At 38.8% G+C, this 72,089-nt stretch overlaps 1 protein-coding gene across 2 annotated transcripts; it reads left to right on the top strand.

The window, feature by feature from the left end:
* The first annotated feature begins 14,588 nt into the window (after positions 1-14,588).
* On the top strand, positions 14,589-66,727 carry PIP4P2 (phosphatidylinositol-4,5-bisphosphate 4-phosphatase 2). 2 transcript variants are annotated; one of them, XM_042973343.1, is made up of 8 exons: positions 14,697-14,762; positions 22,327-22,402; positions 34,611-34,759; positions 39,597-39,703; positions 41,078-41,201; positions 50,795-50,847; positions 64,971-65,061; positions 65,889-66,727. In XM_042973343.1, exons 2-8 carry the CDS (start codon positions 22,396-22,398, stop codon positions 66,030-66,032), a joined length of 675 nt encoding a protein of 224 aa, XP_042829277.1. In that variant the 5' UTR covers positions 14,697-14,762; positions 22,327-22,395; the 3' UTR covers positions 66,033-66,727. The 2 variants fall into 2 exon arrangements, with proteins under 2 accessions (XP_007084393.1, XP_042829277.1); XM_007084331.3 differs by lacking the exon at positions 22,327-22,402 and having other exon boundaries at positions 14,589-14,762.
* Positions 66,728-72,089: the final 5,362 nt, after the last annotated feature.

The following is a 72,089-nucleotide window of genomic DNA, read 5'->3' as shown; positions in this document are numbered from 1 at the left end:
ATGGAATATCCACAAAAAGATATAAAGTACAGTTATTAAAGATATATTTTTAAAATCTATTAATGGCATGGGAAATATAATAACACATTTTTAAACAGAAAAGAAATTTACAAAACAAAGTTTACACAAGGATTTTAATTTTGCTTATGGGTAAGATACATTTTCATAGACAAATAATGAAGCAAATGCAGGTAAATTTTTGAGTGGATATCACTGGGTAATGAGATTAACGGGGTTTCTATCGTCTTCTCTGTCCTCTGTCCATTTTCCAAGTGTAAAACTATGAAAATACATTCTTCTATAATAATAGAGAAAGTAGAAAATGTTATTAAAATAATACATTTTGGGGGGCACCTGGGTGGCTCAGTCAGTTAAGCATCTGACTTTTTAGCTCAGGTAATGATCTCACCGCTTGTGAGTTCAAGCCCCACGTCGGGCTCTGTGATGACAGCTCAGAGCCTGGAGCCTGCTTCAGATTCTGTCTCCCTCACTCTCTGCCCCTCCCCTGCTCGCTCGCGCTCTCTCTCTCTCTCTCTCAAAAATAAACAAACATTAAAATTAAAAAAAATAGTAATACATTTTTTGAAAAATTTGTGGGTTACAGTTGAGCTCAGTTTTTCAGAACAGGAAGATTCCCCCTTCCTTTTTTACCTCATGGCTCACTTCTATCTTTATATAACTCCATCTGTGTATCTATCTATCTATCTATCTATCTGTCTATGTATTTATCTGCCTATCTATCCATCATCTGTCTTTACTTTCCTCAGTGGAACTTTTTTTTTTTTTTTTTTTTAATGTTTATTTATTTTTGACAGAGAGAGAGAGACAGAGCATGAGCCGGGGAAGGGGCAGAGAGAGAGGGAGACACAGAATCCAAAGCAGGCTCCAGGCTCTGATCTGTCAGCACAGAGCCCGACGTGGGGCTCGAACTCACAGACCGCGAGATCATGACCTCCGCTGAAGTCGGACGCTCAACCGACTGAGCCACCCAGGCGCCCCCATCAGTGGAACTTTCTAAACATGTTTGTTCTGTTTTCTCTTGTTTAGTTAATAGTCCTTATGATTATAAACGACTGCTGCCGGTCTTGTTGAGTAGACTTGGTATGTTCTAGACTTGGCATGTTGGCACATATCATTTTTCCAATAATAAGAGTATCATTATTATCGTTCCTTACCTCTCCAAGTGTAAACTGCTTCATACAGTATTTTGTTTAAATGTAGGGCCACTCTTACATGCTTTTGAGTAATGATGAATTAGAAGGCACATTTAGCTTAGAATTTCAAATTGTGAAAGACAACCACGCAACTACCGGCACTAAGAAATTCTTTTCCCAATAAGTAGTTCATATTTACTGAAATTAAACAGAGAGGTTAAATTCAGTCCTGGAAGATAAATTCTTCCTCTCGTCCAGATTGGTGTTAGTGAAAAACATTTGGAAGAGAAATCTGCTTCTCAAAGAAGCCATTCTATTTTCCCAAGAGAGAGAAGATTTGTAATCAAAATATTGGTATCTATAACAATAATTTTACTGCAATCTGTGCTCATAAATCATCTTTCATTCCTAAATACTCCTTTATTCCATTACTTATTAATACATCTTGTCTTTCGGTTCACTGTTCTTTTACCTTATTAGTACTAGTATTTTTAGCTGAGACTAAGTACATTATTTTCTAAAGTGTGATTGCTTAAGAATTAGATGCTCCCAGGGCACCTGGGTGGCTCGGTCGGTTAAGCATCTGACTTCAGCTCAGGTCATGATCTCACGGTTCGTGAGTTCGAGCCCTGCATTGGGCTCTCCACTCTCAGCATAGAGCCCACTTCAGATCCTCTCTCTCCCTCTCTCTCTTCCCCTTCTCTCTCTCTCTCTCTGTCACAAATAAATAAATATTTAAAAATAAAAAATAGTTAGATGCTCCCTTACCTGTGTTTTCATGGTGTTTTCTTCATATAACCATTAGTGCAGAAATGGTTTGATTTTCTAAGTTTTGTCACACTGGACTGCAAAGTCCAAAATTAGAAGCCACACTTTATTCATTTTTATGTCCCCACACTTAGGATAGTGCTTGTACAAAGGAAGCAATCAATAAATGATTTTTATATTGAAGAAAAGGGCAGATGATAAGAATAGCCATTTGGAGAAAACAAATCAAGCAGTTGAATCTGAAACTCTAATATTATTGTAATGAAAGAATTTCAAATATTGAAAAATTTTATGTTATCTTACTGACTAATCCTGGGAAGCATTTTGTATTGATTCATGTTTTTAATCCTCTGGTTCATTTGAAATAGGAGAAATCTTGGGGCACCTGGATGGCTTAGTCAGTTAAGCATCTGACTTCAGCTCAGGTCATGATCTCACGGTTCATGAGTTCAAGCCCCACATTAGGCTCTGAGCTGACAGCTCAGAACCTGGAGCCTGCTTTGGTTTTTGTGTCTTCCTCTCTCTCTGCCCCTCCCCTGCTTGCACTCTGCCTCTCTCTCAAAAATGAATAAACATTTAAAAAAAGAAATAGGAGAAAACTTAAAGGTAGAAACATTTGTTTAGAGCTTATGTTTTATTTTAATCAATTTTGCCTAAATGGAAATTCATATTATTATCTTCAAGAGATATTTTCAACTTTTAGAAACAAAAAGCAAGTCACATATAAATGTAGATCTTTTTTGTATCAGCCCCACTAAAAGCTACCTTTTTATCTCTGATTGTTACTCTGAGTATTTCTACCAAGGGATTATAGATTTCTTACACCATAAAGAGTATCACCTTTATTTGTATATATTTTACTTTCTTCTAGTAATTTTTTTACTTTGTGTTCATTAACACAAAGTAGTTAAGAATTTAGTTAAGAAGTGAGATTTTTGTCTGCACGGCGTGATCCGTGACCAGACATAATTTAAGAGTCAACTTAGGACCATTAAGAGGATTTGCCATTGTGTTACAGTGTGAAGAAATCCTTCTGTGGAAGGTAGAACGGTGGCCCACCACATCCTAAGCCCTGGGAATATGTTACCTTACATGAAACATGGGACTTTGCAGAGGTGATTAAGTTAAGAATATTGACATGGAAAGAATTTCCATATGAATAATCACAAAGGCCCTTCTATGTGAAAGAAGGCAGGACAGGCAGAGTCAGAGACTTGAAGGGGCTGCACTGCTGGCTCTGCAGATGGAGGAAGGGGACACACAAGGGGAGGTGTGCAGGTAGTCTCTGGGAGCTAGAAAAGGTGAGAAAACAGACTCTTTTCTGGAGCCTCCACTGAGGAATGCAGCATTGCTGACAGCTCAAGTTTAGCCCAGTGAGAACCATTTTGGACTTTTGAGCTCCAGAAATGTAAGATAGTAGTTTTGCATTTTTTTTTAATTTGTAAGGAAAATATTACTCGCCATCCATAAAAATGGAGCTTTTGCACTCGCAACTAATGATCAAAATCCTACACTGCCCTATGTGCATGTGGTAATTTGTTACAGCAGCAAAGCAAACTGATACACTCCCCTTGTATTATTCTACATACATGATATTATTGGTAAATGAAAAGCCCCTCCCGTCATGCAGGCCAGAGACAGCTGCATGTGATCCGTCTCGCTAGTCTGACTAGTGTTCACGAGTGTGGTCAGGGTGATTGGTGACCAGTGAGAATACATAACACATAAGGCCGGTGGCAAATTGACTCAGGCAGACAAAACAAGATGCCTTCGAAAGACTCAGTGACCTGAGGTATATCCTTAACAGTCAGATGACCAAGACAGTAGTCTTGAGAGTAAATGCCCAGTAAGACATGAGAAGGACAAGGCAGGAAATTGTACTCTGTTAACTCATGTACCATATATTCTAGGTTTAGCACAAAATGAGAAAGAATGTAGATAGAACTTCTATGAGCAAAAGAAGACAGTTTGCTATTTCATGGGCTATAAATTACAGAGCATATAAAGAAAGATCATATCCAGAAACAGAATATATTGAAAAATTAGACAGCCATTAAAAATATTTTCACAGACAAAATAGAAAGACAATAAACCAAGAAAAAACATTTGCCTTATTTTTTTATATGTGTTGAACTTTTAAAAGCTGACTGCGAATCAAGGGGATAGGTATTTTATTCAGGCTATTGCAACAGAGAGAATATCCAAAGGCAGTGTTTCCTGGAAAATGGGAAACGAGATATTTTATATAGCAAAGAAACAAATTGGCAGAGTCCCAATTACAAGTTTGGTAACCAATCAGGCAATCTTTCAGAAAAAGTGCGCGCATGCGTGTGTGGGGGTGGGGGGAAGAGAGGGGGAGAGAGAGAGAGGGAGAGAGAGAGAGAGAGGAGTGGGGAGAGAGAGAGATAGGGAGAGAGAGAGATAGGGAGAGAGAGAAAGAGGGAAAGAAAGAGAGATAGGGAGAGAGAGAAAAAAAAGAGTGGGGGCGTAGGAAGAGAGATTTGGCCTGTTATAGTCCATTACATCCTGTTCTTGGAGTTGTTAACTCAAAGAAGGAATTTAGAGGGATGGATTAGTCTCTCAGTACCAGGGAGCACTAGGGTCCGTGTACCTTCAGAGAAGAAAATTTTACATTTCTCCACACAGGCAAAAGACAAGTATATTTGCCTATCTGAAGATAAAGAAATTCTTTGTAAATCTTTCTATGTATTTCTTGATTAGGGAAAACACCCCCTGCTGTAATAAACTCTGAAATCTCAGTGGCTTAACACAGTAAAGCACATTTCTCACAAAACTCTCCAAATCCAGTGTTCTTGGTGGGTAGCTCTCCTGTACATAGTGATTAGTGTCTCAAGATCCTTCTTTCTTGTACCATTTTCAACAATGTGACTCCCACGGTCTCCTTGGGGGTCATTCCCTGCCATCTCTCTTAGAGGAAAAAAGAGGGTTGCAGGATCATGAAAGGAATGTTTTTATGGGCCAGGCTAAAAGTACCTCTGTAATCTTCCATTGGCCAGAATTTGGACATATAACTATTGTTAAGTGTAAGGATGGCTGGGAAATGTGGTTTAGCTGGGTTTTTAGAAGGAAAAGGGAATGGATTTTGTCAATCAATAAAATTTTAAATTAAAGTTATAAATAAAAATTTTAAGTGATAATAAAAAAGGTGAACTTCCCAGTGGAAAAGTGGTCAATACCAAGGACTACTAAAAATATTCAAGAATATTAAGAATCATTAAGGATAAAGTTAACTAAGTCACAAAAAATCTACTTTTCATATTAAGCTGTCAATATTAAAAATAATGGTCCATGTTATTTTCCTAAGCTACTGAGAAATGGAGAGTCTCCGTCACTACAAGTGAGGGTATAAAATGGTTCCAAGTTCCAGAGGGCAATTGACAATATATGCCCCCAAATTTTTACATGTGCATAGTCTCTGATCTGGCCTTCCGTTCAAAAAAAATTTATCCTAAATAAATCTCAGAAAAGTGTTCAAAGATTGACCGAAGTCATCCTTGACTTCTGTTTTTCATACACTACATGAAATCCGTCAGGAAATCGTGTTAGATTTACTTTCACGGTATATCCAAAATCTGACTCCTTTTTTCCACCTTTAGTCCTTCTATTTTCTTACCTACAGTCCAATTTTAACACAAGCAGCCATTGTGATTCTTTTAAAACCTGTGTCGTTCCTCTACCCTAAAAGCCTCCAAGAGCTCCAAACTTTTCTCATCTCAGAGGAAAAGCCAAACCGGCTGCATATGATCTGCCACACCCAGGTCAATGGCAAACTTCTCTGATCTCATCTTTTACTCCCCCACCCCACCCCCACTCCCCAGCTCACTTTGCTTAGGCCACACAGGCTTCCTTGCCATTCCTGCACGTGTCAAGTGTGTTCCCTCCTCGGGACCTTGCCGTTCACTGTCCCTATCTCTGCTCAGATATCAGGGAAGCCTACCAAATTCCTCCATGCAAGAAAGCAATGTGCCCCCTCTACCCTCTCTCTCCTATTTCCCCTTACACCGCTTGATTTCTCCCCATCACATTTATCACCACCTGATATATTACATATCCTTGTTCACCTGAGTGTTACCGGTCTTCAGTTGTAATGAGGTCAGGGGTTTTGTAACTCCTAGAAGAGTGCCTGGCACATGGAAGGCATTCAGTAAGTGTTTGTTGAATGAGTGAATAAAATATTGCAAAATTTCTGAAACATTAAAAAATAGGGGACTGGTTAAATAAACTGGATGGTGCACTTGAGGGTCAGACAGACCCTCTGCCTGACCTTCTGCTAAGACAGAATCGAAAGCCTAGACGTGCAGAAAATAAAACTAGAATGTGTTTTGTATCTCCTAGGAGGAAATTCTGGGAATACCAATTTCTAAAGAGGTAACAGTTACTTTTCTTACCCAACTGGTTTCTGAAACCATAGGAAAAGGAAGTTTCTCATCATAAAACGTGTTTTTGCGTTTATCAACTGCTCCTCTGGTCTCAGATAGGTTTCTCTGTGAAAATGGGTGTTTCCAAGGGCAAAGAGGATTTTTAAAAAGCAATCTTATTCTTTGCAGATTGTATTAGCGTGCTGGAGTATCCATAGGAAAATGCCTGCAGACTGCTTGGTTTAAAGAGCAGAAATTTATTTCCTCACAGTTCTGAAAGATGGGAAGTCCAAGATCAAGGTCCAACAGGGCTGCATTTCTGATGAGGACACTCTTTCTGGCTTGCAGATGGCTGTCTTCTCACTATGTCCTCAGTTGGTCTTTCCTCAGTGCAGATTCATCGAAAGAGAGAGGCTGAGACAGAGCAAGCACGTGTGCGTGAGCACAACCTCGGGTATCAGACCATCAAACCTATTGGATTAGGGCCTCACTGTTATGACCTCATTTAACCTTAATTACCTCTTAAATGCTGTATCTCATCTTTGTAGTCACAGCATTTAGTACTAGATACTTGTATTTATTTGTCAACAATGTTTTAGCCAAGGAAAGCTTGAATTTGGGGCAGCAGTCATATATATTTCTCTAACTCTGTATCTCTGTATCTATCTATCCATCTATCGATCATCTATCCATCTATCCAACTTACTAAACAAATGTAACTCAGTGAGGTACAAATAAGAAATGGTTATAGTCTCCTCCAAATACTGCCCTTAAAACAGCCATTTTAAAGCCCGCCCCCCCCCCCCGCACCCCCACCTGTCACAGATATCTTGTCACATCTGTAGGTTCTATAACTTCTTGGTCAATTTCAGTGATTAAAAATCCATTCAGTCTATAACTCCAATTTCATATCCAAATAAAAGATTTCTTTTTTCTGTCATCTGCTAGCATGGCGGTTTGGAGGACTGGAAATGGGGAGAGGGTATGGCCTTCTCTTTACCTCTTTCCCATTTTCTACCTTGGAGGGAAGAGTGTAGTTTACTTCTGGGCTGTAGGTCCTTCCTTCCTTTTCTGGTTCCTAGCTTCTCCAGGGAGTGGACATGGGGAGGAGCCAGAGGGATTAAAGGGGCCATCATCGTCATTTTCCTCAGGCTGTTTGGCACTCACTGTTGGACCAACACCACCCTGCCATTGACAATGGTCTCTCCATAGCAGGTATTCAGATACTGGATTTCCAGAGGAGGCACAAATAGGAGTTCTTTAGGGGCCTTCCCAGTCCACAGTGTCTCGTTTAAATTTTTCCAACTCTCCACAGCTCTTGCACTCAGTGGCATACTCCTGAACTTTTGTTTTTGTTGCCGGGGGACTTTTTTGCCTAGTAGTTAGTTTTGTGTGTGTGTGTGTTGGTGCCAACATGATGGCACAAGCCCAGCTTTGTGGTACTCACTTGGCCTACCAGAAACTCACATTCTCATCAAAGCAGAAGTGATAGCTGGGCTACACCACAAGCCTTCCTGTTTCTCTTACTGACATTCACCAATTCCTTTTTTCCTGTTCACGTAGACTTTAGGAAGATGGACTGGCCTGTGTCCTAATTTGAGGTACGAGTAGAAAACGGAGTGCAGGCACCCCCAGACTTTGCAAGTAATTCTCTTACAGCCCTTCTCACTTGGCCTTTTGGAAACGGGTAGGGAAAAGCCACAGTAGAACTTTGTTAAGCCAACAATTTATGACTCCAGTGATTCTCATTTTTTCTCCTCCTTCTCTGGCTTATATGATTTGGGGTAATTGTGGTTATTGAGGGCCCAGTGCTGCTGATTTAGTATGTGCAAATACTTACTGCTTCTTTATCTTCAGCTTTGGACCCTGGCTGGCAGTTTTGGGTCAACAGGGAAAGTTCTACACAAGTTCAGGTCACATATCCTCTCTTGAACTTCATTTCACTCTTCTCTTTTGGAGGGTGCTTATAGAGCTTGTGTCTTATTTTACGCATATTAGCATACTATGAGATGCAGGACAGCTATCCCCCATTTTGCTGATGAAACTGAGATAGTGACAGGCAACCCAGGACAAATTAACTGAAAACACTTCTGTGACCACAGTCAAGCCTGCACCCCTCCTCGACTGTTTCTGCAAAACGTAACACCTTTTTCAACTCCGGAACATGGCATTGTTCTTTCGGGCTTACAAGTTTGTCTGCTGGAGAAGCGAACAAAAGCCCTTGGAGCTGAAGGCAAACCTCTTTACCCTAGACATGGTGGAGTAGCCATCCTTCAAGTTTCCCTCACCTAACACCCAGGTTCCTGCCTTCCCAAGCCCCACAGTGATGAAGGGGCACTGATATTTCATTCTGCATGTGAAATATAAATCCCTGTTTCCTTGGACCTGACAGTGTTCCTCAATGTTTCTTTAATAGGAATTTCCAAAGGACCTGGGAACCTTTATGCTTAAATACAACCCCTTCAGGACTGCTGAGATGCTCCGGAGTTCTTGCATTGAGCATGCAGGCTACACACTGAGATGCTACCCTGTGTAACTATAAGTTAAGTATAAATGAATTAGTGAGTTAAAATATAAACAGGGGTGCCGGGCTGGCTTAGTTGGTAGAACATGCAATTCTTGATTTCAGGGTCATGAGTTCAAGTCCCACACTGGGCATGATGCCTACTTAAAAAAAAAAAAAAATATATATATATATATATATACACACACATATAAATATAAACATATAAAATATATATTTTTAATATTTTATATATACATATAAATATATACATATATACACATATATATTTATGTGTGTGTGTATATATATGTATGTGTATATATATGTATATGTATATTTATATATACACACATATAAACATACTCAGGGGCACCTGGCTGGCTGAGTCAGTATAGCCTGCAACTCTTGATCTTGGGTTATGAGTTCAAGCCCCATGTTGGGCCTAGGGGTTACTTAAAAAAAAAAACAACAATAAACAAACAACCAAAAACATATATATGTGTGTGTGTGTGTGTGTGTGTATGGATTAAACATATATATATATATATATATATATGTATGGATTAAACATATATATATGGATTAAACATATATATACACATATATATACACACACATATGTATATATGTGCCTTACATTTGTGCCTTCTCTGGAAATCCGTATATATATATACACACACATATATACATATATATACACACATATATATACACACATATGTATATATGTATATATGTGTGTGTGTATATATATATATATGTATATATATATGTATATATGTGTGTATATATATATACGGATTTCCAGAGAAGGCACAAATGTAAGTTCTTTAGGGGCCTTCCCCATCCCAGTGTCTTGTTTAAATTTATATATATTGTACTCCTAGTATATACAAGACCATTGTACTCCTAGCTTAGTTCAGTGATGCTTATCCCCTGGTTTCCCTTCTAATAGAGTTAAAAAGGGAGAGCAGTAAAAAAAAAAAAAAAAAAAAAAAAAGCTTATATTTATAGCAAATCTATGTGCCAAGCACTGATAATTATTTATATTCCATACATTTTCTCATTCAATTATCATAAATACCCTATGAGTTGGTATTATTTTCTTTGTTTTACAGACTAATTCAACAAAAGAGGTATAGAGAAGTTAAATTAACTGAACTAAGATCACTATTTAGAGGTACTGAATTCAAATTATATACAATCATATTGAAATATAATTGATCTCCAAGCCTGCCCCCCCCCCAGCACAGAGGAGAAAGATGGAGACATCAAGGTGACCAAGTGGAGGTAGCATGTGGTTATGCGCCAAGGAAATTATAATCCTTACAATAACATATTTAATATGAATATGCTTTATGTTGCACAGATATTAATAAAACATACTTCTTAGATGGACTTCAACGTTTCAAATTAAACTTCTTCCCCAAAACATGATGTTTCTTGGGGAACTCTCCTTTGCCTTTCTCACTGCTTTTCTTATATCAAATACTGTTTTAGCTGTGATGGGTCATTATACAGTGACCTCCCTGCATTCATGCCCCTCTGCATGTGACACTGACACACTTCCCATCAAGAGACTGAATTTATCCCTCTGCTCGCTTGAATGCGGGCTGGCCTTATGACTTGCTCTGACCAGTAAAGAGTGGTAGAAACAAGCTTGTACCTGTTCCAAAATTGGGACCCATGAGGCCTTGGCAGCATCTGCCTCTGCCCTGTGGGAGCGCTATTCTGAGAGTGAGTTCAACAAAGGTGCCCAGGATGAAAGCGAGTTTGGAGAGCGAGGATCAGCCAATCCAGCTTTCTCAGCTGAGTGCAGTCAGCAGCGCAACCACCAGCTGAATGCACCTTTCTGAAAAATAACGCATTGTTATTTCAGTCTCTAAGTTTTAGGATGCTGGATTCTTCCAAAGCAATAATAGGTTAACCAGACAAAGTGGGATGGACCAGAAGTACAAAGTAATAGATTAATTCAACAGGAATGAGTAGTTAAAGTACAAAGCAATAGATAAATGTAAGAGAAATTAGTATTGCTCCAACAAAACCCAAAGCACATGGCAGTCTTCAGGCCAGGCAGCGGGTGAATGCTGGAAGGGGCAGAGACGAGACTGTCGGTGAAAGCTAGAAAAGCAGGGAGGAGATTGCTCCTGGAGACCAGAGGGCAGACAGTAGACCAATTAACTCTTGTCTGTGGTACCTTGTAGGTAGTAAACATACCTAATGAACTCGTTGATCTCACTAATGTCATTTCCATGTAGAACACAGAAAGTAACAATTAGCTTCTTTTAGCTCTCTTTGATGGGAGGTGGCATTTTCTATCGCTGCCATAAAAAATTACAACAAACTCAACAGTTCAAACCGCATACATGTATCATTTTACAGTTCTGTTGAAATCCAGAGGCAGTAAAAATTAAAACCAGATGAGTAAAATAGTATTTAGCTAGAGTTTATTGTGCACAAAAGAATAGCTCACGAACTAGGTCTTCAAATCCAACACTGAGATGAAGCTTAGAGGCAGGATGTCATAGGATGGCTTATAAAGTGAAAATGAGGAAGTTGTTTAATCTTTACAATGACTGACGATCATAATAGGGGTTGATCATGAAGAGAGGCCTCTGAGCCTCTAACTTTCTTTGGACAGGAAGCAGGAGGCAGGCTGAGGGAGATACAAGAATATGGTAGAAGTGACATTATTTGAGACGCAGAGCCTAGATCTGGAAAAGGTGCCATAGCTTCCGCAGTCACCCTCTCACCCCTCAAATACTGCCTACCAGGTATGTGAAGAAGCCTGGAATGACAGACTTTGAAGAGCTGAAGAGAGACAACCCGCCCCCACCCCCCCCACCCCCATCCAAGCTGCCTCAGTTGAGCTAGCCCCTAGCCAATCTGCCAGATGAATGCAGCTCCCTGAATACAAGCCCAGGCAAGACCAATAGAATAACCACACAACTACCTATAGAGTCATGAAAAATAACAAATCATGTTGTTTTAAACCACTGGATTTGGGTATGGTGGGTTGCTCAGTAGTAGGTAACTAAAATTGTAGTGTAAGTAGCTTCAGTAAGTAGTAAGATACAGCTTTTACTAGCTCACACATTATCTATTTATATTGTACTTGTATCCCAAAAGAAACATTACCTTATTTCCTGAGTAGAGATGGAAAAATACTATCATCATAAAATGCCTTGGATTGATAAGAATTATTTAATGTTTATTGAGTAACCATAAACTATAGTATTATTTTTATTTTATTTTATTTTTTTTTAATTTTTTAACATTTATTTATTTTTGAGACAGAGAGAGACAGAGCATGAACGGGGGAGGGTCAGAGAGAGAGGGAGACACAGAATCTGAAACAGGCTCCAGGCTCTGAGCAGTCAGCACAGAGCCGGACGCGGGGCTCGAACTCATGGACCGCGAGATCGTGACCTGAGCCGAAGTCGGACGCTCAACCGACTGAGCCACCCAGGCGCCCCTATAGAATTATTTTTAAACTAGAATGAAGTGATACCTAATAAAAGTTTTTTGTTTGTTTGTTTGTTTTTGTTTACTTTTTACGAAACTTCGCATTGCTGCAAATATACCCTTGGTTTACCCTCTACCTTGTAAAGTGTGAGAAGAGTGATTTCCACTAGCTGTGTCACCCTCTAATGAATTCTGAAATAGATAAAGAAGCCATATAAAGAAGGAAAGAAGGAAAGAAAGAAAGAAAGAAAGAAAGAAAGAAACAAACAAACAAACAAACAAACCTTTTTACCTGGACAATAAAGGGACCCTAGTTGAAGAGATAATAATGGAACAGTAAAAACGGTGGTCAGATGGCAACGCTGTCATCTTCATCAAAAAAAATCACAAGATGCTCCATGTTTTTTCCGCTAACAATTTGCTTTAGTAAGATTCTGGCACTGTGGAGGATTTACTCATACACTCGTTTGCTTATTTATTTGGCAAATATTTATCGAGTGCTTCTTAATGAACCAGGCATTGTGTTAGATACTGGAGATACAAGAGTTAATGAGACAGTTATGGTTTCTGACTCACAAAGTCAGTGGGGAATAAGGGGGAGGTGGGTAATAGAAACGTAAATCCACTGTTACAATCCAGTGTGATAGGCCCCAGGACAGGATGCTAGAGTAATAGGATTTTGTTGATTCTTCTTAAAAGTTTCTTTAACTCAATAGCTTCTTTCACTGCACCGTAAAACAAAAACAAAAACAAACCAAAAAGCCTGCCATTCATTTTTGTAAAATGAACCGCTACATCTTTTTTTGCAGGGACCGCTACATCTTGACCTCTCACTTTTCAGGTTTCTGGAGATCTATAAACGCCCTTGGATTATATCGTATGGGGATCCTTATATTGTGTTGGGTCCTGATACTACTGACCCATAAAAGATGCTGCATAATAGAAAGCATTATTCTTTGATTTTCCCTTAGGATTTCCAGCTGATGCCTAAATGGATTTTTTGGAAGAAAGAGTATCTTCAGAGAGCAAAATGAAGACCCTTCTTAATGTAACATGAGAAGCAGTTTCAAATTTCTAAAGCCAGCTTTTCCTCCTGACCCTTTAAATCTACAGCTGGGACTACCAGCCTCATTTTTTATTTGTTTTCAACTGTGTTCCCACACAGACATCTGGAGGATAAAGACCATTGCCCCGTGTATTCACCTTTGTAGACCCAGGAAGCACATAATATATGTTTGTTGAATGGCTCCAAGAATTACTGCAGAAAAATTATCTTTTGATAATTTCCTATTGCGTTTCTGTCTGGCATACTCAAAACGTTGATTTTTAAGCCACTTTAGCCAACCACCAAAATAGGAGAAGAAAAAAACAAGAAAGCATGCCGGTAACTATGCCTAGCTTTTTTTTTTTCCTTACTCTCTTTTACATGTGAAAGATCATTCTAAAACGCTAGCTCAAGAAAAGTAGTTTTTAATTGCTTTACATTATTCATAAGCTTCATTATTGTATAAGGTGTCAGGGACAATATGGTCCAAAAACAAAACTATGAGGGCAACGTGTTTTGTCAAATTAAACTTGTAAAAGCCAGCACACTATGCATCATTTCAGTAAGATACTGTTAGGAGAGTGCCAAACAGATACAAGAAAACAAGGACAAGCAAGGAATGGCACCACTCCTGCAGAAATTTACTTCGTCCTAGACAACAGATACTGAAAAGTGATTTTCCAACAAAAGCAGCAGCAGCCCTCAAGAAGGAATTGATAACCTTAGGAGTAAGCTTTCTTCCCTTAACTGCTGCAAAGTTGGACGGCACAGAATCCCTCCTCCTCCCCCCGCCCCCGCCCCCATCTTGGAGCTGAACTTGAGATCCGTGTTTGCAGTAGTTTTTCCGCAGTCAAGGCCTTTTCTCCTACCCCCTTTCAGGTTGCTCTTTACCCTTCTTCCTCTTCTTAGCTAAGGAAACGTAAAGTACAAAGAGAGAAGAGTTGCAGCCCCTTTCTCTCGCCTCCCCCGCCCGCCCCTCTTTCCGTGGCTCCGCACCTTCCCTTCCCCGCCTTCCGGGGGCAGCCCTACTGTGTTCCCTGGCTCCCGCTCCTCCCCTTCTCCACTCCTCCCCTCCGCCCCTCTCCCGGGCTCCTTCTTTCTCGCTCCCCTCCCCTCCCCCAGACTGGCTTCCCAGCGCGCTTCCCTTCCCCCGCCTCTCGGTCCCGCACCCTCCCCTCCCCCCGCCTCCTGCCTTGTGACACAGCCCGGGTCCTCCCGGAGGCGGCGGCAGCAGCAGCGGCAGCGGCAGCAGCAGCAGCAGCAGCGGCAGTAGCCACCACCTCCGCGGGCGCCGCAGCCCCCGGCTCAGCCTCCCCCCGGCCCCGCCGCCGCCGCAGTCATGGCTGCTGACGGGGTGGACGAACGCTCGCCGCTGCTGTCAGCATCCCATTCGGGGAATGTCACTCCCACGGCCCCGCCGTACTTACAGGAAAGCAGCCCCAGAGGTAAGGCCAGCATAGACCTTTCTACTTCGAAAGGAAAAGCCTAGAATGTGAAAGACCAAGGGAGCTGTAGCTCCGAGGCGGAGGCGAGCCTCTCACTTGGGCTGGGAGAGAGGGATGCTGACTGTGCCTTCCCAAGCCCGAACCTGCTTGGCTGGGAGCTTCCCCGCAGGGCTTTTGGTGGGGTGGGGTGGAGTGTGAGCGTGAGTGTGTGTGTGTGTGTGTGTGTGTGTGTGTGTGCGCGCGCGCGCGCGCGCGTGTGTGTGTATTTCACCCCTTCTCACCCGCTGGGTGTGTGTGGGGAGTGTGTGTGTGTGTGTGTGTGTGTGTGGCGCGCGTCCGTCCGCGTGTGTGTGTGTGTGTGTGTGTGTGTGTGTGTGTGTGTATTTCACCACTTCTTGTCCAGGGGTACAGGATGTGACATGAATTTCCCAAACTGGGCTTTACTGTTTTAGAACAGCTCCTAAGTGCAGCTGGAGGAGGTGCAAATCTTTCACAATCATTCACAAATCCTTTCAGGTTGCTGAGAAACCCCTAGTACTGCTCACCTTGGGATCTGTCCTTGAAAGGGCTTAGCTTGAAAAATGTGCATCTCCTCCTGTTCCCCCACCAGTGCTCTGTTCAGTCAGGGAATTGTCTCCCCAAAAGGAATAGAATGAATCAATATTCTTAATATGTCTGAAATTCCTGCCCTTCCCTGTTACTCCTCTTAGTAACGAGTATATGTTAGCTTTAATGGTGAATGATGAAGAATAAAAAGGAAGATGTACTATTTTTTATGCATGTCTGGGTGAGATTGAAATGAACTTACTTCTAAAAGTAACCCAAGTTAATCCTGCATGTACTTCTATTTATTTACTGCTCAAGATGGAATCAGAAACAATTTGATAGCGGTGGGATCTGAAGAAAGAAGTGTGTGGGTGGGGGGAGGTGTTTAGCAAACTATTCAAAGATCTTTGTTCTAAGCCTTGTAGTCGAGTTCTATAGTAGAAAGAAGGTGGAGTCAGGACTTACAGAAAATGGAAGACAAGACTTTAAAAAACCACTTAGAGTAATGAATGGTCAAATGTGGCACTTGCAAACGTAGCTTAAGTGCATCTCTCTTTTTGGCTGAATTTGAGAGGAGTTTAAAAACCCAAGGAGACAGATGTTAATGCCTTTGAAAATATGGGCAGATCACGTTTCTTGTAACACAACTTTTTCCAAGTTCAAGTCTGGAATTGGAGCGGTTGTGGAGCAGGTTCAACTTGTTTAGTGTTTAAAATTTCCACTTAATGAATTACAACAATCTAGATCTTAATCTGCACTTAACAAGAAGCAGGACAGAGGAAAAAGATGTTCAGCTGTGAATAATTCAGTGTGATCAATGAGTTAAGAAATAAGGTGCAAAATGGAGCAGAGACTCACCTACAGAAAAGCCACAAGTCATGTTTGTAGGACCATGTTAAACTTGCATCAGAGGATACCAGTTGGGGGAATTTCCTTTAATGCACAAATTTGATATTAATATTTTACTCTTAACCTAAATTGGGTGGTCTAGAAGAAGTTTAACCACTTATAAATGAATGTTTCATCAAGTCACCCCTTGAGGCAAAATATTTGCAATTTATTAAAAGACAAACTTTGGAGTTAAGCAACTGTCCTCTGACGGATTTTCATGCCCTGTATCTTGCATCTTTGTTTTTGTATTTTTAGCCACAGTGGCGAAATTATTCCACAAAAATAGTCATACTCACAGACCTGCTTGTAGAATTCTGTATCATTTGCCATGTATTTGTTTAATCTGATAAAACCCCTCACATTACAGAAGAAGTTGCAAAGTCCAGTTCAGCCACTGAGAAAAAGAAGTTTCATTCCAGATAACTTAATAACCGAAGAAATTCAATGTATTAAAGAACGAAATTCAACTGAGTAAATTTGAAAGATCTTATTGGCTTGGGGCGCCTGGGTGGCTCAGTCAGTTAAGCATCCGACTTAGGCTCAGGTCATGATCTCACTGTTGGAGAGTTCCAGTTTGAGCCCTGAGTGGGGCTCTGTGCTGACAGTGGGGAGCCTGGATCCTGCTTCAGATTCTGTGTCTCCCTCTCTTTCTCTGCCCCTCCCCTGCTCATACTTTCTCTCTCTCTCAAAAATAAATAAAGGTTAAAAAAAATTGAAGACCTTACTGGCTTTATTTAATGATTCATGACTCGAGCAGCATCCCATCTAGCAGACAGAAGGGAGCTTCCAAAAGCTGTACAAAATGAAAGACTTCTATAGGCGGAATGGAGTGGGAACAAGGAAATTATACTGCCAGAAAGTGAAATGGTTGTGGGAAGACCACTTTCCTTTATGGGATGGCAGGGGTTTATCAGGCAGATGACCTCACTAGTGCGGATCAGGTAGTTCCTGATTCACTTTAAGATTCCATTTCTGGAAGAGGTCGAAAGTGTAATTAAGTCTCAGTTTGGTGATATGGAGCTAAGCTTAAGTGACTCCATTTTGAGCCCGTTGTCTTGTTTTTAACAATTGATTTAGCTAAAAGCTGTTTCTGCCTTATGGTAGAATATAATTTTTTTTCTATACCTGGTGGATAAGAAAGGTTAGATAATTAGAAACACTAATTTCATGTGGCATAATACCTAGGAAGCAAGAAGCATAGATGAGAAGTGAGAACATTTTATGTGTTGGCATTTTTGTCAGAATATCTTCTCTTAAATAACAAATAAGCATCTTCATATATATTTTGAGTAATACACAAAATCTGATTCTAGAACACCAGTCCTATTTACCCATTCAGTGATTCACTGGGCAGCATGATGTGCTAGAGACTACTCTAGGTCAACAAGACTGACCAAACCCCCCTTGGAGCCCATGTTGAAGTGGGCAGAAATAATAAATAAACACAATGGCTAATTATTTGTATTGTAGGAAACACTCTGTTGCTAGACCACATCTTTTCAGTCTTGAAAGTAGTTGACAAGAATTAGAGTTGAAGGTTGGGATTCAAAATAGAATAGAATGCACTTTTTGATAATGAACTTTGTTTTATAATACCATTCATAATTATGCACTTTAAAAAAAAAAAAATAGTTAAGAGCCATAACTCGTGATTATTTTCTCTAATCGAATCCTTTGCTGTTTGTGTTACCATCTAAGAACAGGAATGTTAGCTCTCCAAGATGAAGTATTCCGTTTTAAGTTGAAAGTTGGTGAAGTGTTTATTTATAGACAGGTTATTGATAATGTAGTGGGAAGCAGTTAGTATTCTGCGTCTTGTTTTAGCACAGTCAGAATCATGTCTGGTCTGTGTAATAATCCACCTGGGTTTCTAAGTGGAATGCTTCTAGTGGTCTTTTACCATCAGTGTCGGATTCCTGCACAGAGGAGAGGAGCACCTCTCTGGTGATTAGAATACTCCATTTGGTACATGTGTCAGCTTTTGTTAAGGCATAGACATTAAAAGCAAAAACAGGTTTAGGCTCATTTGAAAAAAAAGATTGGAAAAAATACCACAAAACTTACATAATTTGACTATATTTAATTGATTTCTTTATACATCTGCTATTTTTATAAGTAGGATATAGCAAGAGAATATGACCTTTATGCTTATAGACGAGACTCTGAAAAATGGTTTATATTTGGGATTGCCTAATTATCCAAGTATTGAATAGGGAATGTGCTTATCTACTTTACTATAATTTTAAAGGAATTGTTATAAGAGACAGTTCATTTACTTAGTTTATTTCTGTCATTCATTCAGCAAATAAATATTTGAGTACTAGGTAAGTTCTGTGATAGGATGGGAAAAACAGATATGGCCCCTCTTCCAGTCTAGTGGGGGATATTGAGCCATCAATTACATAGTCATTTGAACAAATTCAAAGTGCAGTGGGGATAAGGACAGTGCCTGAAATTTATCCAGTGCAATGAAATTATATAATAAAAAGACTTAACCTGGTTAGGAAGACAGGGAAGACTTTCCTGAGACTTTATTGAGACTTTGGTCTCCAAGTTGAACGTGGGGAAAGGGGGATTGGAAACACATTCTAGACTAAGAAAACATTCTGTTACAAAAGCCTTCAGGAGGATGGAGTATGATGAGTACAAGGAACTGGAAGAAGGCTGGTGTGGCTAACGTGGAAGCTAACAGGGAATACACTGCAAAATGGGATTGGAGAAGTGAGTGTGGTTAATGTTCTCCAAAGACCCTTCTCGCCCTCCAAAGAGCTATGCTTTTTGATATTCAAGTCCTTGGATAGTTCCACTCCTCCTTGAATCTGGACTGACCATGTGGTTCAATTTTGATGTATAGGATAAAGTAGAAGAGAACTGAATGACTTCAGAGACTAGGTCACAAGAGGTCTTGCAGCTTTTGCCTTGGTCTCTTATAAAATGTACCCTGAAGAAAGTAACTTGTCTTGTAAGAATTTGAATACACTGAGACTGCCATGCTTTAAGGAACCTCTGACTACACATGTGGGGAGACTACATGGAGAGAGGGATGCTTGACCAACCCTCAGACATGTGAGTGAAGAAGCCATCTTGGATGCCCAGCCCAGTTGAGCCTTCAGATGACTCCAACTCAAGCCAAATTCTTATTGTAGCTGTATGATAGATTCTAGATGATTCCCATCCAGCTCAAGCTGAACAATCCACAGAATCATGAAAGGTAGTATTAAACTGTTGTTTTAAACCATTAAGTTTTGGGGTGATTCGTTTTGCAGCAACAGACGGCCAGAGCAATTAAGTATTGCTCAGTCCATGCAGGGTATTATTGTCATGTTGAGAAATTTTGCCTTCAACGAAGGGATGATCTGGTCACATCTTTATTATTATGATTATTATGATTATTATTATTACATATGTATCATCATCATCATCATCATGATTATTTAAATGGAAATACAATTGACACACAACGTTACATTCATTTTAGGTGTAGAACACAGTGACTGAGATGTATGTTATGCTGTGCTCACCACAAGTATAGCTACCGTCTGTCAGTATACAGCTCTCTTACAGTACCATTGACTATATTCTCTATGATGTGCCTTTTATCCATGGGACTTATTCATTCAATAATTGGAAACCTGTATCTTCCACTCCACGTTCTCCAATTTGCCCAACCTCCAACCCTCCTACCCCCTCCTACCTCCTCCCTCTGACCACCATCAGTGTGTTCTCTGTATTTATGGATCTGTTTTTGCTATTTGTTTGTTTTGTTTTTTAGATTCCATACATATGTGAGGTATTTGTCTTTCTCTGTGTTTTTATTTTTTTTAAGTTTTTTAAAAAAACTGATTGAGAGAGAGATAACTGGGGAGGGGCAGAGAGAGGGGAATAAAGAGAATCCCAAGCCGGCTTCACACTGCCGGCACAGAGCCCTACGTGGGGTTCGATCCCATGAACCGTGAGATCATGACCGGAACTGAAATCAAGAGTCAGATGCTTAACTGACCGAACCACCCAGGCACCCCTGTCTTTTTATTTTTTTATTTTTTTTTATTTTATTTTATTAAAAAAAAAATTTTTTTTTTAACGTGTATTTATTTTTGAGACAGAGAGAGACAGAGCATGAACGGGGGAGGGTCAGAGAGAGGGAGACACAGAATCTGAAACAGGCTCCAGGCTCTGAGCTGTCAGCACAGAGCCCGACGCAGGGCTCGAACTCACGGACTGCGAGATCATGACCTGAGCCGAAGTCGGCCGCTTAACCGACTGAGCCACCCAGGCGCCCCTGTCTTTTTATTTTTAAGTAGGCTCTGGACTGGGTGCAGAGCCCAATGTGGGGCTTAAACTCATACTCACAACCCTGTGATAAAGACTTGAGTTGAGATAAGAGCTGGACGCTTAACTGACTGAGCTATCCGGGTGCCCCTGTCTTTCTCTGTCATATTTTACTTAGCATAATACCTTTTTGGTCTATTCATGTTGTCATAAATGGCAGCATCTTGTTCTTTTTTATGGCAGAGTAATATTCCAGTGTGTGTGTGTGTGTGTGTGTGTGTGTGGTGTGTGTGTGTATACATACACATTGCATCTTCTTTATCCATTCCTATGTTGATGGACTCTTAGGTTGCTTCCACATCTTGGCTATCATAAATAATGCTGCGGTATACATAGGGGTGCATATATCTTTTTCAATTAGTGTTTTTGTTTTCTTGGGGTAAATACTCAGTAGTGAAATACTGGATCATATGCCATTTCTATTTTTAATTTTTTGCGAAGCCTTCATACTGTTTTCTACAGTGGACGCACCAGTTTGCATTCTCACCAACAGTGTAATGAAGAACGTTCCTTTTTTCTCCACAACCTCGCCAACACTGTTGTTTCTTGTGTTATTGATTTTAGCCATTCTGACAGGTGTGAGATGATATCTCATTGTAGTTTTGATTTGCATTTCTCTAATGCCTAGTGATGTTGAGCAGCTTTTCATGGTTCGGTTGGCCATCCGTATGTCTTCTTTGGAGAAATCTCTATTCTATTTTTATTATTTTTAAATCACTCTATTTCTAGAGTAGAAAATGAGTGACAGTGGAGCAAGAGACAATGAGGATCCATGGCTTGAGTGGCCACTGAAATGATTCAGGCAGATCAGTTATGCTGTGATGATAGCTTGGACTCGGGTGGTGGAGGTGGAGACAAGATGATGTTAAGGAAGTAAATTAAAGACAACTTGATGGTAGATTGGCTGAGAGGGTGAGAAGGAGGTGGCAAGAATATCTCCCAGAGTTCTGGTGTCCACAGCCTGGTGTGATTGCCTACGCTGAGAGATCCCCAGAAGAGCATCAGTTTTTGGGAAACACAGGTCATGAGCTTACTTTTAGACATGACACATTTAAGATGGTTTCAAATATCCAAGAAGAGATGCCAGGTAGGCAATTGGACCTACAGGTGTAGAGCTGAGAAATGAGGCCTAGGTTAAAAAACACAAAATTGTGTTATTTGTGTACTGGTGACAGCCAAGTACATGGATGTTGATTCAGAACTTCCCGAGGCCCCACCAGTGTGCCATGCAATGTGCTGAGATAGAACATACGTGTGTTAAGATATTGGTTATCATCAGTCCTTGGAACAGCAGAAGGCTTTAGGCCAGAGGCCTCCATCTCTGAGTACCTATAAAAATATTGTCATGTTCTCTGTGTACCAAAATGCACAAAAGTTTGGGAGACTATCTATGAGACCGCTTAGGGAGAAAAAAAACAAAGTAAAAAGAAGAGAGAGCCTAGGGTAAAGCTTTGAGATACTCCGACATTCAATGACTAGTTAGAGGAAGATGAACCTCCGAGAAGACTGATAAGTAGCTTCCAGGCAGGTAGGAGGAAAACCCAAAGACTCTCATATCACAGAATCAAGGAGAAGAGACCATTTCAAGAAAGGAGTAGTCGAACATGTCCAAAGCTGCAAGAAAGAACAAATAGATAAGGGCTAAAAATGTCTTTTGAACTTAGTGTCATGGAGGTCATTAGTAACCTCAGTGATAATTGTTTATACGTGTTTATATTCAAGTCCTTTTTAAAGAATTGAAAAATTATTCATTTCCACCTGATCTAATATTCTAATGTACATTTATTTTAATTGTAAGATCCCTTCAAGGTGACTTAACTTCAGGGAAGAGGCCAATTCTTTATTCTGAAACACACGTAGATTTCGTATGAAATGTAAGTAGACGTTGTCATTTCCTTTTCGCCTTTGTTTCACTTTTTAAAAACGTGTACATTTGAAATTGCTTGAGGAACTGTTTTCAGTGACTAGAAAATAAATTCACTTCTGGTTGAAGAGATAAGTTATTTACTATGTAACCCCTGCATTCCTCACTTAGAAATTGTATTGTTTTTAGTGGTCCTCTTCTGTCCTCTACCTGCAGAAATCTAAAGTTAGAAATGGTGCCTCAGTTTAAAGTGGGGCAAAGTCTTATTTCACTTAGAACTATGTTCTGTTCCAGCCTAGAGTTTTATTGAGTGTCTGAGTTCAGGCTGCTATCACAGAATACCATACACTGGGTGGCTGAAACACCACATTTCTTTCTCACAGTTCTGGAGGTCGGGAGGTCCAAGATCCAAGTGCCAATAGGTTTAGCATCTGGTGAGAGCTGAGGGTGTCTTCAGGTTGCAGAGTGCTGACTTCTTGTATCCTCCTCACATGATGGAAAGAGTGCACTCCACTCTCCACTCCTTTCGTAACAGCGCTAGCCTCATGCATGAGGGTTTCGCCGTTATGGCCTAATTACCTCGCAAAGGCCCCACCTCCTAATACCATCACACTGGGGGTGAGAGCTTCAACACGAATTTTGAGGGGACGTAAGCATTCAGTCCGGTGCGCTGAATTAGAGTTCTCGAATATATTTGGGCAGTCTGTTACATTTCTGAACCTCCTCGCATCCTTGCGGAGTTTGGGGTTGGCTGTGGATTGGCAGGAGAAGGTGAGGCAGACCCAGAGACCCACACCATACCCGTGACCCACTGTAAGGTTAGCGGCTGGACCACACACCCCGTGAAGGCCTCCCCGGGGGTGTGCACCGGCTGTGGTACGGACCAAGTAGGGTCTTGCTGAAGCTGATTTTGTGACAGGCTAAAACTAACGCCACCTGTAGGAGAACGATTTCAGACTGGTTCTTGGATCACAGGCTGCTTCGCTGAGGCCACATCCTTATGAAGGGAAAATGGAGCCCAAATGTTGGTGAAGGGTATCTGCTTCCAGTTTTCCAGCATTGCGGCAAGCCCATTTCTTTTTTTTTTTTTAATTTTTTTTTTAACGTTTTATTTATTTTTGAGACAGAGAGAGACAGAACATGAACGGGGGAGGGGCAGAGAGAGAGGGAGACACAGAATCTGAAACAGGCGCCAGGCTCTGAGCCATCAGCCCAGAGCCCGACGCGGGGCTCGAACTCACGGACCGCGAGATCGTGACCGAGCCGAAGTCGGCCGCTTAACCGACTGAGCCACCCAGGCGCCCCAGCCCATTTCTTATTACAATCCTTTCCCACCGTTTGGCAGGCATCCGTCTCCATGATTCTTTTATTCTATTTTATAATGCCCACACTTCCTCCTGGCTCTAGCCAGCATCTTTAGTACGTTAATCAAGACATGTTTCATTCAGTCAGTCATCCTTTCAAATATTTGAGTGCCTATTGTACTGTTCCAGATGCCCGGGAGCTTATGTTCCAGTGAGAGATACATACAGTGAGCACTATAATTTCAGAGAGTGAAGAAAATAAAGCAGGGTATGAGGATGGAGGGTTAACTGCATGGGGAGTGTCTCTGATTGCTTCAGGAAAGATACCTCAGACATGACAGTTGCTCAGAGACCTGAAAAATTAGCTGAAATCAACCATTGGAAGACAGGGGAGAAGTGTGCAAGTTGAAACATGCTGTTTGAAAACAAGGAGGGCGGTGGGTTACAGCGTGGTGTCTAAGGGGAAGTGTGGCGGAAGGGATTAGGGGACTGGGCCAGGGAAGACAAGGAGGGTTTGTAGGTCACCGTCAGAGATATGGTTGCATTCCGAGGGTAATGGCAAACCGTGGAGGGGTTGGAGCAAAGGAGAAACGTGAAATGCTTTACTTTTTAAGAAAATCGGGGCATCTGAGTGGCTGTCAGTTGAGCATCCAACTTTGGCTCAGGTCATGATCTTGTATTTCATGAGGTCAAGCCCCACGTCGGGCTTGCTGCTGTCAGCACGGAGCCCGCTTTGGATCCTCTGTCCCTATCTCTCTCTGCCCCTCCCCCACTCACACCGTGTCTCAAAAATAAACATCAAAAAAAGAAAGAAAATCATCGTGGTTGGGATGTGGGGAGTAGATTACTGGGGGGAAAATAAGACACTGAATAAGACATGGCACTAATCAGGAGGCTGTTCATGTGGGCTAGGTAAGCGGTCTGAACCAGGGTGGAGGTGACGGAAGGAAGCAGTGAGACGTGGTTGGATTCAGGGCATATTTAAGCATAGAGCAGCAGGACTTGCCAACGGACTGAGTCAGTGGAAGGAAAGGAATCACAAATCTCCAAAACTGACCCAAGCAACTAGGAAACTCTGCTTTTATCTAAGGTAGACAAACAGGAGAAGAAGTTGTGTATGTGGGGGCAGGGGGAAGGACAGTGGAAATCCATATTCTGTTTTATTTTATTTTATATTTTAAAAATGTTTATTTTGAGAGAGAGAGAGTGAGTGTACACACACAAGTGGGGGAGGGGCAGAGAGAGAGAGAGGAAGAGAGAATCCGAAGCAGGCTCCAAGCTTTCAGCGCAGAGCCCTGTGGCAGAACCCAAGGCGGGGCTCGATTCTATGACCATGAGATCGTGACCTGGGCCAAAATCCAGAATCTGATGCTCCACTGACTGAGTCCCCCGGGTGCCCCTCAATACTCTGTTTTAGAAGCATTGAGTTTGAAATACCTTCACTCCTCACTCAGTTGGGGGTGTCGAGTAGGCAGTGGATGAGCAAGTCTGGGATATGAGGACACATCAGGGCTAGAGAGTAAATTTCATTCAGCAATTATTTATCATCTGTATGATAACACATCACTGTGGTGAGAGGTGATGCTGTGAATTTCCCATTCATTTCCAAGGACTTTGCATATGGTTTTCAGGAATGTCAAATGTTTAGGGTATAACATTCTGTTAAAATCTTGAAAGATTGGCAGATGGATACAGATGTTAGCCAGACGAATACAGATGTTAGAGAGGCGAGTTAGCCAGATGGATGTTCATTAACTATCTTTGAGGGCAATAAGCAACTATCTGGGAAGTGATCCAAATGGGGAAAAGCAGGCAACATTGGATATAGTTTTGTGCTCAGCTGTTTTGTGTTTCAGTTTTGTAAGGATGAGGAGATGTTGTATACACTGGGAGGGATATCCCTCTAATAGCTCTTAAGAGGGAATACATTCTTCCTGTTGTTTTCTGTTCTTTTGAGAGGACTTCTCTACTTTTGGGGGTGGGGGGAATGTATTAGCGTTTGTGTTGCTTTGGCACTTTTCCAGATTCTTTCCTTTTCCTGATTGCTGTCGTAAAGTGAATTTTTTTTCCCCCGTAAGAATAAAAACAATGTGACAAAGGAATGGAAAGCATGGCTTCTCTTCCTGGCCTTCATGTCAGTTTCTCAAGCACTGGATATCTAAATCCCTTTATAATCTAAGAGATGATCTCACTACCAGGTATGGTTTAGCCTGTGGGACTTGATGCTTGAGTTCTTTCTGCTAGTGGCTAGCTGCTGACCTGAGCATAGTTATTTGACATCTCTGTGCCTCAGTTTCCTAAATGAGAAGGCGTGGTTTAGTATATTTCCTTTTGCTTTTCTATTCTATGACACAGTTGTTCTTGGTAAGCAATCTGGATACACCTACGAGAATAGATCTATAACTTTGAAATATAGGTGGTTATCTTATCTCACTCTTTTACTTCCAATGTCCCTCTTTCACTTAAGTTACTACTCTATTACTCTCTGAAAATTGGAAAGATATTATATTAAAGAGTATTACATAGCTCTTTTAAGCATTGGAAGTCCAACTAACGTGCAATATATTATTCTGTAGAATGTGTTTGTATGTGCCACATGACGGTTAGGGCATTCTATCAAAGCATCTATTTCTAAAGGTAATGGCAAAATCCTTCTTCTTCCAAGCTGAAATATTTAACCTTGGTAGATTCATAATAGGGATTTTAAAACAGTGTATAAGAAAGTTTCTAATTGTTCAACATTTGAACATGTGGTTTCTACAGAGGGAGAATTTGGGGGAAGGTATGTTATAAGATGAAATCTTATAGTGTTAGAGAATAAAGTGCTAAGATTCACAGTCCAGAAGAAAAGAAACACAGGGTGAGAATAGTGAGTAGATTTAAGGTGAGAAGACTTTCATAAACACCCAAGTTGTTATTACTCTCAGGCCATAGGATGTTTCCCTAAAAAACACTGATATCTACTGAGCTGTATGAATTCTACCAATTAATACAAAACTATTTCAAAAATTTCTAAGAAAACCATTTTCAGATGCAGCTAGGAGAGAAATGAGGAAACTCTCCATTCCATTATGGGAAGATTGCTGTGATATACAGTGGCCATACCCTCTATTGGCTATAATGAGGAACTTTCTCTCCTGGATTAACTTCTGGCTTTTGTTAGCAATCTCTGTATTTTGAAATGAAATTTAGTTAACCCATGGGGTAAAGATATCTGAACACTAGAATTTAAGGGACTTATTCACTAAATATCTTTATACACTTAGTATATGCTTAAAAAATAAGTACTGGTTTTAGGAGGTTCATTTCACTCCAAATATGTGTCTGATTTTTTGCGTAGATTTACGGAGAATGAATCAGGTCAGGAAACAAATCGCATTTTTTTTTTCAAAAATTTTTTTAACGTTTATTTATTTTGGGGACAGAGAGAGACAGAGCACGAACAGGGGAGGGGCAGAGAGAGAGGGAGACACAGAATCGGAAGCAGGCTCCAGGCTCTGAGCCATCAGCCCAGAGCCTGACGCGGGCCTTGAACTCACGAACCGTGAGATCGTGACCTGAGCTGAAGTCGGATGCTTAACCAACTGAGCCACCCAGGCGCCCCCAAATCGCATTTTTTGAAATCCAAGTCAGCACAGACACTGTAGTTGATCAAGTGGAGGAAGCAAATGTGGCTTATTCACTGTCAATACTTGAAGAGAGCACTAGTACCACAGATGAGATGCATTAATAGAATGAGGCAGGAATATTGCCTTAAGAGAAACAGAGAAATCAGGGCAAAAAGCTTTTGTCGTCCAGGAATTGGTCATTGGCAGGTCACTGGGCACTTCTTGCCAGCACCTCCAGTTAGGAGGCAGTGTTCTGATACAGCCCGAACGCCTGAGACCACGGAGGGAGAGGAAAACGACAGATTAATAGCTCGTAGTGGAATTCAGTACACATCATCAGCTGCTGTAGAAGAAGGCCTGGTTTGTCGTTGCCTGGGGCCTGCTGCGGGCACCACATAAACTCTTACAAGCAATGCTGGAGGCATTAGGATGCAGATTGATCTTGGTTCCAAGCTGATACTACAACCACACTCAATAACGTGTGGCTGTTCTAGAGCTGCTGCGGAGGGAGGGGTTAATGGTAACAGGATAGAGAAAGGTTGCAGTATTGGAGGAAAGCTAAATTGTGCTAGAGTGAGTCCACTGCTACCCTCCTCTCCCCTCTGCCCACCCTGCACCCCTGATCCTCGCTCTGCCTTAGTCAGATTTAGATGCCTTCTTCTGTGCTCGAGAAGCCCCCGCGCACATCCTTCTCAGAGCGCTTACCGCACCAAGTTGTACTTCAGTTTCACTGCCTTTTTCCATGTTAAGAACATGAGCTCTTTGACCTCTGGAACCTGTCTCATTCCCCATGGTGTCCCCGACGGGCACCTAGCACTGTGCCTGGTGCATAATGGATGCTTGTGACCCACTGAATGCTCACTAACTTCTGGGAACCCACTGTAGAGTGCCTGACTGGCTGCTACTTTTCTCCTGGGTATTGCTGAAGGCCTCTTGACTTTGTCTGGCATCACAACTTATAGCGGGGCTTCCTATCACACGTCCGCAGTCACAACACTAGGATTTCCCCGGAGGAGCAGTTCGACTTAGAAAATAAGCAAACTGATGTAGTAGGTGTGGGCATGCACATTTCTTATGATAAATTCACCCCAACTTCCTAGCTCCCTAAGCTTTTGATTCTTCTCCTGCGCCATGCTAGGGATGTTCTGACATCACAGTGCCATGAAAGGTAAGGCCAAGTCTCACCAACAGACAAGTAAACTGATAGAGAGCTACTTGCAGCCTTAAAACAAACATGGAACCCAGAACATCTGACGAGCACACCCGTATGATTAAATTTGGCTCAGCTCAGTGTTATATTCCATCCTCTTTGGTTTAACACCCTTAGGATTTCCCCCCACACATATTCTCCAAGTTTCTGGCAGTATATATTTTCAAAACCTTGCAAGTCTCTTGATGTATATAGGCTGCTTCTTCCTGAGTCACGCTTTCTACTTGTACCTCCTGGAACATGTTGAGATCTGAGCTTCGTTACGTGTCTTGAGACAACAACAGATGAGAATGCATCTTCAGGAGAATGACTGTCCACTTGTGAGACAACTACTTCAGGGGAGGTTGGGGCAGTGTTCCTGTCAAGGAAGGCTCATCTCTTCAGACTCGGAGGAAGAGTTGCTTTCCACTCACCAGGGAGGCTCACAGTAACTCAGGGATTCATATTCTCAGCTCTGTTTGGCGACAACCAGATGGCCCATTCCGTGTTTCCGAGGTCCACTCCTTTGCAGTCAGTGCCCCAGCTTTCACGTGACAGCTTGGTAAGGCTGTGAATTCATGTGGTGTTCTAATTTTGCAGTCTACACAATTAAATTTGTGTTTGATTTCCAGCAGTATAAGCCCTGTGACAATTAGAAACAGGTGATACTTTCAGGGCTACGATAGAAGTGCTCCGACCATGACTTGAGCTGAGAGTTTCAAGACCTGAGCTGCTCGTTTTCTTTCTATAAAGGCTCCCAATGTATTCAGGGGAATCCATCCCACATCACAATCCATATAGGAGTTGTTACGGCCATGATGGTCAACTGAAGGAGCCACAAACATCACAGTCATCTTCAGGGGATAATCTGATTCATCAGGATGCCACTGCAAGCCACCCATTAGTATCATACCGCGTCCCACTGGTAGAGGAGCTCAACACTGCTTTCGAGCCCGAGGCAGGACCAAACCATTTCTTCAATCCCATTTTTGAGGGTCAGTTTCCTGGGATTATTCTTGGCATGAATAGTTAGGAGCTGAAGAGAGACACCACAGAAGAGAATATAATTAGGTATGGATTTTTAATTGTTAATTAGGTATGAAGTTGTGAAAATACTATTCCGAGGTGTCAAGTGGGTATCGAACGCGGGAAATACCTACCACAGAGTCTAGGGCTGAGAGAACAGAGGGGAGGGATTGGAATTAGTAAGATGTAATAATTTAGAGGCGGGGTCCTGCAGAAATGAAACAGGACTTCTGAGAGACACGGGCCAGCTGGAGCTGATGCCTCTGAGCTCTGGAGAAAGACTTCATGCCCCCGAGGAAAGGGCTGCAAGTCCCTTCTTCCTCCAACCATCCAGGCTTCCTTTATCGCCTCCTGTTTACAGAATACAGCCTGCAGCCAGCTGGCAAAACCACGCTGTGGTTTGCAGAGTTCCAGCGCCAGCATGACAAAGCAGAGAAGGGGAGATTTGGAGCAAAGAGTCAGTAACCTAATAAGTAGCACATTTACCTTCCATTCTGACTTCAGCCGAATGGATCCATGGCTCTGCAAGAACCCAAGAGTCTCCCGGAATAGTTTTATTCCTTTGGTTTCACAGAGGGGAGGAACACAAGCTGGTCTTCCCTTTCTGGGTGCTGAACTGGACTGGAGAGATTTTACCCGAGAAGCAGAGATAACCAATACCAGCCAGGCTCACGCCCTCCCTGATGCATGTTCTCCCCAAAGATCCTAAGGAGGGGAAAAAAACCAGCCAGGCTTGATCCTTTATATTTTTCTTGGTCATCCGGTGGGTTTACAGAGTAATAATGGTTCCTTTGGAGTGTTTCACATATGCCTTGTGATCCATATTCTTTGATATCGTCTCTCTTAAGAGTCTCAGTTTTTCTATGAAGTTTTTATTATCATGAATGGATTCTTTTTCATACTCTGTCCTATTTTTTTTATTTTCCCTGTCTTCCCTCTCCTTCTCTACTTCCTCTTTAGCTCAGATCTGATTCTTGTCTAGGTGTTTCTACGGAATCCTCAGTAGTTCTTACGTTTTCTGCCTGTATGAAATGATTGAGCGAAAGAGACAACTGTTATCTTGGAGAAACCTCTGGGAGAGAAGTCCGCTCCTGACTTTTCTGAAGGCTGTATAAAAATCTATTCAAAAGTTAGAATCTCTAGGCTGCAGTTTTCTCTCCCATGAGATGAAGAAATTAGACAGTGTAATTCCTAATATTGCTTGATTTTCTAACATGGTACAACTCTGGAACTTTGAGAGAGTTTTCAGGATTGGGGACTACTGGTCTAACAAATACTGCTCACATGGAAGGGAAAAAAAAAGATTTTTCACTTAGGCAAACCCCATAGAGAAACTGACCGTTGTTTAAGTAGCAAGACTCTTCTGGGTGCCTGGGTGGCTTAGTTGGTTGAGTGTCTGACTTCGGCTTAGGTCATGATCTCCCAGTTCGTGGGTTCGAGCCCCACATTGGACTCTGTGCTGACAGCTCAAAGCCTGGAGGCTGCTTCGAATTCTGTCTCCCTCTCTCTCTCTCTGCTCTTCCCCTGCCTGTGTTCTTTCTCTCTCTCTCTCAAAAATAAATAAAAGCAAAAAAGTGACAAGACTCTTCCACAATGAAGACTTTTTGTGACTCTTAATATCTAATGATCCTGAGTTCTGAGATTACAGTGGATTTTTATCCAGGGCAGAAATTTGAAATAGGTATGATAGTTGTCATCTGTTGACTTTTAAAGTGAAAAGAGGACAAACAATCTACATTGCCAATTACTGTGGGTTTACTAACTGTGGAATTTATCTCTGGAGTTAAAAGTCCCTTGGGGCGCCTGGGTGGCTCAGTCGGTTAAGTGTCCAACTTTGGCTCAGGTCATGATTTCACGGTTTGTGAGTTCGAGCCCCATGCCAGGCTCTGTGCTGACGGCTCAGAGCCTGGAGCCTGCTTCTGATTCTGTGTCTCCCTCTCTCTCTGCCCCTCCCCGACTCATGCTCTGTCTCTCTCTGTCTCGGAAATAAATAAACATTAAAAAAAAAATTAAAAAAAGTCCCTTACAAAAGGAGATGGAGTTGGAGGTGAAGGTTTTCTTGGGGCCAAAGTACAAGACATATCTCTGTCAGCTTAGGGCTGAGGTCATGGACAGAAGATTGAGACAATAAGCCTGGAAGCACTGTTTTGTGGAACAATTAGGCTGCGGCATCTGTCGTTCTATTTGATCTCTTGGACTGATTCCATCTAGCTGGTGGGCCAGGCCAATGTCCCCTGACTACCTCACCTCTGTCAGTATATGATTTGGAGGGTATTCTGTGTAGAAGAGACCTTTTTTTTAGTGAAGCTTATTCATGTGTTAGCACCCCAGGTCCTCTTCAAGGAGAGCAGCAGTAATATACTTAGTGTTGTTTTCCCAAGAGAAATAGATGTATCTCATAAATTTCAGTGATTCACTCGTCCATCCATCCATCCATCCATCCGTCCGCACAGTGAATATTCAGTGAGCTTCTATCCTAGACCAGGCACTGTGCAGGTGCTGGTGAATCAGTCCCGGACAAGCCAGATATGCCTCTGTCCTCATGGAGCTTACAGCCTCTCCCATCTTAAATTTCTGATCCTCGCTTGTTCTTCTTTTCCCCTCCTTCTACTTTTCAAGCCTCCAAATGATTCAAGCATATTTTTGTCATAATTGGAAGCTTTCTTTTTTCAACAGGTTAAAAATTACATAGTACAAATCTTAGTGAAAACATTCACAGGGGTTTGTTGACCGTGATGTACTTTAAATGCTTTTTTAAGGTCCCCTATTGGGATTTTTAGATTCCTTTGAGCGAAGCCTTTGCCCTATTGGAGTAGATGGGCTTTGCTGGCCTTTTATGTACACTGCAGTGTGCAGCCGCCTCCCTCACCCTCAGTACACTTGTTTCCTCTGTGAAATTTTCTTGTCTTTGAATTTCTTTTCTGTCATACTGCATAAGATGGAGACCGGGAATCATGGGAGAACTGCTTCATGTGACTTTATAACTCAAGAAAAAGGCAAGAGAGGAAATTGCTTTTAATAATAATGCTAATAATTATGAAAAACAATATTTATTATTAAGCACCAGGCAGTTTGTCTAGCATTTCTAGTGAGGTATGTATTCATTTTCCCAGAACAATATCTTCTTTATTGAAAGCTGATAAAAGAATCTGCAAATTGCAAGGGCTCCGATGTGTATATTTGACTCATTGTTCCTTTAACCCATTTTTTTTTCTTGATTAATACCTTACAAGTCACTCTGGATCAACCTCAAATTCTTTCAAAGATTTAAAGCTATTTTTATAATGTAAGACATCTATAGCTTCTTTTCAAGTTCAGTATTTGGCGGTGTTCTGGCATAAGCCTCCCAGAAACGTATTGTCATTTCAAAGTGGCCTTTTTCAGAGCCTTGACTGCTGCAGAAATTCAGCTTATTATGAATCCTTTAAATGAATAACACTTATTGCTAGTCATTTGCTAGTTAAAAAAGATCTATATGATAAACCTCAAGGATGCCAGGTGGTGATATGTGGATTTTAAACATATCATAGTGTGCTGTGCTTTAAAAATACCACAGAGTTCAGAATCTAATTCAGTGGATAGAAATCTCTACTTCAAAAATGGCTCTTTTCATGATTAGCTTTTGCGATTGTATTTTATAGTATCACAGAAGCCTCTCAAAATATCAGTTCTCTTTAGTGGGGCTTCAAACATGAATCGTGTGTTGAGGTGTAGGCCTTTCTAGATGTCCTAAGATACTACCTTTCCTTAAAAGGGTCTCCTATGCCTATAATTGAGGCAGCTACAGAGTGGGGTTAGGCAGTCCCTTTAAAAATCTCATTCCAGAGTAGTATATCTAGATGCTTTTTCTTAAATTTCTACAACAAATATATACTTCTGGTAGATGAGCATAGTTCTGAAATTGGGCCACTACACTTTACCCAATCAGGCAATCTTAGGACTCTTAAACTGTGTGTGTGTGTGTGTGTGTGTGTGTGTGTGTGTGTGTGTGTGTGGTATGTGTGTGTGCACATATTCCGGGAATTTTCAAACACACACAAAAGTAGATAGAACAAAATGACCTTCTATGTTACTATATTTTTACTCATTATCAACATTTTGCTAATCTTGTTTCATCTATTAACCCATTTTTTTCTTAGGGCATTTAAACTAAGTTCCGGATGTATTTTTTACCCATAAATACTTAAGCGCATTTCCTAGATTTTTTTTTTATTTAAAACAATTTTTTTTAATGTTTATATATTTTTGACAGAGAGGCAGAGTGTGAGCAGATGAGAGGCAGAGAGAGAGGGAGACACAGAATTTGAAACAGGCTCCGGGCTCTGGACTGTTAGCACAGAGCCTGACGCAGGGCTTGAACCCATGAACCAACCGTGAGATCATGACCTGAGCCGAAGTTGGACACAACTAACTGAGCCACCCAGGCGCCCCGTTTTTAACGTTAAAAATTTGAGATAAAAAAATGTTAAGTGTATTTTTATTTTTGTTTTGTGTCTGAAATTAGCATTGTTCCATTCCAACTGGCTTTGTTCCATGTTGATAAGTTCAGTTTTCCTAGGTTCACTTTTGTGTCTCCTTAAACTGCCACCAAAACTATTTTGTTCTTGTCACGGCCAGCAGTTGTATAGTGGTCCCTTTATAAACACTGAATGGCAACTGCATAGTTTATGTGTATGCGTAAGTGATTTTAAAACCTTTCTCTCACTGACTATTTCTCTTTCTTGGTAAACAGATCATTAGTTGTAAGATTCTTACTTTAGGCATGAATCATCCCTTTCCTATTACAAGCTCTGTGACTTATGAGGGAACAGAGTGGGTATGTTGAGTATAGGTTAGTAAAAGAAAACTGGATCGTTTGGATAGACCGAGGCAAGCATGATTTGGATTTTATTGGAGTTAAGAATTCTTCCACTTCACAACGTAGGCCCATGTGTGTTTGCGCTCAGAAGCCAGGATAAGGTGGCTAGCTTTATAAACATAAATACAAGAGTAAGGACATTTTTGATAGTTTCTGCTTTACTTCTATTGCTTATATGCTCAAACCCTTCATAATACCGTTGGCCCTGATTCAGTGACTGATGCTCTTTCCAGCGGAACTCCCCCCTCCATATACAGCCATCGCCAGTCCTGATGCCACTGGTATTCCAGTAATTAACTGCCGCGTGTGCCAGTCTCTCATCAACTTGGATGGCAAGCTTCACCAGCATGTGGTTAAGTGCACGGTTTGCAATGAAGCTACGGTAAGTGGGGGTTTCCATTAATAAAGCATAAAGTATTGTCTGACATCTTCTCTTTAAAGGAAGTACTCCACTAATGTTACTTAAAGGTAGACGTGCCCTGGATAGAGATACAACCATATTTTCTCATCCTTTCTTTCTTCTCTCTACTCCTCTTCCATCATACAAGGATGTGCCCAGGTATTTAAGGTTAACTCCATTATGAACATTTCATGGTGAATTTAAGCATAATGCCATCTGGCTCTTTACTTTCTAACATGAGACTGACCCTCTACAGATGTTTACAATTATCCTCAGTGTCTATCCACGTCACAACTAAATCCATTTTGATTTTCGCAAAAATGAGGAGATATATATATATATATATATATACACACACACACACACACACACACACACACACACACCAAGGTTCACTTCACATGTGGACTTTGTACTTACTATGTGGAAGATTATTTAAATTTGCTCTATGTCTATAGGATGTTTGTATGGTTTTTCTGGGTTTAAGATTATGCATGTAGTATCGATATCTGTGCCAAAGTGTTTATAAATAGCTTGATATTTTATTCTACTTGCTTGATAGTAATTTAGTGAAACGTTCAAAAAACTTGAAGGGTGTATTGTTTTTTTCTTTTTTTTTTTTTTAAATGAACCTTGAGAAAAGCAACTAAATTTTAAGTACAATTTTGAAACTTTCAAGTAATGAACTGACAAAGTGTATACTGGTTAAATAGATTCCTACTTTCATGGTTAGGCTTTATTTTTAAAATTTCAATCTTTGTTGGGATGAGCACTGGGTGTTGTATGGAATCCAATTTGACAATAAGTTATACTAAAAAATAAAATTTCAATCTCTCTCAAAGTTTGCAATTAAATGTTAATTTAGTTGTTGGTACCTGCATATTTTTCCTTTTTAGAAAAGTCTGAAAAAAAGTCAGCCAGAGATTACCGTGTCTCTGTAAAGCATAAAACACGCACACTGGGCATTATTATGTGTTTTATAAGAAAAGTCATAAAATAAAACCTTAAGGCTTGAAGCAATATGTTTCATTGTAAATATATATTTTTATAAGGGACATCATTTGGAGATAAACTTTATTGTGTAAATAGAGGTGATACCTACAAAACCAGCTATTTCCTTTTTAAGTTGAACACCCACTAGCAAACTTAGCATCAACCTCGTTTGTGCTGCTTTTAGAGTTAGCAACCAAATTAAGAGTTGTTAGACATAGATGGCAATTAAAAAAAATACCAGTACCTTAAAGGTTTCTTTGGATTCGATGTTCCTGTTGATTTTTTTTCCTATTCCACCACTGACTCAAACTTTTGTTCTTTAATGACTAGAAAAAAAGTTTTAGAGCTTTATATTTACCCTTGGAAGTAAACAGAGCAGACTGTGGGTTTCGTCAACAGCCTCAGTCTGGCTTCTTAGAAGTGAGGAGTTCATGATACCAGAACAGTAGGATTTGGGTACAAATAAACTACTTCTGGACATAAGGAAATTCGTGCTGACATTTTTGTATCATTATTGCTCCTGTTAAGTAATGTAAATAATTGTCAGTATCCTAGAGAAAATGAGTAGTATCTAACTAGATTGCCTTGTGTGGAGTCAGTCATACTACAGGGGAGGAAAAGGAGGGGAAAATGTGTGTGAGGAGTGCTTTAAGAGATGACTTCCCAATGTTGGCAATGTAACTTGATCTTAAATTTATGAATGAAGAGGTATTAGGCAGCCAGCAGCTTCTCTGGAGAAATTCTAGGTTAAAAAGAACAGACAAACGGACCAGAGTCCAATAGAGCCACTCCTTCTATTCACTGTCACTATCCCCTGCTCAGTTTCACTGGGGTTCATTCTCCTCATGTCACCTAAAACAGGGTATCAGTGTGTCTGTTCTCCTGGGCAGCCACCTCTGATAGGAACCTGATATTCCTGAGGAGATTGAAAAAATGAAACAACAAAACAAAACAAAACAAAACAAAACCAGGCTAACACAAGTCCTTCTTTCGGTAGCTAGAATTGGGAAAGGAAGTAAAAAGTGGGAGGAGAGAAAATATGGACAAATTTTAACAAGACTTAGAGAATACAGAATTTAAAGCTAAGGGAGAAGCAATTTCTAGGGCAAGGTAATGGAAAAGTTGAGAAGTCCTGGAGGAAGAGTGGAACTAATTGGCTGAGTGATTGAGTAAGGAGTCTGAGATCTGGAGGCTGACAGACTAGAGGGACTGGGGTTTGAATCCTAGCTCTGCCACTTGAGAGCTATCTATCCTTGGGATTTATCTTTTCCACACTGTGGTTTCCTCATGTAGAGTGGTAAAATAATAATACCTACCTAATAGGGTTGCTCTTGGGATTACAGCGGCAAAGTGCCCAGCACTGCATCTGGCACATACAAGTTCATTTTGCTAAGTAAGAATTCTAAAACTTATGCATCAGGACAGTGTCACCCCCGTTTCCCAGCAGATCAGACATGACAAGCCATGCATGAGCTGGGACTAAGGACTAGTGCTTAAAATTGTCTAATTCAGTTGCCTTGTTTTGTAAACAAGGGAACTGGGGTCTACAGGTAAGGTGGGAATAAAATATAAAAAAAGCTGGTAGGGGCCTTTGGGTGACTCAGTCAGTTAAGTGGCCAACTTCAGCTCAGGTCATGATCTTACGGTCCTTGAGTTCGAGCCCTGCATTGGGTTCTGTGCTGTCGTGACAGCTCAGAGCCTGGAACCTGCTTCAGATCTCCCTCTCTCTGTATCTCCCCCTCTCTCTGCTTTTCCTTTCTTCATGCTCTCTCTCTCTCAAAAAAATAAACATTAAAAAAATTTTAAGAAAAACTTGTCATTTGCCAAGTACACGTTTATTTAATGGTAGAATTTGGATGTATAGATAAATTAACCCAAGTTCTGGTTTTCTTGATATTTAAATTTTTTTAATGTTTATTTACTATTGAGAAACAGAGAGAGACAGAACATGAGCATGGGGAGGAGCAGAGACAAGGGGAGACACAGAATCGGAAGCAGGCTCCAGGTTCTGAGCTGTCAGCGCAGAGCCTGACGTGGGGCTCGAACTCACAAACCATGAGATTATGACCTGAGCTGAATTTGGGTGCTTAACTGACTGAACCACCCAGGCACCCCTGGTTTTCTTGATATTTTAGATTGAATAGTAACACATTCTGGATGTTTGTAACTTGGGGATATTCAGATTTTCAGATTTTATCTGTAATATAGCTTAATAAATTATTGATGACTTATTGTTAATTTTTATATATTTCTAACAAGGTTGTTTCCTTAAATTTTTAAATCTTTTTTTGAAATATGTCACAGATTTGAAATTATGTTACAAAAATAATAGTACATATTATGTACAGAGAATTCCCACACATTCTGTACCCACATTCCCCAAATGTGTTAATATTTTGTCACATTCACTTTCTCTCTTTAAATAAATAATCTTTTTCTTTCTTTCTTTCTTTCTTTCTTTCTTTCTTTCTTTCTTTCTTTCTTTCTTTCTTTCTTTCTTTCTAAGAACCTTTTAAGGTAATTGCAGACATGGGGCTTTCTATCCCTAAACATTAAAAAAATTTTTTTTAATGTTTATTTATTTTTGAGAGAGAGAGAGAGACACAGAGCGTGAACAGGAGAGGAGCAGAGAGATAGGGAGACACAAAATCAGAAGCAGGCTCCAGGCTCCGAGCTGTCAGCACAGAGCCTGATGCGGGGCTTGAACTTACAAACTGCAAGATCATGACCTGAGCTGAAGTTGGATGCTTAGCTGACTGAGCCACCCAGAGGCCCCTCTACTCCTAAATATTTTAGTGTGAATTTCCTTACAAAAAAAAAAAAAAAAAAAAGGACAGTCACTTATACAATCATAGTACAGTTATCAAATGCAGGAAATTAACATTAACACAAGGCTGTTATCTGATCTTTTGACCTAACTCATATTTGCTCAATGGTTCCATTAGAAAACACAAACAAACAAACAAACAACATGGTCCAGGAGTGAATCCAGAATTGCATGTCATATTTGATGTCATGTCTCTTTAATTTCCCTTAATCTGAAATGTAGTCTTTCTTTGTCTTGTACTGCCTTGATATTTTCAAAAAGTACAGGCAAGATGTTTTGTAGAATGTTCCTCAGTTTGGGTTTGTCTGGTATTCCCTCATGACTGGATTCAGGTTGTACATTTTTGGCAGGCATGCCCAGGAGAGTGATGTTCTAGTCCTTCCATTGCTTCATAGGTTATTTACTTTAACAGGCCTGAGTCCTAGTGTTGAAAGGATTGTTTTCTTTGTTTTTACATTTACTGTAAAGTTAAAAAGACGTTAGCATTAAGAGTTATTGCAGGTTGTTTGTTTTTAAGTTAAAAGATGTAATAAAATGATCACTTCTTATATTCCAGGCAGTCAAGTTCAAATTTATCATACACTCCTCTTTGCCCACTATTCTTAATGAGCTCACTCTTCCCAGACAGGTGCAAGAAACTAGTGAATGTTTGTGCCTGGTGGGACAGATAGATGACTTTGTCTTGTCCTAAAACTTTAAAGGGAAAACAATTTTTGTTGTGCGCTTAAATTTTCTTCTCATATTGAAAGGGCAGTGCAAGTGAACTTTGAAATACGCCCTTCACAATTAAATTTCTGCAGCCCCCAGACTTCATAGAGTGCTTGCCAACATCTGAGCTATTTAAAACCACTTATGATGCACTTTTCCTTAACCTGTACTTTGATAGCACTATGGGGAGCCTACGTTTTTAAGGAATCATTTCCTTTTTATACATAAACAAGCTTTGGCAATCTGTCCTTTGGTTAATTTGCTGTGTTTGCATTTTCTTCCCTTATCTAGCCAATCAAAAACCCCCCAACAGGGAAGAAATATGTTAGATGCCCTTGTAATTGTCTCCTCATTTGTAAGGACACATCTCGGCGAATAGGATGTCCGAGACCTAACTGGTAAGAGATAAACATTCATTCATTCATTCATTCATTCGTTCATTCAACTAGTATTTATTAAAGGCTTATTATGTGCCAGGCTTTGTTCTAGAGTCTTTGTCCTCAAAGTAATTACAGGAGTTAGATTATTATTTTCCCTTTGTTAAAGGAATGATATGATTAGTTTGAAATTAATGGTCACAAGTATTTATAAAATATAATATTCTTGAATGAGCAATGAAAGATTTCTTGATATTATGTCAGTACTTAATGCAGTGTAATAAATTAGTGACTCATGAAACTTATTTAAAAGTAACCACTTATCCTCATTGTTGTGTATATAGTGAAGTTATTAGGAATACTTGTAATAAGGATATTTATGAGATCTCTAGTTGCAACCTGTATTCACACTGGTATTATATGAGTGAATGGAATAAACCCCTTCTGTAATGCATGCAGTCAAATGTTTAAATAGTTGTAATAAAGGTGTTTCTAAGAACACTATTTGTAAGCCATTTCAGACCCCTGTTACATCAGTGAAGGGAGGTGTCACCCAACTGTAATGTATATATGAGTGATTAAGATCAACTCAAATAAAGATGTTCCAAAGGGAAAAAAATAAATAAAAGTAACTGCCTAGTTTACCTTTGATGAAATTCATCTTAATCTGGAAGTGTTTTAGTCATCATTGTGTACCTTACCATGTACTATACTGGTCTTTGCTGAACATACTCTAGGCAGTAAATTCTGGAGCTATTTGCCCATATCAAATGCCATTATAGATGTGCCCAGATCGGAGTCTATCAAGACTTTACCTGTGTTTTTTCTGTGATTTCTGGCTCTTTGACCTTTCTATGAATCATTTGCAACCCCATCTGATGGCAGGCGAGGGAAGAGAAAGAAGCCTTCTCATCTTCCTTTTTGTCCAACTGTGATTAAATAGACATCAAGGAATACCAACCTACTCAGAGAAATTTGGTTGTGACTCAGCACTTTGGTACCTTCATGGCACGCAACGTATTTATTGATGTGGAATATTTTAACTTTTGTAGTTTTCTACAAAACTCAACTTGTGTTCCTAGATAGTGAATGATAAAAACTATTTTCTGATTTGGACTTATAAGAACTTGAAAAAGGCAGTGAAATGGTTCCCAAGGTCATTGATTAGGAACCAACACTATAATGTATGGTTTCCATCAAAAATATTAAAAACTCTCTTTTTTTTTTTTTTTTGCTTTTGAAGTGTTGCTTATTGTTACTTTCTGTGAATTTAGCTTCGAAACCTGACATTTATTTATTTTCAATGCTATATTCCATGTTTTTGGTCATATATTACAGGTTTTGCCCTCAGTCCATTTGTGGGATAATGACGTTGTTTCATTTCTCTCTCCACAGTAGACGCATAATTAACCTTGGACCAGTAATGCTTATTTCTGAAGAACAACCAGCTCAACCTGCATTGCCAGTCCAACCAGAAGGTACAAGGGTCGTGTGTGGGCATTGTGGAAACACATTCCTGGTAAGTAACCGGACATTTGTCATGGTGACATCAATCTGTACATGTAGGTCACGATCACATAGATTTGACCACCGCTCATGGTCTTGTGGTTTTATCCAAGTGCACTTAATCAGAAGTTTTGTGGTTTCTAGATTCAAGAAAAATTCTTATTATAATTTGTCAAAATTTTTTCTGCTTTTTAAAAAATTAAACTTGTAGTAAAGGGAGTTAACTCTGGTGTCCATAATTAGATAAACTACTGGGGAAAAAATAAGAAGTTATAAGTAGTTATAGGAATTCTTGTTCAACTAACTTTTAACTCGAACCCTAAGTTTGATTTTTTAATACATTTTTTTCAATGTTTATTTACTTTTGAGAGAGAGAGAGACTGAGTGGGGGAAGGGCAGAGAGAGAGGGAGACACAGAACCTGAAGCAGGTTCCAGGCTCCGAGCTGTCGGCACAGAACTTGACACAGGACTTGAACCCACAAACTGTAAGATCATGACCTGAGCCGAAGTCGGACGCTTAACTGACTGAGCCACCCAGGCACCCCTAAGTTTGATTTTTAAGAGTTAAGTTCATAATGCCTTGCCCTGTCAGGAAGGTTTTCTTTTGTTATTCAGCCCTCATAGGAGACAAAAAAATTTTCCTTAGAACCTAAGTATTAATGAAAACTTCCAGAGTGTAAGCCTGGGCAGGGCTGAGGTCACAGTGGTCTTCCACTGCAGGATAATCTAAGGGACGAACAGGTTTAAGCAAGTGTAGATGATTTGCATTTTTTTCCTTCTAATTTTTATTTTTAGTAGAGTAATTCATGTGCATAATTTCAATGTTAAATAGGATTGTAAAGCCTATAAGGAAAATAGTGATCATCCCCAAATACCATCTTCCAAATACTTCCAGCATTTCCAGCTGCTGTGCTGGTATTATGTACATGTGTTTAAATTGTTTGTTTACTCTTTTTTCTTTTTGATTTTAGATATTACCTATTACCCTGTACAATGCAGGTTGAGGATTTAGCACTCATAACATCCCTTCCCCCACTCATAGTCCTTTTCTCGATTCCGTGCTCCAGGTAGAATTTTAATATTTTTTTCAATTAATGCTTAATGTTTATATTTTTTATGATTAGGTAAATTATGTTCACAGCTTAGCCATTTTGGCACTGTATGACTTTTCAGATTTTTTTTGGATTTGTTAATAATTGTATATCCTCCTTTTGGGGCACCTGGCTGGCTCATTTGGTAGAGCATCTGACTCTTGATCTCAGAGTCATGAGTTTGAGCCCCACACTGGGTATAGAGATTACTTAAAAAAAAAAAAAGAATAATCGTCTCTCCTCCTTTTGAATTTAATTTTCTATTACAAATCATTACTTATTCCCATATTATTTTATAGAACTATAAAATGCCTATCAATATAGTCAGACACATCAGGGAATCTATTATTGAGGCTTCTTGCTACACAGCTGCCATTGTGGGACTTCCCTTCATCATTATCCTAGGAATTCCTTTTTTCTTTTCCTGTATTGGATCACATGCCTTCCTTACAGCTCTTGGTTTACTCCTTCATTTTGGTGAACTACATCCCCTCTTAGCCTTCGGAGAAAATATGCAAGGAAATAAATTTGAGACCTTCTACTTCTTAAACAGTTTTTAATCTAATCTCACATGTACTTTATAGTTTGTCCAGATGTAGAATTGTAGGTTGCTAATTGTTTCCTCTCAAAGATTTAAAAGGCTTTGCTCCACTATTAATGAAAAGTTCAACTACTGCCCTAATTCCATGTCCTTTCTATTTTTTCTCTTTATTTGCCTCTTTCTTCTTTCATTTTCTCCAGTGCTCTGAAATTGCATTGGAATATGTCTTAGGATGGAAAAAGAAGATGTGATACAGATACATACATACACAGTGGAATATTACTCAGCCTTTAGAAAGGATGAGATCTTACCATTTGTGACAACATGAATGGACCTAGAGGGTATTATGCTAAGTGAAATAAGTCAGACTTAGAAAGACAAATACCATATAATTCCACTTATATGTGGAATCTAATGAACAAACAAAAAGTGGAGATCCATAAATGTAAATATAATAGAGAACATACTGATGGTTGCCAGTGTAAGGGAGTGAGTGTTTGAAGGATAGTGGGAGGTACAGGCTTCCAGTTACGGAATGAGTAAGTCATGGAATAAAAGGACCAGCATAGGGAACGTAGCCAATGATATTGTAATAGTGTTGTATGATGACAGATGGTAGTTACACCTGTGGTGAGCATACCATAATACAAAGACTAGTTGAATCACTGTGTTGTTCACTCGAGAGACGTGACACTGTGTGTCAACTATACTCAAGTTAAAAAACATTTATAAAAAGAATGTGTCTGAGGGAGGATATGTTTGAATTCATTATCTGGGTACTCAGTGGGCCCTCTTATGGTCTAGACTATTTTCTTTTCTTTGTTCCCTCTTTCTAGAACCCTTTAGATTACCTGAATTATTGACTCTTTTTTCTTTTTCTTACATTTTCTTTGAAGGTTTGGCTTTTTTTTTTACTTATTGGGACACTTTCCTGATTATATCTTCTAAACTTAATTCAAAATTTTAATTTCAGATTTTCTAACTTAATTTTTAATCTCAAAGACTTTTCCTGTGTTCTCTGGTTAGTTTTTCCTTTTTCTAAAGAGCATTCTCTTCTCTATGGCATCTTTCTGAAACTATTAGTTCTATTTTTTTGTGAAGTATTTTTCTTCTTTATGCCTTGTCTCTGTTTTCTCCCCACCTTTTTTTGTGGTAGAGATTTTACAGAAAAGTTCATTTATATTTAAAGGTCAGTCACTGATTGGAACTTCTATTCATGCAGCAGGAGTTAAGATCTTTCTCCTTTCCTTCCTTCCTTCCCTCCTTCCCTCCTTCCTTCCTTCCCTCCTTCCCTCCTTCCTCCTTCTTCTGCATCTTCCTCTTCTTTTTCTTCTCCCTCTCCCATTTTTTTGAACAACCGTCAACTCTTAATATCAAGAAATCTTCTTGGAGGGCAAGTTTCTCTGGGGAAAAATCCTGCAGTTTCATGTGAGTGATATGCCTGGGAGGCAGCATTTAGGAGTTAAAGGTAATGAGATGAAGGTCTCATCCACTGTTCAAACCGTAGACTTTAACTTGATTCCTTTCTTTTATTCTTGCCTTCTGCTATGGTGGGTGTTTCTAAGTTCACAAGCTCTCTTGTCCAGTTTCTTTTCAGAATAAATCACTCTTTTCTTGCATGTACTGGGAAGAGAGGGGTTTCCAGTTTTGCGGAGGGTAGGGAAGCATTTACAGGGGATACTGCTAGGAGCCCCACCTCGGAAAACATGTGGTAGCCCCAATACCTGAAACAGCTTGCTTTCCTTTGGCATATCTCTCTGCAGACAGGCAAGTTTCAGCCCCCTTTCACTAAGCCAGCTCCAGGCTCCGTGAGCATTCCGTTGTTCAGAGATTTGGGGCCATCTCTCCTCGTTACCCTTATGGTATTAACTTTTTAAAATTCATTTACCCCTATTTCAGTCAAGTTTAGGAAAAGAAATGGAAATGCATGCATCTATCTGATTTAATTCATTTAATCAGAATTGCTAGGATACTTCTGATCTTGTAAGGAGAAGATAAATCTTCTTCCTTATATTTTATTCATTAAATCGGTGACTAAGTTGCTTAATTAGAAGATATAGCTGGTGGGAGTAGTTAAAAAATTTCTTTTTGAAAATTACTACATAGGATAATACACTCTGTAGGTATTGATAGATATCGAGTGATTTGACTAAGTTAAATACATATTAAATATATTTATTATTTTCTTTCTTACATGTGAACAAATTATATTTTGAAATACCATTTAAAGATCTTCAAAACAGATTTCTTTTCAACTTGTTCAGTCAATTCCCCTCCATAATTAGCTTACATTTGCATTTGCTCAGCTAAATTTTATTTTCTAAATCCTTGCCATGGATAATCTTTAGAGCCACATTGTAAGTGAGCTGATTTCATTTGTTCAAATATAATTACTGAGGGCGCGCCAGGCACTGGACTGCATAATGAAGGAACAGGAAGACACATTCCTTGCCCTCATGCAGTTTTATAATCTAATTGGAGAAGAAAGACAATTAAAACAAGAATTATATGAAATATGTTTAGGGTGTTTAGGCTAGAGTAGGAAATAACGGAGGGTTCTTAGCGCACCCACAGAAGTACCCAGCCTAGAGGGAGCGAGTGACATTATGCTCAGAGTAATGAAAGCTTCAGTAGAGCTTTATAATTAATTCTGTATGTAGGGATGCTATGTATAAAATGGAATATGGATTGCATGGAGGGAAAGGCTGAAGAGGGGCAAGACTAGATGTTTGACTTTTATTATTCAAAAAAAGTGATGATGATGGTTGGGGAATAGCGTAAAGATTTTGAGAGAGAATTGACGTGCTGCTGATAATAGAGTAGATAAGGGAATGAGGAAAAAAGGAAATCAAAGACAACTCTTAGAAAGGTCATATTTAATTTTTTGAAATCACCTGGTATGAATCCGAGAGAGTGATCCAAATTGAGAGGTTAAAATACATGTATATGACACGATTTTTAATACTTTAAAAAGTACTTTATGCATTTAGATATTTTCACACTAGAAGAAAACTACTAAAGTAATGAACAATTCAGAGACAAACTTCTAAAACTAGCTCTTTTTAATATTTAGTGTAGGCAAGTGAATCATATTAGCATATTAACACAGTGAATATGATTAAAAACCTTAATTCTTTAGCAGGAAAGGGTGTTTTGGATTAATATGTGATATTTAAAGATGATTTAAAAATTCCTAGAACACAATTTTTTGGTGATTACACAGTACATACCTAATGGGGTGGCTCTTACTTTTGAGAGTTTCAGATTAATGAGAACTACTCAGTGTTGTAAAAAATAAATAAACTGCTTAGGGCGCCTGAGTGGCTCAGTCGGTTGGGCGTCCGACTTCAGCTTAGGTCATGGTCTCACGGTTCATGGGTTTGAGCCCCGCCTCAGGCTCCATGCTGACAGCTCAGAGCCTGGAGCCTGCTTCGGATTCTGTGTCTCTCTCTCTGTCCTTCCCCTGTTCGCGCGCTCTGTCTCTCTCTCAAAAATAAATAAACATTAAAAAAATGTTTTAAATAAATAAACTGCAAATACTTTAAGTCTGACTCAAGAACTTTGCCTTATCCTTATTATTATGCTGACCACAAATAGTCTTATGTCCTTTGTCATATGTCCTTTGTCCTTCAAGCTTTTAACTATTAGGATTCATTTACTTTTTCTCTACTTTGTTTCAGCTTGGCTTACAAGGCTTAGAAACAATTGAGATAAGTTACAAAGTTCAATAGCATTGAAAAGGAAATATGAAAATTTCGGGACAATGAAAACAAAGGGAAGAAAAAATATGATAAATCATACATAAGGATATAAATATGTACAGTATTTACTCCTGTACAGTTGTTAAAATTGGTCTGAATTTTTGCTTTGAGACCTCTAGAGTCAATGAAGAGAGGAAAACATACTCTATTACAAGATATTCATGATTTTTTTAAAAAAGATCACATAGGAGAAGGTTTATTGGAATACTGTGACCTGAAAGAGAATTATTTCCATGGATAAAGCTAAAAGAACAATATAATGGACTATGTCCTCAACAACCTTCTGTTTATCATAACATCTTTTAATATGTCAGTGTTACAATGCTAAAGTTAAATTTACTATGAATCCACAGTATTCCCACTATTTATTTCACAGCCTGGCTGGAACCATGGACGATGTTTAGAAAAGCTAGATTTATATTTTCCAAAGTGTATTCAATAGAACATTCATTTTGCAGGATAATAATAGGTGTTATGTGAATAAAGAGTTCCATGGTCATTGGGAATTGCTAGGATAAAAAAAAACTAAACAAATATTTTTTTATAGATGTGTTTTTTTTAAGTTTATTTATTTATTTTGAGGCAGGGAGGGATAGAGGGAAGGAGAGAGAGAGAGAGAGAGAGAGAGAGAATTCCAAGCAGCCTCCTCACTGTCAGCACTGAGCTGGAGGTGGGGCTCGAACTCAGGAACCGTGAGATCATGACCTGAGCTGAAATCAAGAGTCCGAAGCCTAACCGACTTAGCTACCAGGTGCCCCTATGGGTATATTCTTTAGCACTTTTACCAGGCATCATTGTCAATATCCAGGAGGGAGTTTTAATGTAGTATTTATAAACATTTTCTAAGCTTCAAATCATTTTGAGGGCATCATCTAGTCAGAGTACTGTTTGGAGGAACGTTGCTTGGAAAATAATTTTCCAGAAGAATAAAGGGAATACATAGCATTTAGCTAGCCCCGCATGAAAATAAAAGAAGTTTCTTAAGACACTGAACAGTGTAGTTTAATTTTGCATTTCCACGGGCCAGATGTTCTCTGTTGCTGATGAAAGGTAGGTCAAGATGCTTTGTCAACCAGTATCTGACTGTGGGCTGACATGCCTCAGTAAAAACTAACACAGTCTACAATACGTGCCTGAGTCATAAATGATGGTTCAACTTCGCTCTGATGTAGTACCTTCAGTCAGGGTAAGATTTTCCTTATTTGGATATAGGACATACAGTTTGGTGCTGTAGCGGAGAGTGACAATAGTTTTAATTTGCATCCTTCAAAGTAATGACACCGGTTGCCTAGTGTATCCAATAAGAAATAAAATCCAATAAGGTATTGTCAAATGATTCATTTTTAGCAATGTAACTTTCTTGTGAGCCTTCTAAGGTTGATTAAAAATATATCTTGAGGAAACTGAGTTTACCTATTACATAGAATCGTTAGAAATAAGCCAAATATTGGAAGACCTTCGCTAAAAATGATTAGAGTTTTAGAGAAGTTGCCTTTAATTTTTCTGATAGAAGAAAGATAATTTGTTTTTTTTTTTCCCTATTGAAGTTCTGGCAATACAATTCTAAGAGTGCAGAGGCTGCATTTGAGATAAAAGAACAGTAGTAAGTCAACTTCCTTTCAAAAGCACAAGTATTTGCATTCCCTTGAATAGGTTATGACAAAATCATTTCTAATAATAGATGATTTTCTGTTCTTAGTTTGCTGCATTTAAGTGAGTACTTGGAGATAACAAAACCCGATGTGTTAGGTTGCTGGCTGTATAATTTACTAATTACATAATGAAGTCTTACTTGTTTATCAGTTATAATTAAATTTACCATGCATAATCTGTGCTAAAATGAAGAACACCATAAAATGATACTACTGGACTAAATCACCTCCTTAGGTTGGTCATCTAAAATTCTAGAATTTCTACGCCCACACGTTAGCCTTCAGGCTTGGATTTTGAGTTCCTCTTCGCTCAAGGGTTTCATAATTGCCTCCTTGGCTGCTTTGGTTCTTTTAACTAGGAAAAACTTAAATTTGTTATTTATAAATAAAATTTGAAATGACGTTACAAGTTCAGTAGCTGTCCTAAAACTAATTATAAAAACATAAAAAAGCACTGATCAGATTTCTAGGTTCTTCACTGCTCAATATTCTGTACAACTCTAGCAATCTTTGTTTATTAGCACATCAATTCTGGCATTTTTACTTAGAATAAGTTTTGTGGGGAGCACTTGCATGGCTCAGTTCGTTAAGTGACTGACTCTTGGTTTCGCCTCAGGTCATGATCTCACTGTCTGTGAGATCAAGCCCCACACTGGGCTCTGCACCGTCAGAAATCCGCTCCCCCCCACCCCCCACTTGCACATGTGCGTGCTTTCTCTCTCTCAACCCCCCTCTCAAAATAAATAATTTTTTTTAAAAAAGTATAAGTTTTGCAGTAAGTTAACTCGTTACAAAATAAGTATGAAAGAAAGATTCACTGTTGCTTGCAAAAAAAAATGTAACCTTGGTGTGGCATTCCCAGATGTTGAAAAATAATGATTTTGAGAAGGGAGTGAACATTCATGTAGTTTCATCTCTAGTTTGTTTATGTTGGGACTGTATGTCCCTACCATGACTGAGAGATAATTTCAAGGTTAACTAACTTTCTTTGAAGTTTGAAATAAAAATGAAGAAAGAGACGCCTAGGAAAACCCAGATATATTTGATCTTTTTAAAAAGTTAATATTTTTTTAAGTTTTAAATTTTATTTATTTTTTTAATGTTTATTTTGAGAGAGAGGGAGAGAGGGAGGGAGGGAGGGAGAGAGAGAGAGAGAGAACGAGTGGGGGCGGGGCAGAGAGGGAGACACAGAATCCAAATCAGGCTCCAGGCTCTGAGCTGTTAGCACAGAGCCCAACATGGGGCTCGAACTCACCAACTGGGGAGATCATGACCTGAGCCGAAGTTGGACGCTCACCCGAATGAGCCACCCAGGTGCCCCAAAACTCAAGAATTTTTTAAAAATTAAAAAAACGTCATGCATCAAAGACTTTCTGAAAGTTATCTTCTATTGTGTGGAAAACATTTGGATATATATAATTTATTGAAACCCTACTATACCTAGAATTGGAAAGTTATGAAAAGAGATAGGAGTGATTTGGAATCCTAAACAAAAATTAATTTTAATAAAAGATTAAGTTGTTTTGATAATAAAACTGAAGTACTTAAAGGAATTCTCCTAAAACTATAAAGGAAACAGACACTTTGTAAGAAGGTGTATAGAAAAGCAAGCAAAATGGAAGTTGAGAAAGGCATTTTTTTTTATTTTTTATTTTTCGAGAGAGTGTCGTCAGGGAGGGGCAGAGAGACAGGGAGACACAGCATCTGAAGCAGGCTCTAGGCTCCAGCCAGTCGTCAGCACAGAGCCTAATGCAGGGCTCGAACCCACAAACCGTGAGACTTCGACTCATGACCTGAGTTGAAGTTGGATATTTAACTAATTGACTGAGCCACCCAGGTACCCCAAGGCATTTTTAAATATACATTTTGTAGTTAAGATTTACTTTAAACTTACATTGCACATTCTTTCAAAGACTTTCACCCGCTGCCAGGAAACCATTTCAAGGATCTCAATAACAAGGAAGATAGCCCATTCTATTACCTGCATTTACAAGGGAAAAAAATTGGTGCTGTAGAAAGACTGTATTTGTTACTTAGAATACGCACGGACAGAACCGAGAGCAGCCGCCTGACTTGAGTTCTCCCTCTACCTCGTTTGTTTAGTTTACTTACTTTGTGGGTTTCCCACATAAATAGATTATAAATAGCTGCATTCTAGTAATGAATTTAAATATTCATATATTTTGAAGGTTAGTCTTCAAGATTTAAAGGCAAAACATCTTTGAAGGTCCCTAAAATATGTTTTTATTCCTTGGGAGTGAACTGAGATATAAGACTGAAAGAAATCATTCTAATTACAGCATTACATTCAGTTTTCATTGTGAAGCCAACCTAGATTGCGTCAAAGCCTTGGGCAAGTCATGGGAACTGTCGCAAAGGAGAGTCCCAAACTTTATTTTAAGGGACGGAAGAAGTGTTGGAGGGGGAAAGCGCCTATACCCCCAGAGAAGGGGGTTGCTTCTGCTGTGATCCCTGGTAACATTTGAACTAAGAGAAGCACCTTATCAGATTGGATAGTTTTCAGTTGTTTTTCTTTTCAATCTTTTCTTTTTATTTACAGTGGATGGAACTGAGGTTCAACACTCTGGCAAAATGCCCACACTGCAAAAAAATGTAAGTTTCTCTACCATTGGAAATGCTACTGGGAAGTTCTCGAGAACAGTTTAGAGTTCAGAATTCTCACTTCGGTAGATTTTGATTTGCAGACATGCCGTGGGACAAATGCATGTTTAATATATTTATGCTTTTCAAAACTAAAAAAAGACATCTTTAAATTGATTAATATATTCTATTTTGAAATGAAAACGATTGGGCTTGATTATCACTCTCCAAAGGGAAATCAATTTCTAAGAAAGAAATTACTAAAATTGCCAGTAACCTGGTGAGGATTTGCAAATGTCCTGAGAGGTTATGATCTGTTGCAAATATTCTAAAATTTGTATTTAAAATATGGCTGTAATCTAGGAGAAACACCAAATGTTTGGGGGTTTATAATTAGGTAGTTGTTAGCTTTTTTTCATTTCCTATCTACTGAGATTATTCTCTGATAGCAGATTTTATATAATTATTTATCTGTCTTAACTATTCAGTCTATTTTCTCTATTCCTAAATAGTGTACCTAAGAAAATTAACAAAACGTAATATAAAAATGGGAAAAAAGTAGAAGATAGTTTGATCAAAGACATTTTATGGCAGCTGTGTTGGAGGTCCCCAAATCACCCCAAGATTCTGTGATTTTCTAGGAGTACTATTAGGAGTTAGTATATATTTGTACTCATAGGTATGATTTGTTATACAAAGAAAAATCAATAAAAGAAAAGGCACATGGGACGACGTCTGAAGGAAACCACATGTAAGTTTCCAAGACTCCTCTCCTAAGTGAGTCACACAGAAAGGGCTTAATGCCTCCAGCAGGGAATTGTTACAACACAGATGAAATATTATCTACCGGAGAAGCTCATTAGAGATTCAGTGTCCAAGGTTTTTATTGGAGCTGACCACACAGGCACCTATTACATGGCACATACCAAATTTCCAAACTCTCAGAAGGAAAGCATTCAGTATTCAGCATAAACCATATTGTTTGCACAAACAATTTAAGCACGGTAAGCCATTCTTATCAGTTAGGGAATTGTGGGAACATTGTAGAAATTTAGGTTCACAGATGCTAGCCAAGGGTCCCATCTTGAAAGCAGACCTTTCAAAGGAGAGCTATCTCAGGCTTGCTATACATTGCCTCTTCCTGCACAGTATTTATTTTGATAACAAAATTCTAATTTGAAAATTATTGTTGTCCACTTATGTGTGTGAATTGTAACTTAAGCTAAGGAAATGAAACTGCAGTGTTTTGACAGGTCAGGTTTTTTTTATAAAAAAATTTTTTTTAATGTTTATTTTTTTGAGAGTGAGAGAGACAGAGTGCAAGCAGCGGAGAGGCAGAATCTGAAACAGGCTCCAGGCTCTGAGCTGTCAGCACAGATCCCGACGCGGGGCTCGAACTCACAAACCGTGAGGTCATGACCTGAGCTGAAGCCAGACGCTTAACTGACTGAGCCACCCAGGCAGCCCGACAGGTCAACTTTTAACATTGAAAATATGGGTTCATAGTTTAATTGGTGTGGTCCCTAGTTTGATATAAAAACCGTATCTATTTTGAGGAAATCCTAAGAATGATTTCTAGGAGAAAAGAATTGAAGTGTCTGAATAGAATGTATGTAATAAAATCTATTTATCTCTGCTAGATCTAATTCCAACTCAATATAGCCCCATAAGAATAACTTTTTACAGCATATTTCTAGCTTCAAAGGAACAGATACTTCCTTTTTTATTTGTGAAATTAATCAACTGAATTCTTAACTTTGTTGAATCCAGTAGAAGTCTGTACGTGGAGAGGCAAAGTGGATAAACCCAATAAGCACACAGAAAAATATATACTTTAGAGACACTCCCCCCACATGTACGTGAATATGTATGTGAATGATCCAGATTTCTTTTTTTTTTTTTTTTAATGTTTATTTATTTTTGAGAGAGAGAGAGAGAGTGAGTGGGGGAGGGACAGAGAGTGGGAGACACAGAAACCAAAACAGGCTCCAGGCTCCAAGCTGTCAGCCCGGAGCCCAATATGGGGCTTGAACTCACAAACCATGAGATCATGACCTGAGCCAAAGTCGGACGCTTAACCGACTGAGCCGCCCAGGCACCCCTGAATGATCCAGATTTCTTTTTTTTTTTTTTAATTTTTTTTTTAACGTTTTATTTATTTTTGAGACAGAGAGAGACAGAGCATGAATGGGGGAGGGGCAGAGAGAGAGGGAGACACAGAATCGGAAGCAGGCTCCAGGCTCTGAGCCATCAGCCCAGAGCCCGACGCAGGGCTCGAGCTCTCGGACCGCGAGATCGTGACCTGAGCCGAAGTCGGACGCCTAACCGACTGAGCCACCCAGGCGCCCCTGATCTAGATTTCTGAGTGTTATTTCTGTTTCCACAAAAAGGAAAATATTAAATTGCAAACTGTCTTCACCAAGATCACTAAAAATTCTGTGGAAAATAAAAAGCAGAAACTTTTTGTGATGAGCAGATTGTATGCTAAGCACAGTGATGGTTACTTTATATACAGAGATGCCCGAACTGTAATCCTTTCAGCAATCCTGGAATGCAGGAATTATTATCCTCATTTTACAGATGAGGAACTGTTAGAGAGGTTAAGGATTTTGCTCAAATGACTTGGGTAATTATTTTAGAACAGTGGCAATATTTTGCTGATAATAAAGAAGTATTGAATGTCTGGATAGTCTATGGTTAAAATATCACAAGACAGTGTATTAATGTTAAGAAGAATTTATATCAATTACTTCAGGAACAACTTGCATAGACATTTCACATGGAATAAGTCTGCTTAAATATCATTCTTAGAGGAACATTTATGGAACTGGGATCACATGCTAACCATGGGAGGACTCAGGACATCCGTTACTTATTTGAGTAAAGATACTGCTGTCACATGAACACCCATGGCTTCTTGTCTACATTTTCTTTTCCCTTGGAATGTTTTTCTTCGTAACAAAATGATGAGACATCTGTTGCGATATGATTCTAAGGAGTATTGTTTCTTTAAACACAAATATAAAATACCCTAAAACTATTTTTAAGTTCTAGGAGTTACTAAATCATCACCAGGAAACCCTCACAGAACATGTGCAGGAAAGCTTCCCCCAGGGGCCTCCAGAGACCAAGGAGCATTTTTTCATGTCACTGTTTCTTACTCATGCAGTGAGTGGGGCTGTTGTAGCCGAAGGTGAGGTTGCTCTTTCAGGTGGGTGGCTTGTGGCCACTGCGGGACAGGAGCTGTAGTCCTAGCACTCTGAGAGTCCTACTCGTACCCTATCATTATAACCGTCCTCAGGCTGGGAGAGACGGCGGTTTAATCCACGGTGATTATCACTGAATGTCATTTCTCTGTCTCAGTGATGTACTCCTTTGTGGATCACCTCCTGATGTTTCAAATAGTGGTGGACTCTTAATCTCTTTCATTTTGCTGTTTAGTGCTTTCTTTTATAATTCTCCGTGAATTCAGTAAACAGTCCTGCACCAGGTACTGGGTGCTTGAAATAAAAGATGTAACCTTGCCTTCGGGGAACTTATTCTTGTGGGTGTAGGGAAGAGAATAGGCAACTAGAATAAAGTTGTTTAAGTGCTTTGGAAGAGATACACCCTGCCTTTTCTGTTCTCAGGAGCCCTCACCCCAGATTGGAGGGAAAGGGAACTTAAGACTTCCAGGAGGGGGGTATATGAAGTAAGTCATTCAAGATGAGTGGGAATGATGTGAAAGAGACTGCAGGATGCTTCCTTGTAGAAGGAGCTACCTGTGCAGAGGCACAGTGGAGTCAAAGTGTAGATTTGGTATTAAGGAAATGGAATAAATAGGATTGAATGTGAAGGTATAAGAGAGAGATTGCGCTGAAGGATGGCTTTATATCTGAGGGGCTATAGAACCACTCACTAAGATAGGGAATCTAGCATCTAGAAGAACTAGGTCTGGAAGAAAGATGCTACATTCATTTTGAACATATTAGATACAAAGACAGTCTAGGTTTGCCAGATTGGCTGAGTCTTCATCCCTTGAACTTCAGAGCCATCCACTTTTCAAACTACTGATCCTGGATCAATATGGCCATGACTTCTCCCTTCCTTTACCAAGATAACTGGCAGCTGAAAGAATTCTGTGTTGGTTATCTTTTTACAAAAGTATAGCTTTACACTTCAACAAAACCCTGGCTTAATGCTCCGGTTGGAAGTGTCCCTCATTAACTCCCTCTTCCGTTCTCCAAAATAATGATCTCCAGATATTTACTGTTCCTCTTAGGCTCCCATCCCTCACGCTACTACTCTCGCAGCCTCAGCAGATGAGTCGCCTTCTGCCTCCGATATGACTGAACCTATCTGTGAACTCCCTCGTCTTTGCACTGCCTGCCTGTACGCTGCCCTTCGTTTCCTCTTCACACAGGGAGGGGGTCTCTTCCTCTCCATGCTTTTCCCTTCCCTTAATCACGGCACCCATTCGCTCTGGAGTGAAGTGCAGTTAGCCATCATCCCCACTAGGCCACTGAATTTGTTCTGATAAAATTCACATCGCCGTTGCAAATTCTAATAGGTCTGTTCAGTCCCCATCCTGTTTGTTTTCTCTGTAGTGAGTATTTGGTTCTTGTTGATCATCTTCTTTTTTTCCTTACAATTTGTTCTTTGCGTGAAGTCCAGGTACCACTTTTTCCTGGTTTCCTCCCATTTCTGAAAACATTGCTTTGCTCTCTCCTTTGTTGACTTCACTTTCTCTTCCAAGTTGTTAAATATTGCTCTTCTCGCGGGTTGCAACTTGACTACACTGTATCCTGGTTTTCTCATAGTTTCTTCTGCCATTTGTGTACCATGAAATCGCAACCAAAATGCCACTGAATCACCCCAGATCTCTCTTTGGAGCTTCGGATATAGATATACAATCTGTATTCGCTATTTTCCCTGTAGTTATTTCAACCTGGGTGTCCACAGGCATCTCAAATGGTCGTATCCAACTTCCTTACCCCACTCTACTAAGTTTCCTTGTATGTTGGTGAGTATATTGTACTAATGGATGTTATCCCGTCTGCCCAGCTGACCACGCCAGAAATCCGAATGTATCTTTACTCTCCATATCCAAATGGAAGCAATTCTGTTCCCTGTCAATTCTGTCTCTTGACATTTCAATTCTGTTCTCTTATTCTCACTATTCTTGCTTGAGTTCATGCATTTAAGGTCCTTCTCCAGGACTGTGATCATAGCTTTGTAATTTATCTCTTGGCCTTCAGTCTCGCTGTTCTCTATCCATCTATTAGAGAATGACCCCAGATACAAATGTGATTTTAAACTCTTTGTCTTCACATGTTTTCATAGCTCCGAAATTCACGGTCATGGCATACAGTTGTGCAAGTTGTATACTTCACAACAAGGTGCTGTTTTTATTGTTATCCTAGGTTTGTCTATATATGTGGCATATAAACTATCCTGAGGAAGGATATATTCTACTTATCGACATAGATGCACCGTATGGATTATTATAGGGTAGGCCCATTGCCTAAAATCCAAAATCAAACTCCAATTTTCTTAGCAAGGTTTAGGTATTTGCTTCCAGGTTTAGGTATTTGCCTGACTTCCCTAGTATTATCTTTATTATGCACCTTTACACACAACCCACTATGGGCCAACTTCAACAAATTCTTCTACTTCTATAAATATAACAATAGAGTTTCTTGCTTCTGTCCCTAATCCTCATCCTGCTAGGCCTGGGATGACCTGGCTAGTCCCTTTCTCATTATTATAAATCTGGAAAATCCCTACCTAACTTTACATATTAGCTCATACAGCCCTTGCTTCCACTGCTCTCCTCTCCTACTCTCCTACAGAAACCTTCTCGAGAAGAAAGGTTATTCTGCTGCTTGTTTTTTGAACAAAATTCTTACTTTGTTCATACCTGAACAATGCCACTGTTACCTGCTAAAATGACTTACTTACTTTCTCATCTATCCACATCTTATCCTGTCCTTAAGCCTCACCTAATAAAACCTTCCCTGGTGACTTCCTCTGAAAATTGGGCTGTAAATAACATTGCTTGGCATCGCCTTCATTTTCTACATGTTCTTTATACTGCTCGTGGCCCATAAGGGGAATATTGTGAAGGGGAAGGTTAATAATTTGAAGAGTGAATAGTTACATGTTTGGGAAGTATTGCATGACCTTTTCCTTTTGGGAGATTCAGTGTCCATATTTTGCATATTAGAGTCTCTTGACTTTCACATTCAGTAAAATGAAAGACTAGTTAATAATTATACCAAACATCCTTTTAAAGGCATAGCTCAGTTCCTATGAAAGTTAAGAAAATACCTAGGGACCAGCAATAAAGAGGAAATGGCAATCAGGATTGTCATTTTGAATATCCCGAGAGTATTTGCCAATAGTAGGGGTCCACAGCCTTGGGTTTCCATGTTCAGATGAAGAACAAGAGAAAGGCCTTGGCCTTGCAGAAAGTGGAGAATTGGAATACCATCTTTTGTCCCCAGAGAAAGTCCTTCATGGTCCATGAAAAGAGTAGTCAGGAAAAAAATCCACCAGGAAAGGAATATTACAAAGTAGAGGTTTTAGAAGAACAATGACTTTGAGCCTTATAGTTTACTCTTTTATATGGTCTAGGAAAACCCAGTCCCAGAAATCAACTTAAAGTGGTTTAGGGTTTGCCTCATTCTAGGGAGCCTAAGAAAGACAAGTGAAAATTCTCTGTGGATGAAGCCACCCCTAAACCATTCTTATGGCTTTCTTACATTAAGATTACCAAGATTACCAAAATTTTTCAACAAAATTTAGCAGCCACGTGAGGAAACAAGGTCCTATAAGCAGAATCAGCATCAATAACAAACAGTATAATTAGACTCCCAAGGACTTCACATATAATTATTAGTTATAGAATGTGTTATAACCATGTGTAAAATGTTTAAGAAAATAGAAATTAGAAAACAGATAGTCTATAAAAAAATGAACAAGCACACACTTGAACCTGTACACAAATTTGCATAGCAACTTTATTCTTTATAGACCCCAATTGGGAACAACCCAGATGTCCTTCCATGGGTGAATGGTTATACAAACTGTGGTACTTCCCTACCTTGAAATACTACTTAACAATGAAAGGAATGAGCTATTGACACATGCAACAGCTTGCAGGAATCTTGAGGAATTTATGTTGAGTGAAAAAAAAAAAAAGTCCCACCAGGTTGCCTACAGTATGATTCCATTTATGTAACATTTGAAATGGTGAAATTTTAGAAATGGAGAACAGATTAGTGAGTACAGACAATAGGCAGGTGGGAGGGATGTGGGTATGGTTATGAAAGGGTCTTTGTAGTGTTGGAACTGTTCCGTATGTTGACTGTGGTAATGGATACTTAAACCCACACATGTGATAAGATTGTGTAGAATTAAACACATACATACACAAATGAGTATAGGTAAAGAAGGAAATCTGAGTATCAGTGGATTGTATCAGTGTCAATATCCTCGTCATAAATACTGTACTGTAGTTTGCCAGATGTTACCACTGGATACATAGCACCAAAAATGCATGCGATCTCTCTATATTATTTCTTACAACTGCTTATGAATCTACAGTTGTCTTAAAATAAAACATTTACCTAACAAAAGCAACAACCAGGTAGATTTAAAAGAAACAATAAAACATACAGAAATTGAAAGTTACAGAAATTAAAATGCAGTAGACAGGTTAAGCAGAAGATTAAGCTGAAAACCAACGTTGTAGATTAGAAGATAGAGATAAGGAAATTACCCAGAATCCATCAGGGACACAGAGGTGACAGTAATATTAGGAGAAATGTATATGAGAACATTCAAAATATATCTGAAGGCAAAAACAGAGAATGAGATGGGTGGGGCATTTTGAAGAGCTAATCCCTGAAGATTTTCAGATCTATGAAAGGTACAAGCCCTTGGATTTGAAGAGAACAATGAAATCCATGCAAAAGGAGCAAATGCATTATAGTGAAATTGCAGAAAACCTATGATACATAGAAAATATTAAAATCAAAGAAAGAAAAGAGAGATTTTTTTTTGAGATTTTATTTTTTTTAAGTAATCTTCACACCCAGTGTGGGGCTTGAACTCACACACCTAAGATCGAAAGTCTCATGCTCCACCAGCTGAGCCAGTTGCCCAAGACAGATTTTTACTATAAAAAGGATGACAGTTTTGCCCACAAATATCTCAACAGCAACAATGGAAGCCAAAAAATAAATTTAAAAATACTTCATTAAGAGAAATTAACTATCAAACTGGTATTATAGAACTATCTAAACCATAATAGAATAATGGAGGCAAAATAAAAGTGTTTTCAAATGCAGAACCAATGAACCAACAAACAACAACAAAAAATCCAGAACGTTTACTATCTTGATATCCTCACTGAAGAAACTGCTAAAAAGTAATTTAGGGAAAATGGAAAAATATCGCAGAAGATGGTTCTACAAGGCAAGAAGAAAAGGTAAACGGAGACATTGTAAACAGCCATCAAGAATGTTGAATAAAATAGCAAAAATAACAGTAATGGTAATATTAATGCTGATTAATTTATAGAAATAAAAATACAACAGAACTAAAATATTCTTTTTTGAGAGACAGGGTGTGAACAGGGGAGGGGCAGAGAGAAAGGGAGACACAGAGTCTAAAGCAGGCTCTAGGCTCTGAGCTGTCAGCACAGAGCCCGATGCAGGGCTCAAACTCATGAACCTTGAGATCGTGACCTGAGCCAAAGCCAGACACTTAACTGACTGAGCCACCCAGGTGCCCCATAACAGAACTGAAATATTGGAGAACAAGAACATGTAAGCTGGGAGCAAATATTTGAAGTTAAAACTTCCTAAGATTCTTGTATTTATTGGGAAGGTAGATTTACTAAATGATTTTAGTTTTTAAATGTTAGGTATGTTAAAATTTTATATGCAACTACTAAGTTAGTAGAAATAAATTGTAAATCTAAACCTTTCTAAATGTAGGTGGAAAATAAACTAAAAGAATCCAAGTTAATCCACAAGAAATCCAGAAAAGAGGGTAGAAAAGCATAGAAAATACAGAAACCATAGAAAACAAAATAAAAGAGCAGAAATAATCCATATATATATATCAGTTGTCAGAATATGTGTAATTAGACTAAAATTATCAGTAAGACTTGCCAGAAATTATCAGACTAGACTGAAGCCCATCTGTGCAATCTGAAAAAGAAATACACGAAATACAGGAGCATAGGATGGAAGTTAAAGGAGGGAAAAAGATCAAATCATGAAACCCTCAGCAAAGGAAAGATATACCAGGCAAACACTAACCAACATTAAAATAGTAATATTAATATTAGTTAAAAGAGCGGACTGCTGTTCTCTTCCTTTTATCAGAGGAACTGACCACCCAGCTAACCATATTTTCTAGCCTCTCTTGCAGAAGGTTGTAGCCATGTATTTAAGTTAAGGCCAATGGAATACGGACACAAGTGATGAGTGCAGCTTCCTTATACTCTCCTGAAAGGCAAAACTACTTGTCTTAATTTTCTCTCCACTCTTCCATGTGACTGAAAAAGTCACCTACAGCAGGAGACTTGTCACCCGTTGCGTCTGGCAATGACAGTTAATCATGGAACCATGCTGTCTACCAACCCTAAGCTGTATTTACCTTTGAATTCTTTTCTGCAAGAGAAAAAAACTTTTTTAAGCTACTGTATTCTGGATGTCTCTATGATAGGATTCTAGCAGGTACTTAAGTATCTCATATGCTTTAGGGTAAAAAGAATTATTATTATGGTCACTTCATCAAAAACATAAATTTTGAATTTGTATGCACCACATAACTTCAAAATAAGTAAAATAAAAATTGATAATTATAAGGGCTGTACTCCTGTAGACATAAATATGAAAAGGTAAACTCTAATACTTTTAGAAGACTTTAAAAATATTTTTATGGCAAGTAGGAAAGAATTTCCTACACAAGGCAACAAAAAGTACAAACCTGAAAGGAAAATATTGATAATTTTTACTATATTAGAATTACTTTATGGGGCGTGTGGTGGCTCAGTCGGTTAAGCGTCGGACTTCGACTGAGGTCATGATCTCACAGTTCGTGAGTTCGAGCCCCACATCGGCTGTGTGCTGACAGCTCAGAGCCTGGAGCCTGTTTTGGATTTTGTGGCTCCCTCTCTCTCTCTGCCCCTCCCCCACTCGCGCTCTGTGTGTGTGTCTCTCTCTCAAAAATAAATACACATTAAAAAAATTTAAAAAAAAAGAATTACCTTACATTACATTGATTTCATGAATAAAACTCATTATCCAAAGATGTTATTAAAAATGAATTTTAGAAACCACAGGCCAGAATCCTTACCAACTGTACCAAGTTGGAACTGCCACTGCTATCACGGATTTCACCTCATTGCTGTTTGCAAGATCCCTGGTGGATGTAGTTTAAAATTTTTTAATAGCCAAGACTTCACTCAGTTATTGGCACAGTCTGTGAAGCATGGCTTTGAGACAGTATATGAGGTTACTGAAGTATGTATGCGCATAAGCTTTGTAAAGCGTCCGGGAGCAGGACACTGGCACCAGCGTGTGACTAGCACCCCCTGCTGGACTGAGATCCACTTGCACGCTCTCCTCCAGTGGCTGTTATCAAGTCCTCATTCAGATGGGTTCACCTCACAGTCCTGTAACATCTGAGTCTTAAATGGCCTCAGGCTTCTGCCTCTTGAAAACTGTTGAGCCCCTCCTGTACCCGAAGGATGGATGAGTCAGACATGATCGAGAACCCACAAAGGAACTTTGATGATACTTGACCTCTGTGGCCAATTGTTGGATTTGGAGATGAAAGCAAAACAAAACAAAACAAAAAAACCTTGGTAACATACTGTCAGTACCAAGAACCTGTTTAGTTTACGTTGTAATTCTATAATCAACTAAAATGTGTACTTTTAGCAGAACTTTGCGTATAGTTAAAGGAGAGATGGCCAAGCCAGGGACAGATTACCTATTTGAGAAACGGTCCTAACAGATTCTTTTGTGTTTGGCACTTTAAGGTCATCGTTTGGCAGAAGTTTAGCATTAATAATCTTTCTGAAGTGTGTTTTAATCAGGTTTAGAACCCATGTGAGTCTTCTTTTCATGGGTTTTCATAATATTTCTAAATTATTTGTTTAATAATTTTTTTAAGTTTACTTTTATTTATTTTGAGAGAGAAAGAGAGAGCGAGAGAGTGTGCGTAGGGGAGTTACAGAGAGAGGGGGGGAGAGAGAATCCCAAGCAAGCTCCATGCCGTCAGAGAAGAGCCCTGCATGCGGGCTCCATTCCATGAACCGTGAGGTCATGACCTGAGCTGAGGTCATGAGTCAGATGCTTAACCGACTGAGCCACCCAGGCCCCCTGGGTTTTGTTTGTTTTTTAAGTAAAGGTTAATCTTGCTGATTAAAAAAAAAAATAGGCTAAAAGAAGATATAGACAGTGTATATAGCTGCCTGGAAGAGTATGCAGATTATGTAAATATCATCTGTGAATCAGTAAGCTGAAGACAGCCCAAAACAAAGAGATGATAATATGAACAAGCACTTAATAGAAAAAGAAAACCAGTAGTCAGCTAATGTTTGAAAAGATGTTCTCTCTTGCTAGAAATCAGGGATATATATGTTAAAACCGCAGTGAAATACCATTCACACCCATGAAATTGTCAAGCATGGAAACAATACCAAGTTGAAGTGTTGATGTGGGAGGAGCATTGGAAGCTCTCATATAAAGAGAGTAGGGATATAAATTTAGCATTTATTCAAGTTGAAGATATGTCTACAATACAACCCAGCAATTCTGTTCCTAGGAATATGTTTGACAAATTCCTGCATATGTATGTAGGAAATATAAAGGAGTGTTCAAAGCAGCATTGTTATAATAGCAAAAAGTTAAGGAAAAAAAACCCTTGACTCTCCATCAATAGGGAGAATGAGTAAACTGGCACTTCTGTGGTAATGAACTAGATCTCTACATATCCACGTATGAGTATGGAAGAGTCTCATGTAGAGTATTCAGCAAACAAAAAAGGGCAAGTCACAAACGTGTACTTTAGCATGTGCACATACAAAGTTTTAACAACATGCAAAACAATACATATTGCATACAGATTCCACCTGTGTAATAAATGTGTTTGAGCTTTTTCAATCTATGCAATAGGTGCTTGTTGGTCATTGCTCTATCCTGGCAATAACATGGCACTTGAGGTGTAGAGTAGCAATAGGTTATTTTTTTTTCCGGGGGAGACTTCCCAAAGGTAGTGACTGTAAATTGGGTGATGAAAAATGAGCATGGGTTTTCCAAGGAGAATTCATGCACTGAAATTAATGTACTACAGCTCACAGAAGAGCTGCTCCAATATTCACTTAGAACCTTTTGATTTATTTAATACAGAATTTTTAAATTATTTAATATATAATTCTAATAAACTGAGTTGGTATGTAATCCATGGCAGATTACACTGCAAGAGGCCGATACACAGGTAAATGAGAAATGATAGCCAGCTGTGAGGTATAAAGGCAGGGCAAACCACCAAATGCTTGCATAAGAATTAAAACCAAAAGTAGTCTAAGGCTAAATATAACATAAAGGCAATGAATCATATGCCCTGGTAACTCTAGATAGCAACATATAGTATGCTGACGATGACCTCAGGTTATCCAGACGTTTATGTTTCAGTTCAAGAATTCAGGAATATTTGTGATATATATTTGCAGTGATAGTCATAACATTTTTAAAAAATGTTTGGAACTTAAAGGAAACCATTTTTCTGTTCTGCAAAGTTAACCTGTTTGGAATAGCAAATTTCTAAAGTGTGCCTAGCAAGTAATGTATTTCTGTATTTCGTTTTTTCAGCATACATTCCTTGAGCACTTATATATGTGTTAATATATTTATGCTTAGGAAAAATAGAAAGTGCTAATTTGGCTGTGTGATCTCTGCTGTGCTTGTATCATTTTGAACATTACAAAAATCAGAAGTGTAAATAACTAAAAACTTTTGGATTTAAAACTTCAGTTGAGAAGTATGATAATAGTATATGCTTTTATGAATTTCCCATAGGCTTCTTGGAGTATGTATTAAAAGATTTGAAAATTTAAATCTCTTTAATCTTGTAATCCTAATTCTAAATATTTATCTTGAGAAAACAAAGAAAACTAAGGAGAATGCTTAAAAAAATTTTTTTTAAACGTTTATTTATTTTGGAGAGAGAGACAGAGACAAAGCATGAGCAGGGGAGGGGCAGAGAGAGAGGGAGACACAGAATCCGAAGCAGGCTCCAGGCTGAGCTGTCAGCACAGAGCCCGACGTGGGGCTCGAACTCACAAACTGCAAGATCATGACCTGAGCTGAAGTTGGATGCTTAACTGACTGAGCCACCCAGGCACACCAAGGAGAATGCTCTTAAATGATATTTACCTGGCATTATTTACAGTAATGAAAACCCTAAATATCCAGTAGCAAAGAATTGGTTAACTTATGTTATATTCATCCATCAGAATTCCAATTTGAGGATACTTAATGACAGAAAAATACTTATGCTAGGTTGGTAAATTGCAAAAAAAATAAAAAATAAAAAATAAAAAAATGGCTGGAGGAAAATATGCCAAAATACTAGGTGACTAAAGTAATGGGATTAGAGGTAATTGCCTTTATCTTTTTTATTCTTTACTCTGTTTTCTAAATTTTCTAAAGTAAATATAGTAACTGTTATAACTGCAAAAAATCAAGTGAAATTTGCAAGATAGCATGTATTTTCCATCTTAGAATACATTTTTTGAAATCTATTTTTATCTTGGAAGATCATTACTGACCATAGTTGTCCTTTTGTGGATACGGTCAATAACCAAGACTTGAACTTTGTTTGAAGCCACAGTAATGAAATATAATCAATATAATAGGATAGAATAGAAATTATATAATTAATATAATATAATTTACCATTTATGATTTTATTAACTCATTAAAAATGACATTTTTATGCATGTTCTTGTCTCAAATGGAAGAAATAAATGGAAGCACATATGTCACTAACGCCACAGAAGCAAACTCACAGAGATGAAATGGAGAATCTGCGTGTGAATAATGCTCTCTTTTGCTATCATGAATTTTCAGTTCTTCAGTGGGTAGTGCGCTCCCACGAAGACGCTGCTGTGCATATATTACCATTGGAATGATCTGTATTTTCATTGGAGTTGGATTAACTGTGAGTACTACTCTACCTCACTGTTAGAATTCTTTCTTCTCAACTTTATCAGTAGTAAATTGATGAGGCCTGAACCTTCAATGATCCCCAAAGAGCTCCCCAGCATATTAGGCCTGGAAGCTTCTGAAGGCCTGTGGGCAATCTGAAGCCCACTCTGTGGGCCTGTTTTTCATGGAGCTTGCCCATCCTGCGAAATAGTCTTTTGGGGCTCCTCTAAAGGTTGTTGACGTTGGGGACCTTACCACCCGTTTAACAGAAGGCCACTGTTTTTATTTAGTGCCGTGGCCAAAGCAAAGGCAATACTCAATCAGCTACGAAGTTCTGAAAAACCGTTCTCTTTGTTTCTATGAAGCACACATTTATTATCATTTTGGGGATGGCTTATTTTTAGAGGAGACTGAAGCTACATAGTTGGCATGAGGATTATTCTGTCCCAGGAGAAGGAGGAGTTACTGATCTTTTTTGTCTCCATTTACTTCCCATGCTCCTTTGTGTCCCCTCGTCCCATGTTATTTAAACACTCCTGTTGTGTCGTATAACACTACGGAGTTCAGATTACAGATTTAAATACTTAAAGGAATAACATAATCAAGTGGGCTTTTTTGTTTATTTCATAAAATTTATAGTTAATGTAATTAACAGTATTGTCTTATTAAAATTTACTCTGTCAGTGATAGTCAACAAATTTGACAACTCATAGTTCATAGGGATTTTATGGCCTCCGGGATAGATTTCATAAAAATCGCATGTAAGCCTATACAAGTTCTCTAAGCAATATTTGCTTAAAGTTTTTGATCTTTTATTACTGTATTTGCTTTTTATTTTAGGTTGGCACCCAAGACTTTGCAAGGCGATTTCATGCAACCTATGTTTCTTGGGCAATTGCTTATCTCTTAGGTTTGATCTGTCTTATCCGAGCTTGTTACTGGGGAGCCATAAGAGTGAGTTATCCAGAACATAGTTTTGCGTAAGCTCGCTTATGATTCAGTGATGCAGGTGAGAGTATCTAGCAGTTCTTGATAAGCTACTCTGGACATCTTTAAATCATGTATCCTAATGGATCCCATTCTGGTTTATGTATAAAGTTTCAAGACTTTGCGAGTATTTTATGAACAAATGCTCATTGCACTACATTATATGCAAATAGTTTGTTTTGCTGCTAGGGTTTCAAGCTCCGAATAATAAAACTGTGTCTTCATGTTCTTTTACATCTCTTAAAGGTATTTTTGGATTTGTCACCAAACATTACATATAACATCACCCTTTCATTATTTTTAAATCAGTTCTTCCATTACTTGCTGATCTGTGAGTATTCCCAAGGAGTATTTATAAATGTTTCTACAATAGCTTCACATTTATACTCACATTTTAATTAAACAGTGTCAAAATTGCTTGCTTTAAAATCTAAGCAATATGCATTTTGCTTGAACTGCTTACTGTAACTTTAACCTAAGATCATAGTGACCTTATTCAGGAAAAACAATTGAGTGTACCTTCAAAGACTTGACATTCTTGTCAGATAAAAACCATTTCTAGATACTGTATGCTTGTTTTTTGTTGTTTGTAGAAAGATACAATATTTTGGTAGTAACTTAAAATACAAGAATGAAAATATTTATTTGTCCACAGTTGGAGATAATGTTGGATAAATGTTTTTTCTCAAAGATCACAGGAGTTTTGTCTTTCATTTTTGTCTGCTTTTTTATTTACTAATTATAAAAGTTCTGGTCTAGATTTATGAAACTTAATGTTAATCATCTGTATGTATTCCTTTATAGATGTTGGAGGAAGTATTTCACATAACATGTTTTATAAAACTAACCATTTAAACAAAGATATATTTACACTGGGTTGCCCTCCTTTTCATTAGATCATAATAAATTTTTCCTCTTTGGGCTAATTATGGACTACTTATATGAGAAGAGAGCCTATGACATTTTACACTAGCTAAAATGTGAAGATTAGAGGTAGTTACTCTTATCATTCTTTTCAAATATAGCTGGTCAGATAGTTACCCAATTTATTCAAGAAAGTAGATCAAAGACAAAAAGCAACATAGTTTTCTAAGAATTCACTAGGATTTAAGGAATCAGCTCTCGCACTGCCTATCTTTGCAGTTTTGAAAAAGAAATTGCTTAATTGAGAAGAAATGTTCTAAAGCCTTTAATGTAGTAGAATTAAGATGATGAGATGATAGGAGTAAATTAATTGGCTATTCAAGAGGTAAGAATAATAAATTAAAGTATTTATGTTCCTGACTAGTATGAAAATGTACTCATCAGAGAATTTGGAGCAAAATACATGTAAACTTAAAAGAGTAAATGATAAATGTCTAAATGCCGTAGCTCAGGATTATATGTACCTTTGAAAATACACTAATAAAGATTATTGTTCAAATACTGCCTCGTTATATTCCATTAAAAAAAAAAATAAAATGGTGTGGGGTGCTTGGGTGGGTCAGTTGTCTGTGCTGACAGCATGAAGCTTGCTTGGGATTCTCTCTCTCCCCTCTCTCTTTGCCCCTCCCCTAGTCACTCATACACTTTCTTTCTCTCTCTCAAAATAAGTAAGTAAACATTAAAAAAAATTTAAAAAATAAAAATAAGATGGTGTTTCCAAAATAGATTTGAGTTATTACTCTAAAGGCGTTTTCATGTTTAAGAACATATATAATGTCGGGGTGCTTGGTTGGCTCAATAGGTTGAGTGACCTACTCTTGATTTCGGTTCAGGTCATGATCCCAGGGTCATGGGGTTGAGCCCCACATCAGACTCCACATTGAGTGTGGAGCCTGCTTACGATTCTCTCTCTTTCCTCCTCTGCCTCTCTCGCCTGCTCGTGTGCTCTCTCTCTCTCTAAAATAATAAAAAAAGGAAGAACGTTATATAATGTTTCTTCATCTAATATTCACTTATATTTTTCTAGTATTTTCATGGTTTCCTTTTAAAAGTATAGATTTAAAATCTATTTATAATGCACTTGGTGTAAGGTATGAAATAAGAATCTAATTTATTTCTTTTCTTAATGGTTAGTTGTACCTGCATTGTGTATTGAATAACCAACGCATTCCTTTCCCACTAATTTGAAACCCCACATTAAATTGTATGCTGCATGATCTTTTTCCTTTTGGAATATAATTCCACGATAGCAGGAACCTTGGTGATCTTGTTCACTGCCTTATCTCCAGCATTTACAATAGTGTTTAGTGTATTTGTGTTCAACAGATTTGTTGTATGGATGAATAAATCATTGAATAAATTAGTGTATTAAATTCTTATCCCTTGGGTCTGGACTTTATATTTTGTTACAGAATATATAGGTGAACATTCATACAATCTTCTGTTAAGTAAAAACTTTCTTAGTAAAACCCCAGAGCAGAAATCATACAAAAGGATTGATAGATTGTATGATTAAAAAAAAAAAACAAAAACACAAAACACTTCTGTGTGAAAAAAAAGTATAACGAAAGCCAAAAGATAAATTGTCTTTCTGAATTAGTAAGAAGAGTTAATCTTTGTAATATAGGAAGGGACTAAAGGCATGAAAAAAAAACTATTCATGAAAGAAGAAATACAAAAAGTAATAACACATAATCAAAGAAAGTGAGTTAAAACAGAAATACTATTTTTTACCTAGCATATTAACAAAGAATCAAAGAGTGATTAATCCCTGTAATGTTGAGGATATGAGGAAGCACACACACACACACACACACACACACACACACACACACCACACACAGTCTTTGATGTAGTTATTCTGTCTCTAGGAATTTATCCTAAAGGTGTCCTGTATAAAAGAACAAATATATTTGTACAATGATGTTTATCACATTTGTGTTCATATTAGGGATTAAAAGCAAGAAGTCCTTCAATTCAGGAATAAGGGATAGGTGAAATAAGTTATAGTACACTCATAGTAGGAAATAATAAGTAGTCATTAACAAAATGATGAAATTTCTCATCTAATTGAATTGGCAATGGCTCATAAAATATTGTGTGACTAAATCAGATTACAAATCAATATGGACAATATAATCCACTTTTTGAAGAAAATGATTTTAGGTGTATGTGTTCAAAAAACTAAGGAAAATTAACACTAAAACATTAACAGGGCTTATTCCTGGGTGATGGAAGATAATCCAACTTTTTCAAAGTTTCTGTGCCAGATTAACAGTTGGAAAGTTTAAGTTTTGCTCTTGATCAATAGATAAGAATGTGATGATCACGTTCCATTTTCATTTAGCCTCTTGAAGTTTTAAAATTTATTAAAATCCAAACCAATGCATTTCATTGATAAAATCTTAAATTTTAAAGTTAACCAATTATATATTTAGGCTAAGTCCTTTATGAACTAAAATAAATTTTTAATTAATTAAATCACATTAATGAGACTTTGTACCCAGTTTTAGTCAAAGTAGAGCATTTCTTCCAATGCCTGGTACAGATACGAAACACACAAAGGGCTGGGAAAATGTTTTTTGCAAGAATAGACCATAGTCACCAGTCAGAAAAGGATTCTTTTTGTCCCCTGCTGTCCAAAGGAGTAAAAGATGGCGTAGTTCTTCTTCGAAAAGAGGGAAACAATGGAACCACGATCAATCATTCTTGAGTAAGTCATTTGTGAGTGTGCATATGTCATTTAGAAGATCCTAATAATGCTGTGTGTCAGGTACAGGGCTGGCCTCACAGCACATGCTGTTTAACAGCCACGGGAAGCCTAGGAAGCACATGTTCCCGTTCCTGTTTCACCAGAAGAAACTGAGCGTCACTCTCTCGTAGATGAGCATTTTAAGTAGGACAGGCATCTGCATTCAAAACAAGCACTCCTGGATGGTTTTGGTGTAGTTTTCCTGGATCCTACTCTTGAAACACTGCCCTATACCATGCACACACATGTTCGCATCCACCTTCTTGGGCATTCACATTTCTTGTATAGAAAAAGCTTTCGTTGGATATGAGTAAATAACACCATTTCCTTTGTTTAGCTTTTGTTTTGAGTTTTGATTTAGCTATACCTGTGCTTGTATGTTATGAAATCATAACCTTTTCCATGTGCATAGTCTCACAAATTACTATAAAATATAAATTTGCACTTATTTGGCAGGTTTGGTACACATGTACACATATATCTATATCTACGTATGATATAAGCACTGACGAAAAAACCCCGAGTGTTTATTGATCTGCCTTACGTATATGTTGATACTAAATCTCTATGTCATAGTTATCATGACTCTACCACTGAAGAAGTTCAGAGTGGCTAAATAATTAAAGGTCATTCAGCTTATATGTGATGGCGCCCGCTGGAATCAAACAGTCTGTCTGCCTCCAAAATTTATCTGCTTTCCAGTACAGCAGGAGATTTTACTGCGCTTTGCTCTGTAGAGAGTAACCTGACTTTTGTGCCCCCTGCTGTTCATTGTCTGTAACTCATTTGTGGAAAGAAAACTGAACAATGTTTGCCCTCAGTATGTATTTCACAAAGAATAGAATACTTTTGTTTAAACAATACTTTTATGAATTCGATATTATATCCAGCTTTATTTAAGAGCATTTTATGTAACAAAATATTACATGTATTTATTTTCTTTATAATATCATAAGACTAGCTAGGAATATCACCTACTAACTATGAGGAAATTGACAATTTTAATGTAACTTCTTTTAATATTGATAGCAATATTAAAATGATTGTTAAATAGCACAAGATGCTAAAAAGGGATTTGTGAGGGTTTTTAATTTTTAAAATCCATGTTACATGCTTTGTTCCAAATATAAATAAATACTAAGGTTCTTTATATTTTGATAAATACACATATATTTGACTTGAGGTGGAATACTATGTGAAAAGCAGAAAATAAGAAGCCTATATTCTTTTGGGACTGGCCCACAGACTAAGGGATCAGATAAAGCTACAGGTCTAAGAGGTGAGTACGGTTTGTAATTTGCAGGTGAGAATCTTTGATCTACCACAGAAGTAGCCTTTTGAGTTTTGGCTGTGTAACTAAGTTCATCTAAGGTAACTTGCTAAATCTGGGAAGTGGTCACTCACATTTCTCTCCAAAAATTAAAAAAAAATTTTTTTAACGTTTATTTATTTTTGAGACAGAGAGAGACAGAGCATGAACGGGGGAGGGTCAGAGAGAGGGAGACACAGAATCCAAAACAGGCTCCAGGCTCTGAGCTGTCAGCATAGAGCCCGACGCAGGGCTCGAACCCACGGACTGCGAGATCATGACCTGAGCCGAAGTCGGCCGCTTAACCGACTGAGCCACCCAGGCACCCCTCCACAAATTTTTTAAATACCTACCCTGAGTGGCTTCTGCATATGTGTCAGTGCTAGTGGTTGGCTACAGAGCTTCTGAAAGTTCCCAATGTTCAAATCAATTTATCTGAAAAACCGTGATGCAGAGCCTGACATTTCTACATCAGCTATACCTTCGGCTTAAGATATTGGACATTTAAATGTGGAAAAAATGTGTTACATTTTTATTGGTTTTTAAGCTTTTAGGAAGAGTAAGCTTGGGATACGTGTAGAGAATTCCTTAGCTCATACAATGCTTTACTTTTTTCCTGGCTTTTTCCTGAACACCTGCCTTACTCCTTCCTCTAAAAGATCCTCTCTACCTACCATCTGCCATCTGTAAATCTCCTTTCCCTCTCCCATAATCAATGTAGACTTCGGTACCTGGTTTTCATTCTTACCATATGCCCTTGATTTAAGCGTCAATGTGAATGGTAATGCTCTGGTCTGGACTCAGTTCTGATTCCCTCGAGTCTAATGACCTTTACCTCTGCTCCACTTCTGCTATTCACCTCTAGCTGTACAGTGTGCTCATACTTAGAACCACTCCATCTCTAAAGTCTTACACTCAGATGTCCACTCTCTGGACATATACCTCTTCTATTCTTATAAATTTCTCACTCTCTTGGTACCACTATTCATGAATACCACTTTCAACACTTCCAGTTTCTTATTCTTCCACTCCATCGTCTTGTCTATATTTACCAATGAATCCCACAACC

Source organism: Panthera tigris, chromosome F2 (genome assembly GCF_018350195.1).
Source record: "Panthera tigris isolate Pti1 chromosome F2, P.tigris_Pti1_mat1.1, whole genome shotgun sequence".
Classification (NCBI taxonomy): Eukaryota; Metazoa; Chordata; class Mammalia; order Carnivora; family Felidae; genus Panthera; species Panthera tigris.
The sequence above is the reverse complement of the archived record's forward strand: the minus strand, read 5'-3'. Positions and strand labels throughout refer to the sequence as shown.

Bases quoted from the DNA above. Each gene is read 5' to 3' on its own strand.
- PIP4P2 (XM_007084331.3), top strand. From the start codon at position 14,657: ATGGCTGCTGACGGGGTGGACGAACGCTCGCCGCTGCTGTCAGCATCC. The intron at 14,763-34,610 runs GTAAGGCCAGCA...TGCTCTTTCCAG, and splicing joins ACAGGAAAGCAGCCCCAGAG to CGGAACTCCCCCCTCCATAT. The intron at 50,848-64,970 runs GTAAGTTTCTCT...ATGAATTTTCAG, and splicing joins TGCCCACACTGCAAAAAAAT to TTCTTCAGTGGGTAGTGCGC.